The 72,089-nt window shown below is 38.8% G+C and overlaps 2 protein-coding genes across 18 annotated transcripts in view; one reads left to right on the top strand and one right to left on the bottom strand.

Annotated features, from left to right (window-relative positions):
* The window catches only part of TDRP (testis development related protein), a 29,105-nt gene extending 3,113 nt beyond the window's left edge, over positions 1–25,992 (top strand). The window contains exons 2-4 of one of the 2 annotated variants that reach the window (XM_075145174.1): positions 9,648–9,707; positions 19,469–19,572; positions 22,935–25,992. In XM_075145174.1, coding sequence (XP_075001275.1) covers positions 9,648–9,707; positions 19,469–19,572; positions 22,935–23,280 — 510 coding nt within the window. In that variant the 3' untranslated portion in view covers positions 23,281–25,992. The remainder of the gene's footprint in view (positions 1–9,647; positions 9,708–19,468; positions 19,573–22,934) is intronic. The other variant, XM_075145175.1, reaches the window with a different exon arrangement.
* A 6,786-nt stretch (positions 25,993–32,778) lies between these two features.
* On the bottom strand, positions 32,779–70,293 carry FBXO25 (F-box protein 25). Of its 16 annotated transcripts, none has more exons than XM_075145173.1 (11): positions 70,116–70,225; positions 65,599–65,742; positions 58,558–58,661; positions 57,164–57,213; positions 54,034–54,126; positions 49,549–49,642; positions 48,637–48,821; positions 46,487–46,669; positions 44,222–44,365; positions 36,824–36,850; positions 32,779–34,047 (listed from the first exon to the last, which is right to left on the bottom strand). In XM_075145173.1, the coding sequence occupies exons 2-11, from the start codon at positions 65,733–65,735 to the stop codon at positions 33,958–33,960; spliced, it is 1,107 nt and encodes a 368-aa protein (XP_075001274.1). In that variant the 5' UTR covers positions 65,736–65,742; positions 70,116–70,225; the 3' UTR covers positions 32,779–33,957. The 16 variants fall into 16 exon arrangements, with proteins under 16 accessions (XP_075001274.1, XP_075001266.1, XP_075001270.1 ...); XM_075145165.1 differs by lacking the exon at positions 36,824–36,850 and adding an exon at positions 64,592–64,640 and having other exon boundaries at positions 54,034–54,147; positions 65,599–65,760; positions 70,116–70,217; XM_075145169.1 differs by lacking the exon at positions 36,824–36,850 and adding an exon at positions 64,592–64,640 and having other exon boundaries at positions 65,599–65,760; positions 70,116–70,217.
* Positions 70,294–72,089: the final 1,796 nt, after the last annotated feature.

The raw sequence follows: 72,089 nt of genomic DNA, 5'->3' as shown, positions 1-72,089 counted from the left end.
TTACTTCAGAGAAAAGAAATCGGTGGTCACATCTCTGTCATTAAAACAGACCAGGTTGAAAGTCTTCCAGTGTAATGAAATGTTGATGCTATATGTTGTTTCTTCAAAGCTTAGAAAGAGTGCAAGAGTTCTCACTGTGCAACCTTAATAATTATGACATTGCAGTAGCAGACAGCAACAAAGAATTAGGCTACCATAAGTTTAAAAAAAACCCAAACCTTTGTTACTCTACAGAAATTTTAATCATCCTGTTTAGATATGGATGCCTGATCTGAGCTTACTCAAGCAGACATTTGAATTTGTAGAATTTTGTAGTTCTTAAATAGAAAAGTTTAGTTTGATCTAAAACGAGAAGTTTTGACAGTTCTGGTTTTGTGGAATACGGAATGGTTTGATTTTGTTCCAGGGGAGAACAAAAACAAATTTTAGAACATGAAAATTGCAATGGGAGGGAATTGTCAGCCTCTGGCCACTTTTTAGCAAAAGTTTCTGCATACATTCAAGTACTTTGAATTGTTAACACTTATTTAAAATAGTAAGGTGTTTCCTGAGATAAGAAAGACGAGTAAATTTTGAAACAGTACTTGTGTAAATAAAAGTGTGGATTATTGTATATTTTTTTTTTAGACCAGACAGTTCTAGACTGAATCTTAGAAGTTAATTTTAATTTATGCTTTGAAGCATAAGTGTTTTTAATTTATGCAGTGAAGGTGCTTTATTGGCTGAAGTTACAATTAATACATGAAGGCAACTTAACACATGTAAATAGTACACATGTCTGAAATGAAATTAATGTGCTTTTTGTGTGTCTCTCTAAAATGAAATTAATGTGCTTTTTGTATGTCTCTCTCAAAATATGCTAGAAATGTACAGTGATGCATGCCAAACTTGCATTCAGTTTGTAATACAGTCATATTTCAAACTGTAGTTACATTTGGAAAGGGGAAGATGTTGGGGTTTGACTTCTGGAAGGCAATGTTTCGGCAGTCGTGCTAAGTTCTCCTTGAGTCAAGCCTGCTATCATTTAATCAGTCCTCAGAGATGTCAATGCTGTGTTAATATTGCATGTAACTCTGACGTAAAATGGCGCTCGACTTTAAAATACATCTCTATATTAGGGTAGTGGATAGGTGTCAGGCCGACCTATATTATCTTCTGCAACTTTATTTTTCATATAAAAATATTTCAGATCCTTAGCCTTGATTTGTTCTTCCCGATTGTATTTTTTGTTATGTTCAAAGAGAATATGTGCAAAAACATGTTTTATGCTGAATTTTGTTTAGACTTGCTCACTGGATGTTTTAAAGTTGGCTATATAGAATTTTAGTTATCTATTTTAGTGCAGACGTTTAAGTCTCTGCTACAATTTTAATACCGGCTTTCATCTTGGAATGAGTTGAACTCAGACAGGCCCGGCAGGAATGGGTGGGAGCTGAGCAGCATTTCTTATGTTCTACCAATACATTAAATAAGGGTATTTTTTCATTAAAAAATAAAGCATTCAATGTTAATCCAGCTAATGCCTTTCCTTCGCTTTCTAACCATTTCAGTGTGTCTCAGGCTTTGCCTGCAGTACTCTTAGAGTTCCTTCTTACCTTCTCCTCTCTGCTAGCCTGTTTTTTTCCTTTCATCGGAGTTGTTCTTGTGACATTTCAGTGACATTTTCCTGGTTAAAATCCATCACCTGTATTCTGTCATCATTCGTGAGCATTAGATTGTGGGACTGACAGCGAAGACTTTCCTGAGCCCTTCCTTGGCCTGCCTTTCTTGCTTTTCCTCCTTCTTGTCACAGTCATCTTTCGGCAGCTTCTTGAGTGGGTCCTGTTTCTTTCTCACAGAAAGAGCTGGCAGTGTCTTTTGGGGCTTTAGGCTTTCTTTTTTTTAATCCTTTTCATTTCTGAAGTGCTTCACTTTCTGATTTATACTGTCATCTTTACACAGTTGACCCGGATCAGATCTGCTTCTCACCTCTTACCCCCTCTCTGTTGGTTTATTCTGACTCTTAGAAGTCCTACAAAGCACATATTGTCTGGTTGGTCTCCTACTGTAGACAACACCAGTATCTATCTTTCCCTTTCAGTCAAGCCTGTAAGCTGAAGGTTGTCAGTGGTTTTTATCTATTGTACAAAAGAGAATGTGTGTCCAATACTTTACTGCTGTTCCCTCTATGAAGTCCAGGTCTGGTCTGCTTTTTTTTTTTTAATTGTTATTATTTTCTTTCCGTCTAGACAGCTGAATTTCTTGTTCAGACCCTCACTTCCCATCCTGATGGTGATTACTTCCTCTGCAGCTTCTAATACCTACATGGCATTTCCCCATCCCCTAGTCCCTGCAAATCCCATTGCTGATATTAATGTTGTTGCTTATGGCATAAAGTTGTAAGTCCTCCTCATCCTTCGGTTTCCGTTTCTTCAGCTGGCCTCCCTTTGTTTCAAGACATTTACATTTAAATCTCTGTCCTTGCTTTCAAGGTTTTTCTTAGTACATCCCCTTCCTCTCCCCCATTTGTCATTTTTATCACTTCTTGTATCTTTCCTTGAGCCAGTTCTGCTTTACCAGCTCCGATTGCCTTAGTTTGCCAGCAGCCTTGTCTGTCTTCCTCCCCTCCAGCCTAATACAGAATGATCTCCTTTCACTGATCCACAAAACCACTGTCTTCTCCTCCACATCATTGCTTGAGATCCACTTTCCCTATTTGTTGTATCGTTGTGGGGTTTTGCGAGGTTTCTGGAGCCATACTCTCCTAGCATTGCTGGATTTGCTACCATTAATGTACAAACTAAAATATATTCCTTTTTGAGAAAGAATTAATCGTTTTAAGCTATTTAATTCTTTACTGGTAAAATAGATTTATAATTTTTTTCCTCGCTTTTATAGAAACTATTTGCCAGATTGCGTGAGGATGTCCATAACATAAGTAGAATTATTAGAAGTTACTGAACACTTTACCAGGTAGACTATCTTTCAGTTCTGTCATCATCAGAAGTATACTTCCAACAAGTTTCGCTGCTGGTTCTTTGTGAGGAACTGCAGGACAGTGTGAACACCGCAAGTGCTGATAAAAGCCACGTATCAAAAGGAAGCAGTGCACGTGCTGGTGAACACAATAACCAAAACCAATGTGTACAACCTGTTTTGCAGAAACTATACTGTGAAAATATTGCCACTACTCATGCAAGAGCTTTTTTAAAGATACGTAATTTAATTGCAAATGCCATGACTGAATAAAAATGTATGTCAGCTACTGTCTTTTGAATTAGCAACTGTTGGTTTGTTTTCTGGATGAGAAAAAAGCAAATACGAACTTCTAGTATGGATATGTTGTTAAAAATAATAGACAAATTTTCAGTCAGAAATTTCATGAAAATCGAAAACTTCACTGGATTTGAATTGTTGCAGCAGTTGAAGTCAAATTGATTATTTGATCTTACTTTGTTTCAGCTTTGACACTGATGGTATTTTGATCTTAATACAGCTGTTTCCATTTCTTGAAGCATATTTGAAATACTATAAATTGGGCAAAACGAAATTCTTAATAAGCTGAGCTTCTTTTAATATTTTTTAAGTGCTTAATCTTCAATAATATTCTTCCAAAAATATTTCAGAGAAGCAAAGTCCGAGTAAGATGTATTATAACCACTTACTACGGAGATGCACAATAATGTGAACAATTAATAGAATAACTTCGTGTATTGATGTAAAAACAGAGAGCATAGGAATCTGGTGTTCTGATGTTTCTCTTTGTAATGCCAATAAAATGCAGAACTACAAAAGTATTCTTATGTAAATACTTACATTCTGAAATTAATCTTCTCCAGTACGTTTGGCCATTTGTATCAATTGAGAGTAAAAATATGGAAATAATTTAGATATTCTATTTTAAAATGTAATGGAATGTGAAGCAATAACTGAAGTGGTTGAATGAAACAGAGTTTGTGAAAATGCTAAACAAGTTCTTGACAGCTGTGGATACTGAACGGAAGAGCATCATCTTAATTTTAATTTATTTAGTATTAATAATAATTTGAAAGGTGAAAACATAGGAAAACTGTTTTTTCATCTGCCAGTCGGTCTGGTGAATAATAGGTAGTTATGAAAGTCTAGAAGATGAAAGCATTTTCAAATACATTGGATGGGTTGTCTGCTGTATCAGAAATAGTCACCCTGACTTTTTAAAGTCAGTGGAGTGAAGTAAGTTCTTCTAGAAATCGTCTGATGAATTATATTTTAGAAGCATGTTTCAACATTAGTGTTGTCTACTAAATATATCCCAAGATGAAGGTATAATTCTTTAACATACTTAGATTTTTACATTTTCGTTTTCTTTATGGACAAAGTGTTTTCAGTTTTGCCAAAGACTAGCAGAGGAAACTTGCAGGATAGGAGTCACTGTCACTATTTGGTCGCAGTGGCATTTGAAATGGTTTATTGTCATAGTGTAGATGTTTTTCTAAGTGTAGTGAGCAATTTGGAGTGGAAAAGTATTTTTTTACAGAAGAGAAAAATAAGTTTAAAATAAAGAACTACTCTTGAGCATGGACAGACTTTAGAAATGCCTAGGTTAATATTTTTCATTGGTGATATTAATAGGAAATTTTCAATTTACACCACCTGCCCAGATAGCTAGTTTGGTTCACTCACTTGCTTTAGGGACATACAAGTGGAAGACTGAAATCTAGCAGTAGATGAAATATGGACAAGACTAATGAAATGATCTTGATCTCAATCTAGGCTACCTCTGCCAGAAAGGAGCAGAGACAATTCATGGCTCAGCATGGGAGTTATGTCTGCTGAACACATAGCCTCGTGTCCCAGAAGAAAGCTATGTATGACTAAGTAATGCATCCTTTGTTAAAATTGCAAACCTTGTTTTTCCTTAAACGGCATGTTCAGTTTTCTGTAAGTGTTCAGATACAGTTCAGCTTTATTTTTCAGCTGTGATAAAATAATATGTTGAAAATCGTATAATTGTTTCAGTGCCCGTTTACATTTGATCACTATTGCCTCAATTTCCTGACTCAGAAAGCATATATCCACACACTGAATTTTTCCAGGTGTATATTATAGGTGCAGCAAAGAAAATGAGGCCCAATGCCACTGATCTTCTGCTGATAACTTTCTTCTTACACGTTTCAGTGCATTTCAGTTCTAAAATTAGATAAGCAGAGTGACTTTTGCATGAATAATCTGCTTTAGTCTCGTTTGTTTCATTTGATGTTACAGCAAGATCCTACTCAAACCTGAGGAAACTGTCTCTTTTGTTAGCTGTATTTTAAGATGGTGATCTGGCAGTGTGATCTCCTCTTCCAAATCTGTGCTGACTGTTTCTGGTCAGGCTGTGTATATATAGTTGTTCAACTGTTTGGTTTGTAATCAGTGCTTTGGGAATCTTTCCAACTTCAGAGGTTAACTTTCAGGTTTGTGATTTCCTGAGTGATTTTTTAATTTATTTGGTTTTTTTAACCTTCCCCTCTCCTATCACTGAATTATTTAGCAGGGTTTGTGGAGACCCTGGAGTCTATCACTTGAGACGTGGTGTTTTTTTGTTTTTTTTCCACTTAAATTTTGTATTTGTGGTTCATAATCTAATTTGCACTTACAAGCATGATAATGTAGAGTTTAAATTATGCTCGGTCCTTGATGAGACATGATGATAGGCAGAAAGGATGTAACAGGTCAGTAGAAGGGTAGGAATTTTCACCAAAAGGACCTACTCTTTTAATAATAGTTTGTTTACTCTTATGTGTGCTCGACTTTGACAGCTAGTGTGTGTACAATAGGAAGGTTCCGCAACTGGGTAGAGAAAATCGATACTATACCATTTTATGTACTAGAGCAAAAGAAGGGCATGCAGGGTGAGGTGATGCTATTATTTGCCTTAACTCTTTGATGTCCAGCGTTCCTCATCTTGGCCTGAATTATGAAAGTGAGTGATCTAAAGAGACTAATTAATTACTTTACCACAAAGGAAGCTGAGGGAAGTAGATTACAATTTTGATCTCTGTACAAAAAGGTTTGTGTGCTAGTTGAATTAATCCCTTGAGTACCTTATGGTTTGCAGTATGTCCAACAAAAGGGCACTTGTTTCCTTATGAAAACACACTGCACATACCAACCTTCCCCTGCCAGAACTGGAAGGCTGTTCAAGTTGCTGATCAGCATTTCCCACTAGCATTAGCATTTAGTCACCTATTAGTTACTAAATACTATAATGTGGTCCGTGTTTTTCTTTTAAATTGAAGTAAAAAATGAATTCTCATAACTGTAAACTGCCCAGATTAAAATACACTGAAATAATTTGTACGTGTTCAGTGTCAGCATGTGTTATGCAGCATGATAAAGAAAGCTCACCTTCACTCTTTACATGTAGCTGTACAACAGATCATCCCCTAAAGAATTCAAAAAACCAAATCATGGGCTCCCTGATCTGAACAGTAACAAAAGTAGAGAATATGTATCAGAAAAGGTGTACTAATGTGTATCACTGAAAAATGCAAATTATTCTGTGGGTAACAAGTGAAGATGGGTTGTATATGACTTCTTGTCTTTTCTCCTCAGGTCTTCCCAGTGGTGGCACTGGTCCCCTCCCTCCCTCTCCTCTTTCCCTCTGTCTTTTTTTTTTTTTTTTTTAAAAAAATACACAACCCATCCTTACCGCACAGTGCGCAGGTCCCTCCCCATGATGTGGGCCATGGCCGGCTCTGAACCCACATGCGTGCTCCTCCCATGCTCTTTTCCTGCCGTGAGGTGCTTCTCTCTGCTTTCCCTAGCGATTTTCCACAAAACATTTTGAAATTTAGCCTCTTTGAGACTGCTGAATTCTAACCTACTGGCCAGTTTCAATCAAGAGTTACTGTGAGCACATGGGATGGACATCACAAGCATACCGCAATTGTCCAAGTCTCCTTTTCTTAGGCAGTGTATCTTAAAATGATACTATGGATACTTGATAGGTCTTCCACCCCAAAAAATGTATTTTAGGTGTTGGATTTTCACCAAGTTGCTTTCTTGAGGGCTTCATATCTTTTACTCTTTGTATTTCGTATCTTTTAACTTTATGTTGTCTTCTTACCATCAGCCTCTGCTGCATGAGCATAGTTACTGCAAACTACTGTCTCGTTCCCTATGAGGTAGCACCTTGTACGTCTGTGAATAGTAGCACTGTATTAACAGAGAAACACAGCCCTAGTTGTCACACTTTTAAAAAAGCAAATAAATACCCCTTTTTGTCTACTATTTATTGTGAATTACATCTTTTATCAACAATGGTATTCACATTTTTATTATGCTGACTCCCTAGCTGCATGAGGTGCTCATTGCATCTCTTGGTTTTCCCCTAAAAGCTTTCACTGTGAAAGTTGCTTCATGCTCTTGCATCCTTGTGCTCTGGCTTGTTAGAGACTGTATGCCTTCACACTTCCATCTTTTCTCTTCTCTGTAGTAGAGCATGAAGTCTCTCTATGCACTTTCATATTTTCATTGTCCTCTTAAAATATTTGGAGACCTGGAAGAATTAAAATGAGAGGTGTTATTTCTTTGGAAGGTACTAAGAGTGTCTCATTTGTTCTGGAGGCAATATTATTGGTTGTTGAAACTGCTAATTCTGCCAGCTCTGGATGTCTGAGATAATTTCTCCTCTTACCATACTTCCCCTTGAGACTTTTCTAGTTCTTGTTATTTTTTTTCTTCTTCGGAAAAATTTGGACAAATCAGATGAAGTATTCTCTAGCTCTTACTCTGTGACCAAACTGAGAAGCCATCATGTTAAGTCTAAGGCTTTGCAACCTCATGCAAAAGTTTGAGAGCGGAGAGTGTTGAGGATAAACAAGGAAACTTCTGAAATGATATGTGTGGCATTTCCATTTAAAACATTGCCAATGTTTCTTTTAAAAGGAAAGAAAGAAAAAAAAAAAAGTGTGTGGGGGAGAAAGTAATGGAATTTCATTTTACAGTACTATACAAATCTTAACTTTGTCATTTTTGGTATCCCGTCTAGAATAGTATCCTCCTGTGTTAAGGACAGCTAACTGAAATCTGGAAGTTAACTAACTTGTTAAGATCTACAGGAAGTAATATTCTCATTTTGGATGATAATAGGGGTTCCTGACTTTGTGTTCTGCCCCAACAAGCAAAGCTATTGATCTACAAATCACTCTATTTCAACATACGGTGTATTGAACTATAGTGCGATGGTTGTCATACTCATTCTAGAAACACTCCTAACTCCGTCCTTGTCCCTTGTAAAATATAAAGTATTGCCTATAAAGTAAATGGAAACATTAGTAGGCAAATTAAAAAAAAAATTATAAAAAACAAATATAACAAAAAAAGATGCGTGGGATTTGAAGCTGGTCTCTCAAAATGAAACTGAAACATCTGGGCCCCCACATGACTAGAAATACCTAATGCTTCTCATGCCGGCTTTCTCACCTCTTTCTGATGCTGTTAGCAAAGTGAAAGAGATCTTTGGTAATGTATAGGAGCTGGGATACTGTATGTTTTGGGTGTCTTGGGATATGTGCGTGTGGAGTTACCCTAAAACAAAAATTAAGCTTACAGAGCAAAAAGCATATCAACTCCTTAGCATTTACTTTAGTTGAAAAGGAAGGAGTTGATAAATTTGATTTTGAATCAGTAAGTAGCTGACATAAGCAAAAAATGGACCAAAGTGAACACGGGATTCTGTGAAACTGCCACTTCAAAGATGCTTTCCATAAACCATTCTGTTGTAATTCTGTTTTTTCTGGGAACTGGAGTTAAATATTTTCAGTTTTAGGTAGCTGTTCTTGTTTTGTACTTGGGGACTGTTTGTATTTGGAGTGTAGAGCAAAAAAAAACCTGAAACATTTTTCTTATTAAAACACAGGCTGAAGAAAGTGAAAATTATGTAATTCCTGTACTCTGTGCCCCGCTTTCTGTATCTTTCTTTGGCCTCTAAAGTACTCCCGACACTGATCTTACTTGCCCTGTCTTGAAGAGAACGTTGACAGTAACAGGATGGCCTGAGCGTACTAAAACACCAGCTTAATTCAGAGATGGACAGAAATGCTACCCTGTGGAACTACCTTCACTAGCATCTTCAGTACTCTGGTTTTCTTTAGAAAACTGCAGTAATAAATGGAGGGGAAAGGAATGTGGGCAAAAGTCTGTCCTTGAGTTAAGGAAATGTAATGCTTTTTAATGTGAAAGGGGAAATAATCTCAGGACATTCCTCTCCCCCTAGCCTACAGACACTGCATAGACCATCGTCTAGTATGGTATTCAGAAAATCAGTGTAGATCCAAAAAATACAGACACAATTATTACGATAAAATTAAATTTTTAATTTTAATGGTACTAAAATTGTTACAGTGCAAGGGTTTTCTTGATCTTTCTTTGGGGTGTGGAGTTTTTGGTTTTGTAAGGATTTGATTTTGTTTTTTACATCTGGTGCAGCATTTTTCGTCATTCTAAGTGCAGTTTTGTTCACATTTCTTATTTTAGTAGTGGTGTTCGCTTAGTTTTGCATTGTGATCGTATTTTGTCAATTTTCTTTTATGATGGGCTGAATAGAATAAAAGCATTTATGAATACTCTAAAATGTGTTACTGCTAAATGTCAAACCAAAACTGACTATGGGCCTTTTTTATCTTTATCCTTTTTTTGAGAATAAAGACCAGTTTCTTCATGATGAAGTTTCATCTTCAGTGTCACAACTTGCAACAAAGGTAAATACCTGTTCTTTGGAAGTGTAACATTTTATAATATATATATTTCAGTCAATGTATGTTAGGAAGTTACCTGTTTTTCATGTACAGCCTGATTAAGGAGGATATTTATGTACTTCACTGATGATTTTATAATTACGTATGATCCTTGGTCATGGGGTTCTCATTGAAGTAATATTAGCACGCAGTATTAGTTAGAAAGCTGCCTTATTTCCTTTCATTAATGGGGAGGGGAAGGTATCTTAATTTTTTTTTTCTTCCACATGATAGATATTAAAACACAATGAAAATAAGAAGCTACAGGAATAACTGAAGTGAAGTCTAAGGAAGCACTAAATTCTAGCTATAACCGGCAATGAAAAGGAGAAGGGATTTGGGTTATTTATTCCATTATATGTAGCTCAGCTGGCTCTCTGACCACAAGAGGTTAAGGACTTTATATTGCATCTCTTTCAGAAAAGAAAAGTAGGCATACAAATTACATTTTTTTACCTTGATACATGTCCAAGAATCTTTTTTAAAGTTCTTAAAATACATTAGTAGAAGATGAAAGAACTGGAAGTTGTTACGATATGCTAGAGCTTGTTTTTAAATTCCATAGGTATAGAAAAAAGCATTTAAAAATAGGTTCATTAGTGTAATAGGATACTTTACATTAATATGTATAAACTGAACATCTGTCTCTGATACTTCTTTTTGTTCTACTTGAGATGCAGCATGATTTTCACTGAAAATAGAAGTCAGATTGTACTATACCTTTTTCTGCTTTTTAGAAGAAATATATTATTTTTTATGAAAACATAAATTGTTTATTTTATGCCAGATGATGAATGTTAGGAAAAGAATCTTAAAATTAATCTATTTTATATTGAAACTTTTTTGCCCCTTACTTAGTAATTCAGGAAGGCTTGCTAAGTGTGTGTTTTGACTTTAAAAAAAAAAAAAAAACACCGCCCAAAACCAAAAAAACCCCACCCAAACCAAGCCAAACACGTCATGAGGCAAACCACTGAGCTGCAGTAGTTTTGTGTTTTAAAGTAAAACCCTCTTGTCTTAATGTATTCACAAAAAAGCACCTTATCCTCATCTTCTCTTTCTGTATTGTTTCTGAAAGCACTTTTGTATTTTATTTGGTTGTTCTGTTGTCTTAGAAGCTGTCAGTACAGTGGTATTCCAGAAGTTCCAAAATCTTTAGTATGTTAATAAAAGGCTGATGAATTATATGTGTGGCCTTTTCTGTATGCACATGTCATGAATAAAACAGCCTCCATGTTGAAGCAGTATGGTGAAGAACAACAAAGTTCTTGAAGAAAAGGGCAGTGGATGAAGGGTATGTCTGCCCTTTAGGGATGCAGCCTTCCTGGTCTCTTAAAGCCTGAGTTTTAAGACACTCCTGATGCCCATTTGCAGAGGAAAGCCTTTGACCTAGGTTTGGAGGTGCAAAAGTGGGAGCTAGCCCTAATGGCTGGAGATGGAGATTGGAAAATGGTCTTAATTTCTGCTCATGCAGGAAGCTGCCCACTTAGCAGTGAGGACAGGCTAACTGCAGTGCTGAATTGCTCTGGTTCCCTCTTCATAGCTCTCCTGAAAGGCAGGTATAGCTAGTTAAAAAGCCTCGTGACATCTCAAAGTGAGGAACTGTGAACCCTCTAGTGGCGCTCTGCGAAATGCAGAAATCTGGAACCCGTGTTCAAACCATGCCTGGCGCTTCAGCCTCTGCAAAGCTTATCTTGGGGCTCTCACCTACCTCCTGAGCTTCTGAGTTAAAAGTACAGCAGAGATTTCATCTACAGTTGTTATTAGGCCAGCTTTTGAAAAGAGACAGAGTTTTGAGAAACAAAATAAATCATTTTAATAACAAAATTGGAGATGTGAATAGAGTAACTGTTAGTCTGCACACCAGCAGTTGATTGCGTCGAGAAATTCCTCCCCCTCCCCCCCCCCCGCAATGCTTTCCTATCTGGAAGACAAATTTGGAGGGGGGGTGTTTTTTCACTTTCTGTTGTTTGAGTTCTTGCATGTTATGAATAGGTTTCCTGTAATGTGGGAACAGCACTGCTTTAATTAAAGCTGATTGGCATTTTTTTATTATAAAACACTTAGTTGTAACTTTATTGAACTCTAAGGTACTTATATGGAAAATTCCATCTCTAGCTTTTTATTTTAGGTTCTTTTTTTTCAGAGGGAGGAGGGAGGGAAGTTGTAGAACAAACAATTGTTTCTTCTCAGTCAAGGTCGAGAGGAAAATCTGTTCTTTTTGTTTACGTTTATAAAAAATTTCTGCAAGTGTTTTGTGGAGTGTCTCTACTTTGCTGGAGGGTTTTGATTCACCAGTTGTCAATCCTCTGCGAAAATACTTGTGAAGGTCTGCTAAAACTTGACCAAAATATAAATTTCTGGAAATCTCATTTGATACCTGCTGAGTAGTGACTTTTTAGGGATTAGCTGCTTAACTACACAATGGCATTGAACATGGTGATTCTTACTGCAGGTATATAGCGAGAATCCCCTGTAATTGCTCTTTTTGGTTGCTACGACTCTTGTCATGGGGCTTCTTGTAGCCCGCAGGGAGTGACTTCTGTGCTCCAGAGCCCTGCTGGCCAGGCAGTTGGGAAGTAGAAAAGTCTAACTGGAATATATTGAAAGTACTGGTACCCACTTATAAAGCAGTACCATTTTAGAGTCAGAGTAATATTCGAACATACTTGAATCTCTTGCTTTGAAATGTAGACTGTTTGTCTTGTACCTCTAACATAGTGTCTCAAGTCCTTGCTATTATTCTTTGACTTGATTGAATTGTGGACTTCTTTTTTTCCTCCCATAATAAGGTGTTCATGTACATTAATCACATCCATCTGATGGATGGATTTGACTGTTTTCAGTTAAATTTACACATAGTCTTCCTCTTTAGTATATGTTCATCTCTATCGACGTACTTTCTTTTTGCAATGTACTTTTTGAATTTGCTTTTAGGACTGATCTACTACTTTTAGTTTATACCCATCTGTTAGTATTCCTGGTTTGTTGCCTTTTAGCCTAATTTTTCATGAACCTTCTTGCCCTCTATTAGAGCTCTGATGATCAACTATGTGCCTTTGTCAGGAAAATTAACTGAAAAGTCGTCTTAGTGATGCTTTATTGTTTCCCAGTAGACTCTTTTATTGTTCATTTATTACTCATTGCCTGTTTACCTAGCATGGGAAGCTGAGAGTCATGTAAATCATCAGAATTTGTTGGTGTGGTGAAACATGGTCTACCTAAAGTCATTTTTTTGTAATAATACCTCTCAATTTTGTAGGAGACTTCCAATTTGAGAGGAGCTGTCCCTTTCTGGGGCACTTTATCAAGTTAACTGTCAGTAGACATTTGTTCCCTGTTTTAGCTAAAGAAAGAAAAATTGTAGTCAGCATATGCAATTTCTATACAGTTCATTCACTGGAGTCAATATAGGTAAGAGCAGAAAACCCTTATTCTAAGGATTGAGTTTACAGAGTGAAGCTTAGGGGGTGAGTTTGGGGAAGCCATACTGTATGTACAAAGCTGTATGTATGGAAGAAAGTGGATAGATGGCTGCAACTTTCAGAGGGTGCTTGAGCTGATGGAGTAGTTGCTGCTACAAAAAAGGTGCTGTTGCCCCTAACTTACACATTATTTGGTGACTGTCTGACTTTGACATCTTTTAATGAGCTGATTCTTGTTGCTAACCTAAAAGCATGCAAAAAATGAGTGAGTTAGATTTCTCCTGGCTTAGTGAGTTGAATTGGTTTTCCACGGTGTCACACAGGTATAAAACCATAGCGAAAGGAAGGCAGTATAAATGTGAGCAGGCAATGGACTTTTCAGCAGCACCCTTTTCAGCAGCAGTGTCTGATAAACCAGATCTGCCACCTTGTGAGACTTCTCTCTGGGAATCTGTCTGACAGATGGGCACCAATACTGAAGCATTGGCAAAGCAGAGGGGAGTGAGGGGGAGAAACAGCAGACAGTTTGACTAGGGATACAGACTGCATCCTTTACATGGTGTTCTAGAAGTGACTACTTGTACTCGCAGTTTCAGAAGACCTGCTAATTAAATGGCAGCTTTTTCGTGGTGGATAAAGAGTACTTCATAAGCTGGAATTTCCTCTGCTGAAGGGGAAGAATCTGTGCTCTGGGCTTGAGCTCTTTAGTTGCCTGTTGGGACAGACAATGATGATGGTTTTTCAGTAGTCTGCCAGTTGATGGATTAATATGTATGTGTAATTTCACTTCTACTGATCCTTTTAGGTGATTGTACAGGGCATTGTGCTGCACAGATTTTCACATCTAAAATGGAAGATACGGGAGAAACTTTATTAGTGGCTGTTCTGATAAGCATACTCCATGCTCCCATAGTCAGACTGGTATGAGACCAGTCTGTAATCTTACTTCACAGAATACTGAAATGGCATCTTGAAAAGTTTCTGCTTTGTTTCTCATTGGTATTTTTGAAAAATAGTAGACTGCCACATCGGACCTATTCCTCTAAAGGTTTTGACTTTCTAACATCTGATGTTACGATTCTAGTCCTTCTTAATAGTGCTCTCTTCTTCTTAGCAGTTCCTTATGGGCATTTAACTTGATTTTCTTTTTTTTTTTTTTTAACCTGGAGTTTTGACTGTACACCTGGTTCTATTCTAGTGTATCAATCAGCTTTGATTTTCAAAGATCACCTCCTCCAAGCTCAAGAATAGCCCATCCCATCAAGCAGAGCAAGAAGCAAAAGTGGCGGGAGGCCTGTCTAGATGAACAAGATGTTCCTGAAAAACCTCAAACATAAAAAGGAAGCATACAGGAGGTGGAAGCAGGGTTAAGTGACCTGGGGGGAATATAGAAACACTCTCTGAGCATGCAGGGATGGGGTTAGGAAAGACAAAGCCCACCTAGAGTTAAATCTGGTGAGGAAAAGGAAGAGCAACAAGGAAGGTTTCTGCATGTACGCCAGCAGCAGGGAGGGTGTAAAGAAGGTGGTGTTTGACTCTTCTTGGTGGTGCTCAGTGAATAGGCAAGAGGCAATGGGCTCAAATTGAAATAGAAGAGATACCATTTAAACATAAGGAAAGATGTTTTCACCATGAGAGTGGTTAAGCTCTGGAACAGGTTGCCCAGAGAGATTGTGGATTCTCCAGCTGTGGAAATATTCAAAACCCGGCTGTACATGATCCCTGGCAATCTGCTCAAGCTGACCCTGCTTTGAGCAGTGTGGTTGGACTAGATGGTCTCCAGAGGTCCCTTCCAGCTGTAAAGGCTGTGTGATTCTGTGAACTTTGGATGTTGAATTATTTCTTTTTCCACTGACACATGGAAAAATACTTTAGAGGTTTGAGAATACAAGCTAGTCAGTTATGTATATAAACTTTTTTGAAAATTTTGAAAAGGAGTGGTACTTTCGAGTTTTGTGTAGACAGTTACATCATAAAAATGAAATACAGAACTTCTGCATGTGGATGGATGCTTTATGACCATATCAATACTGTAATTTCATACTTTGCATAACTTTAATCTTTTTACATAAAATAAGTCTCCGATGTGGTGAGGAGTCAGCTTACCAAAGTGTCATCTCTTCTTTACTTATTGACCTTCCTTTGACATCCATTGCAAGAAAGCTAATTGTTCTGGGATCTGGGTCTTTCTCCACGTGCTCTGTTAGAATGTAAGAAATTCCCAGCTGATTCAGAGACTGGCCCATCTAGTCTGGCAGTCTGTCTTTGACTGCGGCAACGGAGATGCTGTTCAGGGAGAGCATAGCTTGGCCAGTTTCTAGGGCCTCTTCCCTAACATCAGGAATCATTGTTTTGAGATATTAGAGGATGCATCCCTCTAAATAGAGGGTATCCATTTGTACACCTGCTGTCTGAATTTGTCTAATCCTTCTTGTGATGATTCCCAGCATTTTTTGGCTTTGCAGCTGCTGCATGTCAAACTGATGATTTCAGAGAATGGTAACTTCAGGATCTCTTTCCTGAGCTGTACCTACCAGCAGATACAGTTGTAACTCTTTCAGCTGCATTGGTGGTGACGCTGCATATGTAGGTGGTGCTTCTCTGTAAGTTAAAAATCTTTAAAGAACATTGGAAAAAAATACAGAAAGGGAGCAGGCTGTTTTGAGGGATTTTTTTAGTATGTGACAGAGTTACATGACAGCCATAATCAAAAAGAAAGATTGTTGTCTTAACAAACAGTTCAGTAGTTCGAAAAAAAGCTTCTGGAAGGGGAAAATAAGTATTTGACCTCTTCCTTTGCTAAGATTTATATTCTTAAGTATGGTACCACTGAGAAGACTATCAAGAGTGAGCTGTTTGCTCCTTTTCAGTTGAGTGAAAAGGTGCTTCAGAGGATCAGCACCAGTGCAGGAAAGTGTAGAAGAGGAGGCTTAAGCGATAGGCAGAGGTTCTGGTTTTACTTTTGCACTTCTGGGGTTTCTTTCAGCCTAATCCATTTAATATCCACTAAACTTTGTGCAATGATGAGTTTTATCGCATATTAGCAAAATACGGTCTACATGGACATTGATGCTGTTATGTAGGTTATCCTGGCAGTGTTTCCTCTGGAAACCCCAAATAAATAAGTGGTGGAAGTATGTCTTGCAGGTTTAGTGTATATTTCCCCTAAGGGCTAGTTGAGAGAAGAATAATTCAGTTAGAATCTGCTACATGGTTATTAGCCTTGTATGTATCTACCAAATGCCATGGATCCATTGTGGGTACTTGTTTATGAAAAATATTGAAGGAATGGTACAATGTGTACATAGGTACTGATTTACATACAGGTAGAAAGAGTGCAGAGTTTGTAAATTTTTATCTGGAGACCTGCATGCGCTATCTGCTTGACACTGAATAGAACTTTTCTAATAATTGTTCTTAAAGATATCTGTAAATCAGAATTGGGCTTAATGAAATTAAATTTAAAAATAGCCAAAGTTAAAAATATGGACAGCCTGTGGCTAGATATTAACAAGATTTTATTATGAAATTGTTTTTTTTGGTTTTGGTTTTGTTTTTTGGCTGGAGGATTGCTTGGATATCCAAAACAATGCAGCAAAGGTTGGAGTTCTATCGGTGAAGTATGTGTGATGTTCTAGATTAAAAGAAAGTGTATGTGTAGGTATATCCTTTTTTACCTGAACGTAAGTGCATGTATAAATGCTTATCTCCATATAGTCGTTTGTCAATGCTGTTCTTTAAAGGCATATATAATTTAAGTTAAGCTAGTTGTCTGTCTGTGTATTAAATTGATATCTGAAAACCAATAACAAGGTGGGTGGTTGTTGGTTTTTTTGGTGTTTTTTTTTTTTTTTTTAACCTGCAGATTTATTATGTGGCAATGGCTTGTTGAAACATCATTAGTGAAGAAAGACAAGCTTATATATAAATTAGATCCCTGAGGTATATTTGTGTCTTTTTCTAGTTTAAAGGCCTAAAGGATTAAGGCAGTAAGAGTAGTTATGAGCTGCTTTTAATTGTGGGTTTGCCTATGGTAGCAAGGGTTCCTTCCCGAAAAGGCCTGAAATAGTAGTTTAAGTAAGATAACAGAAGATGAAGGATTTTTTTAACATACAAAAAGCTAAGTTTTTTACAGAGTTTCTCTTCATGCCCCCCCCCCCCCCCCCCCCCATCCAATAGACTACTTCCTTCAGCAGCTATCTTCTTGGAGTTTCATCGGTTTTTTGGAAGTTTGTTGTGGATTAACTACTTAATTAACTACTTGGCAGTGAGAGGAAGCCAAATCAAAGTAACAAATCCTCATGTTGAACTTGTTACAAAATTTAACTGAACAACAGAAACAGGATTAGGCCTTTATAGCTGAAAAGTGATGTTTTAGACCATTATTTACACCGCAGGAGCATTAAATGTTGAGTACTGCTTGGAGAGGCTGATAGTTGAAACACAAGGATTTTGTATAGCGAGGTATCTGTTTGAAGGTATCATCTGCAGCTTGTCTGGTTTTGTTTTATTGTTATTGACAGCACCAGTCTTCTATGAGAGTGAGTCTGCCACAGGGATGCAAAGTTGAAGTTAGCTGTCTACATATTTTTAACATAATTAAAAATAGAAAACGTATGTTTAAATTAAACATGAGGGCTTGCTTATTATAATCTCACTTTATTCTTATAGTGGGGAAAAAAAAAATATATAGAAGCTGTTGCTTTTCTTGTGAAGCCATGAGGAATGCTGTGGTTTGTGGTAAGATTAGGAGTGGGTTTAGGAAGAGGTGAGCGGAGCAGTTGCGGAGGCCTGGGTTGTGGGAAACCTGGCTCTCGTGTACCTATGTGTCCATATCCCATGAACGAGAGCTGGAAATTGCTCTGGGCTTGCTCAGCCTTCCCTCTTCAGAGTTCTCCAGAGCTTTTCCCAAAGCTGGATCCATGTCTGTACCTAACCAAAGTGAAACTGAGTCTAGGTGAGACCTTCCTTCTGATCCTGAAATGGACCTGCTGTGTCTCCTGAGTGGGAGTAGCTGGGGCGGTTCAGATGTGAGTAGGGAAGGTGAGTGAGAAGTGAAGGTGTAGGACGTAGTGAAACGGGAGAACAAGAGATGGAAATACTCCGTGACTAACGTGTGGTAAGGGCGCTGTTTTACTCCTGTAAATGCTAGTGATTGTGGGTTTCTGAAAGGTGAGGAGGTGGTAGTACCAGTGTTTTCCTATCTGGTGCTTGTGCTCAATTCATAGGTGATGTTTCACGTGTTTTAAGGCCTATGTGGACGTACCAGTTATAAACTGTAATCAATTAAAGCCTAAATGTCAAATTGATACTAATTTGCACCAATGAGTTCTGCAAAAAGGATGAAGCATAATAATAGGTGATGAATTAGCCTTTGCTGATGTTGACAACTATAATTTTGTTTTGATTGTTTGTTATACTTCATAATGTATTGTTGTATTTTTTTAATGTAATCAAGTAACACTGATAGACTGTCACTCTGCCATTCTTATTAGGCCCCATGAGAACAGCAACTTCCCTATTCTCTGCTCGGCACGCATGCGTGCATTTCTGTTAGAGTCCCCAAGCATGCTATCAAAATAAAAATAACCAATACCTATTTTTTTCGCTTTGGGGGAGAGGGAATCATACCTTTAATAATGTTGAAAAAATAATTTATGCTACATGTTTAATGGTCACAGTAAATTTAGAAAGCACACTGTAGTCCACCAGTGCCACATGTTACATTTCACTGGTGAGCCAATGCTCTTACCCTTTTTGCTTGCAGGGCCACAAGAAGTGAGTTTTGGTGAGTTAAAAATAGGAACAATGAGTGCAAAGCAGGTTAAACCTTAAGAGTTTGGTAATTCAGCTGGCTGTCCTGTCTGTTGTGGCCCTTTCTAGCAACGACTGTTCATTTCATTTCTGTCTATTGAAGCCCCTTAGATTGTTTCCTAAGCTGCCTAGATTCCCTTCTTACTGTGATATACTAAAATGGAGCCAGCAGCTCCTGCCTGCAGAAGAGCATCCAGGAGCCCAGCTGTACTCACTGACATCACTTGCCAGCCTCCGCAAACCGGCAAGGTTTTGTACTCTTTGCTCAGCGGGAAAGAGCTCTAGCTGCAGTAACCCAACCTGCTCCTTTTCAAAACGTGGCTGTCCGCTGCAAGCTGTACAGAGCCGCTGCGTGCCCAGCTGCACAGCACGCGAGAGGTAGGGCTGTTGCTGCCTGTCAGCCGCCCAGAGTCAGCACTGGCAGCCATACTCAGTGCTTGTAAGTCTGTAATTCACATTTATGAGGATGTTTACTTCTCTGTATAGGTTCAAGGTGCAAGTTTCCGGGGTTGGAAGGAAGTGACGTCTATGTTCAATAAAGATGATGAACAGCAATTGCTAGCAGGATGCAAGTCTCCAAAATCCAAAGGGTGAGTAAAACCAATTGGTCTATCTGCTATTAAAATACACAAACTGGAACAGAAAATAGCTGTGCAAAGTGGTGAAGGTAGACACTGAGAAGCAGTGGTGTTCAACTCATGGAAGTTAAATCACAGAGAAAGGTTTATGTGCATTTCAAAATTATGTATATGTTAAGCTTACAATGAATTAAGGCATGCTGTATTAGGAAAGGATATTGTTGATAACCTTTTTAGGTCTGTCAGGAAGAAAAGAGAATTTAGCTGCATAAGAATAATTTTTTACTGTAGAAAAGGAGTAAAGGTTTCTGAGTAAAAGGGTCATTCCCACCCTCCCCCTTTCCTCTTAAGGATTAATTATGCTTTAGTTTACAAATTCCTTTTTTTACATGCTTTACTTTCTCTTTTGAAATCTTGTCTACACCCAAAAAGGTTAAGTGGAGTAGCTATATACCAGAAGCTACAAATCTTCCCTGTTGGAGCTGAGGTGTTTACTTGGAACAGTTCTGCTGCCGGTACGGTTAGAGCTGTTTTCTGAACAGAACAGACCTCTTCCCAGGACAAACTATTTCGCTCTTACAAGTATATGTAGGCTTTACCTACATGTGCTACCTAACTACCTTGGTTACAAACAGGAAGAAATGTGCCACCTATCAGTATAGCTGTTCCAGCCAAATATTAGCTTTGATAAAACTTGCTATAGTATGTTTTGTTTCCAGTTTACTTTGAAATATATGTATTTCAGTATGCAAGTGTATATATTTGCATGTATGGGGGAAGGTGTGTGTGTGTACATATATATTTAGAATATAAATACATATATTTCCATTTCCATTTGAGCGTGTTCAATAAAACTTCCCAAAAGTTCCCAGCTACTGTGCCTGTACAATTTTATGGGTGTTATTAAGATGCTAGGTTGCTTCAAGGATCCTTTGCAATTGATGCTGAATATAAGAATCAAGTAACCCAGTGAAGAGAGCGAAGTATGAAAACTGAGTTACCACAAATGTGGAAAGCTATTTTAGCATTACTATGAAAACTGCCTGTATTTTAAGCTTAGGGGTATTCTCCTATAACTGTATGCCACGATTTTTACTTTACTTTACTTTTAAAGAAAACCCCAACTTTTCAAGTGCAGTATTCATGAAATATAAGAATAGCGTTCGGAGTCTGTGACTGGCTTTAGCAAGATGAAAATTCTGAAAAATCTAATCATAAATTCAAAATTCAGTAAGGGAAAAGTAATTTTAAAGGTATTGGTTCAGTTGCTTCTATTTAAATATGGTAATGTCAAGCTTTCATTAATGGAAAAAAGCTCTTTTAATAGAAATACTAAAAAAATTTCAGCGGTGGTTTTATTTGGCTAAGGAATTTGTATGCTACTAGCACATAATGTTTTCAATTTGCGATTTAGCTCATTGAACCTTGAAGGTTGTGTCTTTCACCACTGGTATGCAGCCTTTCCTTGTGGTCCATTATTTGATTACATATATAACCCTGCATATAAACTTATGCATAAACATTTGACATGGTGTATTTTAAACACTCCACACTGCAAATATGAAATAATTCAGATTGAAAGTTCTTAATAGGATAAGAAATGTAATAATACAAGTAGCCTTTCAAAAAGCCTCGGGTAAAAAACTGGCTGGATGACCGAGCCCAGAGAATTGTGGTGAACGGAGTGAAATCCAGCTGGCGGCCGGTCACGAGCGGTGTTCCCCTGGGCTCAGTTTTGGGGCCGGTCCTGTTCAATATCTTTATCAATGATCTGGACGAGGGGATCGAGTGCTCCCTCAGTAAGTTTGCAGACGACACCAAGTTGGGCGGGAGTGTTGATCTGCTGCAGGGTAGGAAGGCTCTGCAGAGGGACCTGGACAGGCTGGATCGATGGGCCGAGGCCAACTGTATGAGGTTCAACAAGGCCAAGTGCCGGGTCCTGCACTTGGGCCACAACAACCCCAGGCAACGCTACAGGCTTGGGGAAGAGTGGCTGGAAAGCTGCCCAGAGGAAAAGGACCTGGGGGTGCTGGTTGACAGCCGGCTGAACATGAGCCGGCAGTGTGCCCAGGTGGCCAAGAAGGCCAATGGCATCCTGGCCTGTATCAGGAATAGTGTGGCCAGCAGGAGTAGGGAGGTGATCGTGCCCCTGTACTCGGCACTGGTGAGGCTGCACCTCGAACACTGTGTTCAGTTTTGGGCCCCTCACTACAAGAAGGACATGGAGGTGCTGGAGCGTGTCCAGAGAAGGGCAACGAAGCTGGTGAAGGGCCTGGAGCACAAGCCTTATGAGGAGCGGCTGAGGGAACTGGGGTTGTTTAGCCTGGAGAAGAGGAGGCTGAGGGGAGACCTCATTGCGCTCTACAACTACCTGAAAGGAGGTTGTAACGAAGTGGGTGTTGGTCTCTTCTCCCAAGTAACTAGCGATAGGACGAGAGGAAATGGCCTCAAGTTGCGCCAAGGGAGGTTTAGATTGGATATTAGGAAAAATTTCTTCATGGAAAGGATTGTGAAGCCTTGGAACAGGCTCCCAGGGAAGTGGTTGAGTCACCATCCCTGGAAGTATTTAAGACATGTAGATGAGGCGCTTAGGGACATGGTGTAGTGGGCATGGTGGTGTTGGGTTGATGGTTGGACTTGATGATCTTAGAGGTCTTTTCCAACCTTAATGATTCTATGATTCTATGAAATGTCTCTTTGAGAGAGAAATTACAACAAAGGTTGTGTTTTCTTGGTTTTGGGAGGGGAATTTTGCGATTTCTTACCAGAAATACAAAGCAACTGTTTTCAAAATATTGTGCAGATCTTTATGAAAAAAATGCAGGTATCTTTAAAGTCCGGATACTGTGAACATCAACTATTTTAGGGATAAGGTTTAATTGGCAAGGTGATAACAGCTATATGAAACTGAGAAACATAGTGAGTGATTGTTAAAGCTGGTGGTAGTCAAAACATTTTCATATTCCTTCTGCTATCCTACCTCTGGGTTTGTTTTTTGTTTTTTTTTTTTTTTTTCTGTGGTTAAAGTCCTAAATTTTTCTAATGCATGCTAAAATACTTCATACATTTCCAAAGGCCGTTCTGTGTAATTCATGGCGGGGCGGGAAGAGGAGGAGTGTAAGTTCTTTTATAATAGGAAATAGCCATACTCAGTCCAGTTCTGATTTATCACTGCAAGATTCTATTGTGTTTAGGCTTACATGTATACGAGGGTGTTTTTCCTGAAGTTGACAGTAATGGATGAGCTGTCATAGGCTGACAACTGATTAGCATTCCTTACTATAAAACATCATAAATTAATTGAATGTTTATTAATAACTGTTACATGCATTGTTAATGAAGAAATTAATCACCTCATCATTGTTATTTTCTAGAACAAACCTAAAGTTGAAGGAAGAGATCAAGTCTGAAAAGAAGCCAGGTTTTTGGGACAGTTTGGTGATAAAGCAGAATGTCCCATCTAGGAAACCAGATGAGATTGAGGGATGGGAACCACCCCAGATTACCGCTGCTGACCCTACCAGTGATGCAGCGACTACTTTAAGTGACTATACAGCCTGGTCAGGCTGGGAAGATGAAACCAAAGGCTCCACAAAATACACAAACCTGGCCAGCTCAGGAAACAGTTCCAGGTGGAGTATCAAATCAGCTGGAAAGCTGGTTAGTATTAGACGTCAAAGCAAAGGTAACCTTACTGACAACTGGGAAGAACTAGAATGATACTGGTAATGTGAAATACTTTATAGAGAAGAAGAGAAAGGTTCCATGATTTACTCGTATGTTTAAACCAAAATCAAATCTGCTCAATATTGCACCTTTATACAGTACTTTGTTTTATTCAGATTGTTACAAATTTTTGCTCACCTGATAGTAAATTTTCTTATTACATTGTTAAATAGCTATGTTTTCCACACTGAAAAAAAAGTAGAGAATCTATTTTGTGCCTATATTTCACATTCAGACTCTGCAGTATGTTGGATTGTTGGTTTTACCAAAAAAATGTAATTCCTTAGTGAATGTATACACTGGTTGTAAATTTGACTGCCTTATGTAGGAACTTCCACTAGCTTGAGGTCCTGGTTTTTTTTCTGGTATTTGAGGGCCACTCAAAATTTTAGTTTTGATGCTGTCCCTTTTTAACTAAGAATACCGATCTGTCGCTTGCAGGGAGAATGCTTATACTTACTAGACTGTTTTCCAAATCTTCAGCCTCAGCAAATGCTTCAGCTTGTGCACACAAGATGCTCAGCTGTCACAATGTGCTATATTGTGTATGAAATGGGAAAATACTATTCTAATGTAATTTCTTCCATCACAGGATCTTCACGAATAGTGAGGTCAAATGGGTCTTCCAGAGGTTTTTTTTTTTTTATATTGAATGTTGTTTGACAAAGCTAAGCTTCTCAGTTTTTAAGGTGCATGTTATGCCAAAACCAAACATGATTGAAAATTTGGAAAGCAGCAGTGAGTAGAGTATAAGAAGATCTCGTTATTCAGTATCTGTAGTCCTGAATCTAGGGATAAGTTGCTTCTTATGGAAGGGCATATGTTTTCATTTTTACAATAGCTGATCCTTGTTCTACAAACAACTTTTTTGTTTTGTACTGTGTTGTTCCTTCCCCCCTGTCCCATAAGCAGTGATTGAATTATACTCTGGCATTTCCAGGGTAACTGAGTAACTGAGCCATTGCAAGTATGTGCATGCACACAGCTTCTGAAGCATTTTTGTTACAAAGCTCCGTCTTATTAGCTACTGATATTTTAATTTTTTGGTAAAAGAAGGTGAAGCGTTAAACTTGAGATTTGAAATGTATATAAGAATACTAAAAGTGCCTCTTTTTAGCATATTGTCTCTCATTAGCAGTGCGGCTCATGTCAGATCCAAAGTTTGTTTCCGTTTTGTTTATATGACCTATATAAATACTGCTTTAATGTTCATGGAAAAAAAATCAAACCAAAAGTTTCATAAAAAATGAACAGTAGGCCTTTTCTCTCCTGATTGTTAAACTGGTATAACAGAACTGAAAACTTGTTGACTGCCTAGCGATACGGCCAGTACAGTTGGAAGATCAAGTTAGCATTTCAGAGAAAATCAGCATTTTTACAAGAAAGCATATATCTTTATATAATGGATGTCTGTAAACATATTTTTGCAAGAAGCTTATGCTGATGAAAAGGGATGCATGCAGTTTTCTTCTAAGCTTGTACCTTGTTTCTGTTACTGCCACATCACTCCTTTCTTAGCTCTCTCTTTCTCCTCTCTCTTCCAATTCACGTATCGTTTTCTGGCTTACAGTTCCTGCATAGCTATTTTCTGGAGATTCCTGTTGAGATGTGCCTGGAGGGAAACTGTAGCAAAATGTTTTTGGTTTTGTTTTTTTTTCCGGTACTAATAGGATGTTAAAAGACATTGTTCTTAAGTTTATATAAAAGAACATCAGTGTTCTGTGCTGCAGAATTGGATCTTGTAACTGGCAAATATATTTGTAAAATTGGCATTATATATTTTAAAAAATGCTAATAGAGGAGAAAGGGTTAGTGTTTATATTGCATCATTTAGTCTGTAAGTAAACTCTGTATTTGCCCTTTGGCAAGTACGTATGCTGAGGTTAATTATAGGAAAGAATTAGTATTCTTGGGTAAAGTATGCTGCATTTTATAGTTTATGGAATACCCTCTAAGGCATGAGATAGTATTTAGTTTGGTTGTTGGTGCTGCCCTAAAAGAACGGAAAAAGATCTGCTAGCAGCCCTCAATATTTTGCTCTCAAAGATGGGCTGAGAACTTTTAATTTCCCTCCTGAAGAAACTGTTTATACTGTGACCAGTAAAGGTTTTGCCTTGCACATTATACTGTCAAGTGCCTGTTTCTCACCTTGATGATGTGTTTGATGCACAGCTTAACTGCAACATTTTTCAATTTGTTTTTAAATGTATGAATAAAGAATATGCTCACAAACCTTAAGCCTATTATAAAACAAATTGCATCCGAGTGGGGAATTCAGATAAGTAAACTTACAGTTTAACTCCTAGTAATGAAAGTTTTGGTGTGCTTTTTAAGTGATATTTCCTCAGAAATAACCATTCTAAGGATGAACATTATTAAATTTAATATAATTTATTGTTAATGCTTTAATAATGTATTTGTCTTTTGAGAGCTCACTGGTGTGAGCTTTTCTTCTCTTTTGTTCATAAACTTGTCTGAATTTTCAGAATGGGGTCCTCTTTTCTTTCACCTTCTTTAGATGCTTAACTACATTATACATTTATGGGCTTAAGCTATACACAGCTCCATATGTGGAATAAGTGTAGAATATGTCCCTTAATATTTGTTTTGAAATTGCATTTCAATCTATGTGAAATGGTTTAGAAGAAGGTAGCATTAAGATTGTATGATAAGATTGCACAAAATAAAATATAGTTTATATTGCTTTCTCATAGCCAATCTGCATGATTGTTGGCGTGGTTTTAACGGGAATTAAAAGCTTCATGTGGCTGTAACTAGTCACTTAACTCTAAGCAAAATTCTTTCTGAGTATTTTTATTTATTAGCAAAAATAAAAGTAGTATTTTCCATATGAATAAAGATTTAGTTTGAACTGAAATGCCTTATTCTTTGATTTTTTTTTTTTTTTTTGTCGCATTTTATTTGTCATGTTAACTTGTTTCCACCTGCGCGGACGTTACTTGCATCATTGTAGAATACGGCCAAGGAAGTAATAGCTTGTTTGTCCAAACTCAGTGAATCATGCCTTCTCAGAAGCTGCAGCATCCTAGATTTAAAGCATCACCCAGTGCTTTCATAGTGGGAAGAACTCATTGGTTTTGACAAACTGCAAATATTTTGTTTTACTGGTGTTTATTGGTTTAAACTTTTTTTTTTTTAAATTTATTGGCTGTTATGAAAGCTTGGGCAGAGCAGCATTCTTTCCCTAAAGATTTCAGCAGCTGCATGTAAACTGGACCTGGAATGCTTTTGCATACACTGGCCCCATAACGAGGTGAGACCTGCACGTCCTTGAGTGTGACAAAAGTGAGATGCAGCCGCTGTACCATACAAGACAGGGAATCAGACAGGTAGGCAAAGAATCCAGTTTAGAAATTGAGAGAGTTGCATTTATTTTAAGTGCAACCAGCATAATAGCAGAAAAAAATGCTTCTTCTAAAGTTACATAGTAGTAAAGAGTATGACAACAATCAGAAAATAGGGATATAAATAATAGAAAATACTATTAAATATAATAGTAAACGAAGTATAAGAAGATGTTTTTTCATGTGGTATTTACCAACTCTTATCACTGGTACTGAATAAAGAAATGCCTGCTCTGTATTTGGGAAGAAAATTTTCCTATTCTGTGCCTAGTATTTAGAGAGAGTAGTTGCAAGAAAGCAACTATATTCTTTTCAAGTCCATAATAATCAGGTAAAAGCTTGGCTGGCACTTAAATTTTTATGCTCTTGAGACCCAAATAACACTAGTGAAAGCTTAATAATATGTTTTGAACTGTGAGTTTGCTATTGGAAAAGAAAAAGCATTACTCTCTGCAGAGAAAAATGCACAGCTGTATTTTGTAGGACTAGTTTGTCTGCTAATGAAAATAATCACGTGGTATTTTGCTTTCTAGTTGCTCTAATCCGTTGTACTGAGAAGACTAACTGAACAGTTGAGTTTAAATAATCTTTCAGAGAATTGGCTGGTTTAATTATTTGAGGTTGTATTGTAAAACAGCTCAGATTTGATACAGAACCATTCCCTTAAGTTAGCGATGTCTTCTGGCCTTTCTTACCTTGTACCTCTTTCCTTGAAACCCGCAAATGCTGTTGTCTTGAACATCTTGTTTGTCCAGGAGTCTTGCGATTCTCCACAAGATTACGCTTCTAAATGCTTCTGGTATTGGAGAGAGAGAAAATACTGTGGTGCATGTGTTTGTGCTGGAGAAGGAAGGGAGACTGATGTATCCAGAGTCCAAGTACTGTGCTTGGTATATTATTATTTTTTTGCTACTAAAGCTTTCTTATGTGCAAGATAATTAATAATAATTATTCTTTGCTTTGTTTTATTTTTGTACTTGTCCCCTATTAGCTTTTTTTGGGGTATATGCAAAGACATCCTCTCTGGTTACAGAAGGAATCTTTGCTGTTTCTCTCATGACGGATACCCACTTTTAGGCAGACTTGCCTTCAATTTAATGCCTGTAAACAGTTTATCTTTTGAACATTTGGACAGAAACTTGGCAACCAACATCTGACAGGACAAACAAAGGAAAACAAGTCAAGCATCATTTCCCATTAGGAAGTAAACTATTGTTTGATAGGATGGAGGACAAGATTCCCAGAAGTCATACTACAGATATAGTAATGCTGCACATAGGGTTATTTTGAGAATCAGAGACTTAATGAAATATATATTTGCTCTTTTTTTCGTTCTGTAAACTCACACGTCTCCTGAAGTGCATTAACCTGTCCGCATAGCGTAGCTGTCATGCTGCTGCCTGCCAGAGAGCAGGTGCGTATTGAACCAAATCGTTGTGGCCATGGTGGATGGCCTGTTGGCAGCTTAACCCACGGTGGAAGATCTGAGCTCCTGACCTGTGCGGTGAGAACTGGCTGCACTGGGAATGGAGGGAAGGTTTTCAAGACAAGTGAAGGAGCAGATGTTCTGGCATCAAGGAATGAAGCACAGTATAAAGAGAAGTAAGAAGTCCAGAACATCTGAGAATGTTCCTAGGGGCATTAGTATTAATATTTACTATTAGGCCAGGGGTTTAGTGTTAGAGAATCAGAACTAACACACAGCTAGTCCTCCTGCCTAGTGTTTTTTCTTGGTTATCCTGTTCAAGAACAGGATTTTTGGCTGTGATGAGCAATTGGAAAGAACGTCCCCTGTTTGCAGGTACAAAATTAAAGTTTTGGACGCCTTTAACATTGGTGCTCTGTAACTCACAGCAAGCACTTCTTCGCATCTATTCCATGCTACTATGCCTATAAATTAGACTTAATCGATCAAAAATGTAGAAGGTGAGTGCTAGTGGTAGAAGATTGTACCTTTAAACATAGGATTAGTAGAAGGCATATGGTCAGCTTGCAGCAAGAACTTAAGTGGTGGTGGGATTAAACTATTGAAGTTTTAGCTGAACTAAACAGCTCCATCCAGTATCCTGCTTCTTCAAATATTGTACTTTCAGCCTCCTCCCCTTCTCTGCTCTCTTACCAGATTCCTGACTCTTTTTCCATCCTTCTCTCTCTTCCCTGAGATCCCTGATGATTCCCCATTAGTGTCAGGATATTGTTTTTCCCCTCTTAGTGGATGAATTACATGCTAGAGGTTGATTTTTTTGTTTGTTTTATTGCCTCTAAGCCTGTGAATCTGGAAATTTATGAAGCATCACTTGGAACTTGCCCGTTTTGGAATGGCTGAGACCGCGGTTCGAGTGCTCTGCGCCTGGCTTCCCCCTCCTGCCCCAGGCACGCTGTTCCGGGCAATCAGAAGCTGCACAAAGGGTCCTTGCAGACTTACTGGTGGGGCCAGATCCTCAAACTAGGTGCGTGCAAGCCTCCTTGGCAGCAGCGCGTGAGGTGGGTGGCCTGGTGTCTCTTCCCATGGCTACGATGCACGTACCTGCAGTGGGTTGAAGGTGTCACACAGCCTTCATCGGGGCAGAGATCTGTTCACAGGCCTGTTGGGAGCTGCTGGCCTTTTGGGTTAGGGTGCTCTCCACCTCGCGTGTTAAAGCTGTTGCCTTTGATGTCAGGTGGCTGATGAGCAACACATCCTGGTTAGTGGTGGTCTCGCTTTTGCCCAGTGACTGCTTAAACACGGTGATGCTTCAGTGTAAGAGGAGGGGAAGGGTTGCAGGTGAAGGCACAGGATCAGGCCACGCACCACGCGGCTGAATAAGGAAAAATAGCAGAGTTACAGGCTGGGACATGCTCCTGCAGGAGCTGCTGCGTTATAGTCGAGCATATCTAGTTTTAGCATCTCTTGAAAATACTGCCCAAGTATTGCTTTTATAAATTAGCCAAGTTCTAAAGGGATACCATTGAGTTAAGACTGGGACTACAGGTTTACAGCTTTAACAGTCTCCAGTAGGAAAAATATATAAATATAAAATAACTAAATGCAACTGCTGTGTCTGAGAGAGTAACGGGGACTGAAAGATGGGGGAGAGATGCTCCCAAGCATGCAGAACTTTGTTCCATAATCTAAGCGTTGTGTGGGAATGACAACTGACTTCAGCAAATGAGTTGTTATTCCATTATTTTGTTATAAATACTATAGAAAAACAGCATTCAAGTGGAAAGAGCATATAAAAATTAAAAAAAAAATTTAAAAAAAAAAGGCTGTTTGTGTATGCCTTGAAAATTGCTAGAAAGGCTTTCAGCTGAAGGCGTGATGACTAAGTACCCATAAAGTGCAACAAATATAAAGCTGAACATGTTTTATTCATATTTGTAGAAGAATGTACACATAAACCTGTGGGAAATAAGCATTACCAGCATGTCTGAAAGGCAGTGGGACAGGTCTGTGTGTTGCACAGAGAACAGCCCATGGGAATCGAAAGAAAAGAAACCCAGCTTTAGTGGCACTTTCACCGCTGCCACGTTCATCCTACTGAACTTTGCAGGAGTTGGGAATTATGTTCCAGTGTCTTTTAAGGGGTTGGACCTGAGCCTTGCAGCTGAAAGCACAGAAGCAGTGCAAATGAATAGCATAATTAGCTAATACGTCAATATTCTGAACCGTAATTTAACAACTATTTTTAAACATCTGATATTGTTTGCTTTATTTAATGTTGATATCTTCGTATTGAATTGGCAACCTTAACTGGATATTAAGGGTCTAGCCTTACTGTGACACCCAACATACAGAAGGAAAAAGTTCCTCTTCATCAGGACCACTTATTAGGAAAACAGGAGGTCGGACTGTAGTCCCCTCTCCTAGCAACACGTGCTGGGGTAGGCACGCTTGGTTGTACGATGCCACACAGCTAGGCAGCAGCTGCCCGCATTTGACCGTGATGCTTTGACCCTTTCTTTTTCTTAGGTGAATACCTGAACATCTAGCCCCATGATTAAATATTGACTGAGGGCTAGAGAAAAGTAATTATTATATGGGAGTGGAGTAGGCTCAGCTGAAAAGACTGAGGAAGAATGGTTCCATGAAAATTATCCCTAGAAATAATAATTTCTCATTTTGGTTGGATCAGCAACTTGAAGTGGCTGGCTGACTCTGGAACTGCATCAATGCCTGCCACAGCACGGGGGAGAGGAGGGTGCATGTGACATGGGACACAACACAATCTCAAATGTAGCTTCTGGGACAGGGAGTCCCCAAAATTCATGTTCTAACTGTGAAGATTCAGGGTGAAATGGGACGTCTCATGGTCTTCAAAAGAGGTGAGCTCTCCTCAGCTTTTCAAAGTAAGAGTGCAGGTGACAAGCTCCCAGAAGACGATTCATACGCTTGACCTTGCTGGAGATGTGTCTCGCGCTCTCTCTGGTCAAAAGTTAAGCGCCTGAGGCCATTTTCAGTATGCTGCTTGACTTAGCGTCCCGTTTCTCTCTAGCCATTGCAGGCTCACTTCTTAGGCACTTTCCCCATGTCTGCTTCAGCTATGAAGTACTTGGTTTGTTAAATTTGGGTTATGCTGAAGCATCTATGATCAATTTTGTGAAGCTTGAAGGTTTTTGATTAAATCAGCTTCCGGTGCAATTGTCTGACTTCAAGTGATGAGGCTTAAGAAATACGTACACTCTGTCTCGCTCTCTTTCTATATGTACATATATATGACAAGACTTAGAGGTTGAAAGCAATAGCATAAATGCAAAATTAATAAATTTTTCCTCTTATTCACTGCCTCCTTTCCCTAGAAGTGTATGAATTACTTTCATGCTTATTATTGGCTCAAAAATAGACTCTCATACAAGACTATTTAGCTAATACAATTCTTTGCCAATGATGGAGCTGTAAATATGCTAATTTGTGCACCAGGCAAATCCAAAACGTTGTGCCACTATTCTCCATTCCACCCTCTCCTTTCTGCTAGCCTGTATTGCTTCTGCCTTCTAGACTACAAAATGCCACTAGTTTGTCAGTCTGTTCCTAGTGGATCTCTCTTTGAGCTAGGTTTTTTCTGGCATTTCAGCTTCTTCCTTTCCCAAAAGTGAGTTTATGCATTTCCTGGGGATGGGGAGCAGGGGAAAGGATTCTGCTCCTCTGCTTTTTCCAGGTAAGAACCTCAGTCCTGTCTGACATCCAAATAGAAAGGCTCACTCAGTGCTCTCTGAACAGGTCCATGCCTACTGTCTTTACAGTCAGTGTCTTTTCCCAGACACAGGAGAATAAAACTGTTGGGAGAGAATGTGATGCAACAGGTCTGGAGTTGCTCGGAGACGGGTTTTGGAGTTAAGCCCTTAAGAGCTTCCATTCTGTCTGCAGGAGGGATGGTTCCTTGCAGTCCCTGATCAGAGACCTTCAGTCAGCATGATGGGTGAGAAGCTCAGCACAGTATTAAACCACATGCTGACTTTAGAACCTTTACTTTAAAGCTCTCAAAGAAAGTGGGTAGCATCCATGTAGATATTTATAGGAAGTTTCATGAAGGGTAGCAAAACCGTAACCATGTTAAAGGAGTGATTAAGGGATGCCAGCCATTACAAACCACTGTCAAGGTTACCTCAGACACGTAGGGTCACATAAGACAGGAAAGCAGGTCTGTAACCATTACATTAGTTAAATAAGAAGAGCTGCTGGTTCCTTAACAAATCCAGTGGCTATAGCAGTGCTTGGGCTGGGAAAGAGGCTTGCAATGTTCTGAATGAACAGGAATAAGAGTGGATGTCATTGGCTCCACACCTGATCATTACCATAGCTACAGCAGACACCTTAATTGAAAGAAAGAAAAAACCCACAAAGCCTTGTATTGAAAAATCCACCTATCGGCAAATTCAATGGATAAGATTGGTATATCACTGAAATGTAAGTTAAAGCAAATAAAACTAATCTTCTGAGGAAATAAATATTCTCCTCTTCTTATGCAGCCTATTAACAGTCCAGCTATCCTATTAAAGTGCTAATATGACCAATTACTGAAAAGCAATGTCACTTGGACTGCTTGTATGCTTCTCATTCCATTACCAATCACTACAGAGAACAGGTTATAGAAAGATCTTACAAAATTCAAATTGTTCATCTCTATGCACAAGAGACTTCTAGGAATAATAGATAAAAACATGATTTATTACACTGTACAAAACTAGATTCAGAACAAGTAAGTGCAGAATATAGTACATGATTTATTTTTTCTGTACCTTACATATTATTTGTTAAGTTTCATTGACAAACCCAAAACTTCCCTATTTTTTCCTTTACCTGCCTAAGCCAAGTAATCAATTTTGTTCTACAGGACAGTAAGAAAATAGCTTCCTGGAGAATTTATCATGATTTACATGGCAGAAGGTGCTTCAGCTCAGACTGACTTTCAGTGTTTCCCATAACTTGTAAAGACTTGTCAGGTTAGAACCTCAGTTGGTAGTAGTATGTCCTGCCAGTGTACCGGTCTAGAAACAAGCAACTCCACTCTCATTAAATTTGAATAATGTCTTCTTCTTTGAAGATGAATTAATGCAGTTGCATTTGTAGACATACTAAACAGTATAAATGAAGGCTGTAGCTACCATCAAAAAAAAAAATCGCTTTCCAGGAGCCCCAGATCTATCTCTTGAGTTATGCAGGATGTGCTGAGATAAGGATTTAATTAAATATATATAACCTAAGAAAAATAAATATTTTTGCATAATGTATGTACAAAGGTTGGTTGATTTCCTTCATTCATAGGTTCAACAACAGATGTAACCACAGCTACATTTTATTCACTAGCTCACAATGATTAATGCCACCTTGGTAACTGATGTATTAAGAGTCCAAGAGAGTATTGGCCTGTTTTTTATAATAATGCAAATTATATGGAGGTGTTTTGAAAAACAGTGGCTTAAAGAAAGAAGGATTAACAAAAAAACCCTCCTTTGGTCCCTGTAAGAGTAGTTTAACTCTTCCATGAAATTTTCAAAACTCCCCCACATAATTTTAACCATCTATTAAGGCGTCAAAAGAATGGATATAAAAGTTGAGATTAAAATGGTCTTTCTTGGACTTGAAAAGAAGTCCACTGCAGATTTCCTAACAAAGAAATTTTCTTAATGGTCTCCTTCTCCTCAGCTCTTTTCTGCACAAAAACAATACACCAAATAAACCTGTCTGATAATCTCCCCCCTATCTTTTTTTTTTTAAACTACAACAAAACATTACACTTAAATATATTGCACAAAAAGCATCATGTATCCTGCCTGACTCTTCACAAAAATGGCCACAAACACAGGAGAACAGCTACTGAACATCTCAAAATTTGAAAAGATCGATGAAATGCTGAGGAGATACTGGCATCAGACAGGTGTTTGGATCACTGGCTGTGCAGGGGTGTCCTGTGTCCTGCAAAATGAAGGAGAAAAAAAAGTAAGTTCTCTTTCCATACCCATAATCTCCCTCTACCCCCAACCGAAAAAAAAAAAGCAAAAATTCCCATATAGGCACATGCAACTACTTCCACTGTAAACAAACTGATAGGAACTTGCTCTTTTTAAGAACTCACCATGTTTTTCTTTAACCGTTTTAGACTAAGTTGTTAAGAAAATAGGCCTTTCCAGTTTGACTGTGGTAGTGCAGGGTAGCTTCAGATTTCAGAGGGAAAAAAAAAAACCAAAAACAAACACCAGCCCCTCTCCTCCTACCAAAAACAGAACCCGAGTCAGAGCTCTTGAAAAAAGTTTCATATTCCTTATCAAAAAATAACGGATAAGTGTAATTAAAAAAAAAGTGCAACTGCTTTGTTGAACCTAAATTATCTGTTTAATGAAATTTCTGAAATCGACTACTACTTCAGGGGGAAAATGACCTCCTTGCTTTCAAAGTGAAGGGCAGCAGACACTTTCCAAAAAAACCTGAACAGCATGTTTGAAGTCATAAAAGTTTTTCTACCTTGCTTGTTTTTCCCCCCAACATCTTTTTCTTCTCTTTCACTCCTACCTTTTCCCCACCTGAATGCATTGCCTTAAAACAGAAGGTAGCACCCAGGCAAATTAGGAATATAGAAGATGGACAGGATGGAAAGGCTTTGTCATTACATGTTCACTAAGCCTGCCAGTGCTTTCTTTAATGTTACAGAGACTTGAACTCCGCTCAACTGTCTGACTATTTAAGATTCAAATTCCTCTTCAAACGAAAAGTTCAGTTTTGCACCTTATTAGAACCCTCTAAAGGAAGGAAATGCTAGAGGTGTCATGAGAAGAAGTCCCAGACAGTTCAATGGAGAGGTTAAACACCTTGATCAATAATGTAAGGCTCAGAAACTGTCCTCCCCCTTTTAAGGGGTTTCTCTCCCTTTTCCACCAGTGTTGATGAAGTCACCATGTGGGGCAAGAAAACTAAATACATGGTAAGTAGATCACAGACCACTGCAGTCTTCATTTCTTTCATTTCCATAGGAAATGAAGTTACATGTAATTCAGTTAATAGAAGGAAAAAACCTGTAAATGAAATTTTCTTCTCACTTGGAAACTTAGATAAGGAAAGTGCTGTCAAAGATGCCACATTCCCGTCCAAAGTCTTTGCAACACCAACGTGCACTAGGTGAAATACATTCTAAATACTACTCAGCTTTTCCAATGAAAATTGTTACTCTATGGATATATCATCTGTATTTTTCCATTAAGTCTATAGATGACAACATGAAAATATCATGTGGTATCACCTCCTCATCCTCCCACTTTTTTTAAGAATTGCTTTAACATCACCTGAGAACCAGTTGTTACATTCATGACACAGAGGGGAAAAACAAACAAAAAAGAGAACAGACAAATAGATTAGAGCCCAGGTAGAACTGCCGATTTGGGGAAGTTGCAGATATGAACTAACAGAAGTCTAAGACCAGAAGTGTTAATCTAAAACACCTTCATCCTAAGATGACATCTCAAGGAAGAGAGACACCACAGCAGAAAACACTCTCAAAGGTAGTTGCTAATGAACTACCATCTTCTCTACCCATTGCCGTATCAGTGTCATGTCATTACTTTCCTAGTTTCCAGGAAAAAACACCATCAGAATTAGGATTCTGGAAAAGAAGCTAGGGTTTATCCCCTTTTAGTACTTATTTATACTCCTAAATATTTTAGACAGAAAAATGCTGTCTGCTTTGCTCTGCACAGCATCATAAAAACACTTTTGAAAGCTCTGCTCAGTCAGGAATTACAGGTCTAAAAAAATCTCCGATCAGTTCTTGGGGTTTTTAGTTATTAAAACAACAGAAACAGCAATTTTACAGTGGAAAAAAGTGATGAGAACTGAAAAGAAGAATCATAACTTTCCTCTAATTATGAGTATTCCTCTTTCCAAGAATAATGTATTTCCCTTGAAATTACATTTAATAAATAGTGTTCAAATCATACCGATTTTCAATGTATCTACTTAAAGCTAAAACAGAATTCTTTTACATTAACAGGCGAATTCACCAGGAAGAGTGTTTACTGGCAAATGTAGTTGTTTTCCTCCTCAAATTTTATCATAAGTGGACATTAAGAAGCTCCCATAACAACTTTGGAGCAACAGTTCTTTTCTGTATAATTATTTCCACCATTTCTTCATTCAGAAAGCAGTTTTATAATTGCCTCCTCCTACTCTCCCAAGTCATATGCAGGCTGTTTTGGGAATTTGTTTTCAGAGAGACTCTTTCATAAAAGTATGTATGACTACAGCATTTCAAGTGGAATAAAATCAATTTTAGTACCTTTGCATTAAAGAAAGTTATCTGAGGTTTGTGTTACTCTTTTCAGATTTAAGTACTGAATTAAATACATCAGGGAATGCAGAAACAGTTTATAACACTGAGTGCACAGAAACCTATTTCTTAGCAAAATCTGGCTGATCTCACTGACACCATGCACCTACGTTCACTAGAAGTTGAATTATGGTCCCTAGTTTAAATGGCATTAACAGGGAATATGGCAATAATAAAAAACAAATCTGATGAAAAACTGAGACGGAAAGTCATCACTACCTTATCTAATAGGGAAACAAGAAACAAAGTATTCCTGCTGCTAAATTGATGTGGGGAAACAAAACAAAGTATCAAACAATTAGAAATGAACACATTATTCACTTTGACATTACAGAACAGTCAGCAATGAAAACAGATGAGACACACAGGAAATACCTTGAGTAACAAAGCAAGGTGGTAGTCCTTTGAGATCGTGAAGAAGGAAGCAGGAAGGAGAGCCGTAAAGTAAAAGAAGCAGAGTTAAGATTTATTAAAGCTAATGTTCATATTCCATTTAGAAAAATAGTCTTTTGTTCTTCTGGCAAATCACAAGCAGCTGGAGAACCAAAACAAGCACAAGCCCCAAGACGACTAAAACCAAGTGTGAAGCATATCACTTATGCAAAACAACTACACTATTTTACATAAAGCCCTGGATACTGAAAGAAGAAAAGGTATTTCAACTTCTGTGGCCATCTCTGGGATAACTGAAATGTGCGACTGGGTGAGCTAAGAAAATAAAAGAACTGCCCACAATTGCAATGTTGCCTAGTGGAACAGAAGAAAGAGTATACACAAAAAGCATTTGCAGAGGCATCAATCAATAATTAGTTTGCTGTTACTTTTACACTACTGAAATTACGTATTTTTCTCACTTTCATCATGGACAAATCCTTTACCAAAAAGTCACTTCTGAAAGATAGTCATTCAATATGAAGAGTTTCTTTCATTCCCTCCTTTAACATGGAAGAGTACAAGATGCTCTATTATATCACTGTACTTCCTACAATGAATTTACGAGTCTCCTTCTTATTGTATTTAACATTACTATGGTCACAGGTTTTAAACAAATACAGGAATACAAATGCCGCTTCCTGAAAAGCTCTTAAAGACTTGTTAAAAGTAACACTAAGATTATTATAGCATACTGAAAAGTGAAAAGTCATTTCCCTACTTCAACTGTTTGCTAATTCAATTCAGTAGCAATCAGTCCCTTCTTTTGCAGGCTTTCTTTAAAAGGACAAAAAAAGCTCTTCAGAAGGGACAGGCGAGGAAGGAGAGGCGGTGGGGTAGCCCTGTATGTTAGGGAGTGCTTCGACTGTCTAGAGCTCAATGATTGTGATGACGAGGTCGAGTGCTTGTGGGTAAGGATGAGGGGGAAGGCCAACAAGGCAGATATCCTGCTGGGGGTCTGTTATAGACCACCTAGCCAGGACGAGGAGGCAGATGAAATATTCTACCAGATGCTGGCAGAAGTCTCCCAGTCGCTAGCCCTTGTTCTCGTGGGGGACTTCAACTTTCCGGACGTCTGCTGGAAATACCACATGGCAGAGAGGAAACAGTCGAGGAGGTTCCTGGAGTGTGTGGAGGATAACTTCCTGACGCAGCTGGTAAGCGAGCCCACCAGGGGAGATGCCTCACTTGACCTGCTGTTCACGAACAGAGAAGGACTGGTGGGAGATGTGGTGGTCGGAGGCCGGCTTGGGCTTAGCGACCATGAAATGGTAGAATTCTAGATACTTGGTGAAGTAAGGAGGGGGGCCAGCAAAACCGCTACCATGGACTTCCGGCGGGCGGACTTTGGCCTGCTCAGGACACTGGTCGAGAGGGTCCCTTGGGAGACAGTCCTGAAGGGCAAAAGGGTCCAGGAAGGCTGGACGTTCTTCAAGAAGGAAGTCTTAAAGGCGCAGGAGCGGGCTGTCCCCATGTGCCGCAAGAAGAACGGGCGGGGAAGGCGACCGGCCTGGCTGAACGGGGAGCTCTGGCTGGGACTCAGGGAAAAAAGGAGAGTTTATCACTTGTGGAAGAAGGGGCAGGCAACTCAGGAAGAGTACAGGGATCTCGTTAGGTCGTGCAGAGAGGAAATTAGAAAGGCAAAAGCCCAGCTAGAACTCAACCTGGCCACTGTCGTGAGAGACAACAAAAAATGCTTTTATAAGTATGCTAATGAGAAAAGGAGAGCCAAGGAGAATCTCCATCCTCTATTGGATGCGGGGGGGAACGTTGCCACCAAGGATGAGGAAAAGGCTGAGGTACTCAACGCCTTCTTTGCCTCAGTCTTTAGTAGTCAGAGTGGTTATCCTCAGGGTACTCAGCCCCCTGAGCTGGAAGACAAGGACGACGAGCAGGATAAACCCCCCATAATCCAAGAGGAAGCAGTTAATGACCTGCTACGCCACCTGGACGCTCACAAGTCTATGGGGCCAGATGGGATCCACCCGAGGGTACTGAGGGAGCTGGCGGAGGAGCTTGCTGAGCCGCTCTCAATCATTTACCAGCAGTCCTGGTTAACTGGGGAGGTCCCAGATGACTGGAGGCTCGCCAATGTGACGCCGATCTATAAGAAGGGCCGAAAGGAGGATCCGGGGAACTACAGACCGGTCAGCCTGACCTCGGTGCTGGGGAAGATCATGGAGCGGTTGGTTTTGAGGGTCCTCACGAGCCATGTCTGGGACAAGCACGGGATCAGGCCCAGCCAGCACGGGTTCATGGAAGGCAGGTCCTGCTTGACCAACCTGATCTCCTTCTATGACCAGGTGACCCGCCTAGTGGATGAGGGAAAGGCTGTGGATGTGGTCTACCTGGACTTCAGTAAAGCCTTTGACACTGTCTCCCACAGCATTCTCCTAGAGAAGCTGGCGGCTCACGGCCTAGACAGGTGCACTCTTCGCTGGGTAAAAAACTGGCTGGATGGCCGAGCCCAGAGAGTTGTGGTGAACGGAGTTAAATCCAGTTGGCGGCCGGTCACGAGCGGTGTTCCCCAGGGCTCAGTACTGGGGCCGGTCCTGTTCAATATCTTTATCAACGATCTGGACGAGGGGATCGAGTGCTCCCTCAGTAAGTTTGCAGACGACACCAAGCTGGGTGGGAGTGTTGATCTGCTGCAGGGTAGGAAGGCTCTGCAGAGGGACCTGGACAGGCTGGATTGATGGGCCGAGGCCAACTGTATGAGGTTCAACAAGGCCAAGTGCCGGGTCCTGCACTTCAGCCACAACAACCCCAGGCAACGCTACAGGCTTGGGGAAGAGTGGCTGGAAAGCTGCCCAGAGGAAAAGGACCTGGGGGTGCTGGTTGACAGCCGGCTGAACATGAGCCGGCAGTGTGCTCAGGTGGCCAAGAAGGCCAACGGCATCCTGGCCTGTATCAGAAATAGTGTGGCCAGCAGGAGTAGGGAGGTGATCGTGCCCCTGTACTCGGCACTGGTGAGGCCGCACCTCGAATACTGTGTTCAGTTTTGGGCCCCTCACTACAAGAAGGACATGGAGGTGCTGGAGCGTGTCCAGAGAAGGGCAAGGAAGCTGGTGAAGGGCCTGGAGAACAAGTCTTATGAGGAGCGGCTGAGGGAACTGGGGTTGTTTAGCCTGGAGAAGAGGAGGCTGAGGGGAGACCTCATCGCGCTCTACAACTACCTGAAAGGAGGTTGTAGCGAGGTGGGTGTTGGTCTCTTCTCCCAAGTAACAAGTGATAGGACGAGAGGAAATGGCCTCAAGTTGCGCCAAGGGAGGTTTAGATTGGACATTAGGAGAAATTTCTTTACTGAAAGAGTGATCAGGCCTTGGAACAGGCTGCCCAGGGAAGTGGTGGAGTCACCATCCCTGGTAGTATTTAAAAGACGTGTAGATGAGGCCCTAAGGGACATGGTTTAGTGGACATGGTGTGTTGGGTTGACGGTTGGACTCGATGATCTTAGAGGTCTTTTCCAACATTAATGATTCTATGATTCTATGACACAAAATGCAGGACTGAAAGAATTTCCTGTGTACAGCGCTCTCATGTTGCCAGCAATTACATTATATTATCAATTTCACAAATTGATGAAAATCCTTCTCATCACTTGCTAGGCCTGTGCTTTGTGGCTATTTCAGAACCTCGCTGCTTTGGTTCTCAGAAACTCTTAACTCTCAGCATAAGTGTGCTGGTTTTGGCTGGGATAGAGTTAATTTTCTAGCTAGTATGGGGCTGTTTTTTGGATTTGTGCTGAAAACAGTGTTGATCATACAGGGATGTTTCCGTTACTGCTGAGCAGTGCTTGCACAGAGTCAAGGCCTTTTCTGCTCCTCACCCCACCCCACCAGTGAGTGGGCTGGGGGTGCACAAGAAGCTGGGAGGGGACACGGCTGGGACAGCTGACCCCAACTGACCAAAGGGGTATTCCATACTATATGACGTCATGCTCAGCATGTAAAGCTGGGGGAAGAAGAAGGAAGGGGGGGACATTCGGAGTGATGGTGTTTTCTCTTCCCAAGTCACCGTTACGTGTGATGGAGCCCTGCTTTCCTGGAGATGGCTGAACACCTGCCTGCCGGTGGGAAGTAGCAAATGAATTCCTTGTTTTGCTTTGCTTGCATGCACAGCTTTTGCTTTACCTATTAAACTGTCTTTATCTCAACCCATGAGTTTTGTCACTTTTAGTCTTCTGATTCTCTCCCTCATCCCACCCAGGTGGAGTGGGTGAGCAACCGTGTGGTGCTTGGTTGCCAGCTGGGTTTAAACCACAATAAGTGTACCCACAACTACTTTCTACAACTTATTTGCATCAAGGATGTCCCTTAGCTTAAATAATTCTCACGTTTATTCATCCCTTCTCTGTCTCTGAGAAGAATTTATGGAGAGCAGTCACATTCCTTATTAGCTTTAACACGGGTAAGTTAAAAGAAATTAACCTCTGCTATTCTTCTTTATGCCCTCATCACTTAAGTACTGTTTCCTCTGCAACTCTTCCAATGTTTTGCTTTGTTCTTGAATGAGAAGATAAAAAAGTGCAATACCAAGAAGCGTTCAGCTCACTGCCTGAAGTTCTTCTGAATGCCCTGAAAGCAAAAGCTGCCTGATTTTCGGAGTGTACCATTAAAAGAAGAAACAAAATTTTTACATATTATAAACTATCTGAAGAATCCAGTGCTTCCAGTTGTTTCAAGATTCAAATGCTACTTTTCCTCTTTAAAGTAACTATGATTTCTCTTAAAATTTGTTTTTGGTGTTTTGTTTTGGTTTTTTCCCTGCTATATGCCCAATGGAATTAGGCAGAGCAAAAGCTTCAGTTGAGAACAAAAATCTGTACATTATAGATACAATTATATGTCGACCACTCATATACATATTTAATTTAATATCTGTCTAATCAAGTATGATACTGAAGCTTGAATGAATTGTCAAAACCTGATAAAAGTTCTTTCTGATTAAGAAATGTTTTCACCTAGCACAGAATTCTTCTAGAATTAATAAAGTACCTCCTGTCCCACTGCCCCCCGCTTTGCTTCTCATCTCTCTTTAGAAAGCTTGGGAAAGGATACAGATAAAAGTGCCTGAAAAAGAGAACTATTTTTCCCCTCATATAACTCAGAGTGACTAGCACTACTTTACTCACATTGCCCTGTAAACAGAGGGAGTGTTTTTCAAATCAGTGATTAACCTCTTAGTGTCCCTGCCAATAAGGGTGTCAGTTGTGCAGAAATCAATTCGTTTAACAATCTATTCCAGCCTACTCAAACATTTATTTTAAGACAGGGACAAGGCTTAGATTCCAAGATCTAGAGAAGGAAAACTCCAGACTTCTGCTCAAAGCAAGGTAAGCTATGAGATCAGACCAGGTTGCTCTAAGCTTTATCAAGTCATGTCTTGAAAACATCCAAGGATGGAAACTGTACAACCTCTATGGTCAAACCGTTCCCTTGCTTGGCTGTCCTCATGGTAGGCTCTTAGGTTCCTCTGAAGCGGTCTGTCTCCAGCCTCTCCTCACAGGGCAAGTCCTCAAGCCTCCCTGATTATTTGGCCTCACCTGAACTCGATCCAGTTTATCAGTATCTTTTTTGTATTGGGGACCTCCAGCTGGATGAAGTATCCCAGATGCAGTCTAATGAGTGCCAAGTGAAAAGGGATAATGACTTTCCTTAACCTGCTGACTGTGCTCTTGTTAAAACAGCTGATCCCAAACACCTGCTACAGAATTTTAGTGCAGAAGCATGCAGTTGATCTATAACCACACCATCACTTTAAGACCTGCCCAAGTCTCCAGGATGAGGCAGTCAGCACTGGAATGGTGATCTAGTAGATACTGCTCATCAATCCAAACAAAGTACCTTTAGAACTTACTGTGTTGTGTTTCACTAAAAATATAAACCCACAAAATGAGTGCTATTATTCCAGTAGCAGATTGGAGTAGTCAAGTTAACAAGACATCTGCTTGCACAGGTTCACTGCCTCTTCCTGTCACACACAATCTCCGAAGTTAAACATTTCATTCCAGACACATTTTAGTCATTCCTAATATTAAAGTGCTATACTTTCAATTATACCAAGATCAGAATGAGAGAAATTTACTGTAGAAAGCATTAACCCTTTACACAACAAAGCCAGACAATCCAAACAAATCCGATACCAAAAATGCCCACCTGCATGCATGCTGTGTGCTTACCTTTAAAATTTCCGCTTTCAAAGAGAAAACTTTACCCTACATATTGGGCAACATGATAAAGACTTATTCCACTGTAATGAACAGTTCTTAGTCATTCTTGACACAGGTTCTTCAGCAAATGCCCAAGCTTTTCACAGCAGAAGCCAATTCTGACTACCAGCTTTCCTACTATTAATTTAGCAAAACATATTAATACCTGGAAGGGCTCCTGCGATATCAAGAATACTCAACTTTAAGATAACATCATTCAGTAACATGCTACTTCTATGAAAGCTAGCTTATCCTGTTAAACAGCCTAGTTTTTTTTCCTATGGAAAATAAAAAAGCCTTACACTGAGATGCAACTCCTTTTAAAAATCACAGAAAGACGACACAAGAGCAAGTCATTTCTGTGAATTACAATATGAGTATTTTCCAAGATTTCTCAAATACTTCTTGCTCTTTGCTGTCCACTTAGTACTACCCATATCTGGTCTTTGAGCTGCAAAATTAAAGAAGTCTCACTTAACCAGAAGGCTAGATTATGGTGCAACACAAAGTAAAAACAGGACTATGTGTTCACACACAAGTTAAGCATGAAAATGCCCTACAGAAATTAAAATCATCCTGAAAGATAGAATATGCTTCATGGTAAACATCAAAATCAACATAAAATGCATTTTGAATGATGTTTCAAACACTCCTCCAAGACTCATATGGGACAGAAGCAAGGCTATGAAAATACAGAGTTTTACACCACAATGTGGTAGGAATACTATAGTAATAAGTTCTCATTACAGACTTATTGATTGCCATACCGTCATTAGAAAAGGGATGTCATAAAATGGCTAACTTCATACAAGTTCTTAACAACTTTGCATAAGATTAAATAGATACAAGAAGACAGAGAGTACAACTCTTTCCACATGGCAGTATCCCTTGCAATTCTAAGTATTGAGGTTATCAGATATCAAGAGATAAGAATGCTAGATAAAGAACAATTTTGGAATTTAATACTGATTTTATATGGAAGTTTTATATATTATTTAAAAGTTAGATATTAGTTGCCCAATCACATTTCACATGAGAAAGCTGACAAGATGATCTTAGTATTTTTCCTTTCAGATGATCACCAGTAGCTGTTTGAACTTATTTCTGATTATCTATTTAAAAGCTCTTACCTTCCAAAACAGAATACTACAGTGTCGACAGAAATGCAAGGTGTCCCCATACTGTTCCTTTATTGGGTAATATTTCTGAAGTGCAAAGTACATCAGCTTCCAGTCAATGTGACCTTTCTCTGATGGAATCAAATGCCTACAAAACTGGACATAAAATTAATAACTTCCTTGAAAATTGTTAAGGAACTAGCCAAATCAGGTAAAGGACTGGGAAGAAAAGAAAAGGTAGTTAAACTGAAGTTTTGTAATTGGCATTCTCTGAAGTCAGTAATCTGACATCATACATCTTGCAAAGCAGTGAGAGAGATCCACAAAAAATTGGAAGGTAAAACACTAAAAATAGGAGGGTGCATATTTGCCAAGAAAAAAAATAGGCCATACACAGCTGATCTAATTCTGCTGTCTTAAAATTATTCTAATTATAGTCAAGAACCATATAACAAAAACAGTATTTAAAGCTGTAAGTAATTAATTTTATACTTTTTAAAAAAACACTCAGGAATGAGATTAAAAAAAAAGATTGTGCATTACAAATAGTGGTTTTCTGTTAAGACAGTAACTATGGATTTAAATAATGCTTTTTCTTTCATTTTAAAAGTATATACATGATTATTTTTCACATTTACTTATGATCTTTCCAGAAAGATAGCAATAATCAGTGATTGATGTACTTCTTGAGGACATAATCTGCATGTAAAGATTAGCTGATGCACCATGGCTCTCTCTCCCCAGCTTAATACACAGCCAAGGTTTATTAAGTATGTATTTGTAAAAGGCTTCTGCTCCACTCAGTGTGAACTAATGCTAATACATTAAGGGCTTTCTTCATTCAGAAGACAACTCCTAGATGGGGAGAATAGCACTGCCTTTCTGATTTCAGCTACACTTCACTTTGTTTCATAATAGCTTCCCTGTGTAAGAGTTCTCGTTTTTTTCCAAAAGTGCTCTTCAGGTAGCAAGTATGTTTTTGTGGTTGTTTCAATGGTTCAACAAATATACTGCAGAGGACAGGAAAAACAACCTAACATGATTCTGTAGTTTATTAAGGTAGTACACTTTTAAACAGAAAAAGCAGAATTTTATATTGGAAAATAAAGTCATTAGATTTCTATCATTAATAACCTAATAAGAAATTGAATGTGAACATTTAGGAACACATTGGAAACACTGTGTACAAATGTCCTTAAGGCACAGGGCTAGCTAATTCTACTGAAATGCTTAAGTGATCTTTTTCCCCAGCATTACCTTAGTATAACAGCTTCCTCTCCAACCAGTTTTGTCACTGTTCCACAGAGCTTACCTTATCTAGCCTCAAAATGCACTCAACTGCTACATTAAGCTTAAACTTCTTATCCTCATAACTTCACCTTGCATTCTTCTGAGCTGCTTCTGAAGGAGGGTTTTTCAGTTTGCCTTTGTCTGTTTATATTCTCCATGAAGTTCATTCTAAAGGCTTTCACCTCACCAAAATTCTTATTTGGGTCAACTGCACATGAGTTAATTGATCTTCACTTCTACCTTTCCTGCTAAAATAATACTTAATCTGGTAGTCACTGTCCAAATGGTACCAATTCAACCTGTCAGATTTAAGAATGCCTATTTCCACTTCCTCCAGTCTGGAAGGTACTAGGTTTTAAAAGTTCTTCCTCCAGCTCTGATGAGGTAACTTCTATTTTCATAGCTTTATTTTCACTTAGTCTGATTTTGTCCCAGCATATATTACAGTCAGAAAATGAAGACAGTTCTGGAGGCATTCCTAGATTACTTTAATGCTTTTTATGAGGAAGTGACAGAAAAGTACCATTTCTCTTTTTGTTCTTAATTTCAAAATCTCAAGCATTTGTTCTATTCTTTTTTGCAAAAATCCAATTTTGGCTTCACCAGACTGTTCATATAGCCTAAAAGTTTGAGCAATCTGTCTGCCTACCTTGGTTAGTATAACAAGTTCTACTTTAGGTACTAAAATTAGAAACACCTTAGAGGTATCTTCTACCACAGTTGTTGGTGATTGTGTAGTTTAAAAAATCATCTTACAGTAGACATTTTTTAAAATAATGCAAGGCAACAGCCTGATAGTTATTCTAATCTCACAGACATGCTGAATACGGTTTTTAGTATGAACCAAGCCCCAAAAAAGAGAACACTTTCACTATTACTGTACACTGTCACATTTTTATCTCAAAAAGGGTGAGTTCACACTTCATTATTAGTATACCATATTGCAAAGATAAGGGCCACATTTATGCAAGTGATAGAGGTTATTACCTGCTTTTCCGCAAAATGGTACTGGCAGAGTTTTTTCCACAACTGTCTGTCTTCACTGAGCATGTACAAAGTTGGGGTCACTTGACCCAGAGTAATAATGTCCCATCCATCAGAGAACCTGTATAAGATGTTATTCAGCATATGGAGAGGGAGATCGCTAAGCGTAAGACCATTGTTGACTTGCTGGAAATAAGAGTTGAAGACTTTTAACTACAAAAACTTGGAAGTATAAGGTACAAATAAGATTCTTACTTTAGAGGTATCTCAGGTCTTAGTGTAGTTTGTACAAAACCATTGAGTAATATCTATGGTTAATTCTGTAATACTTTGATTACCATTATTCTGTTACTGCTGTTGTTGAAAACTTAAATGACTACAGGTACAGAAGGAGCTACAGACTGTATCTTTACAGATACAGAAGGAGCTACAGACTGTAGCTTTATAACTTATAGCTTTCCTACTGTTAAAATAAATATATCTTAAATTCTTTATTTAAATTTCAAATAATTTTAAAACACTTCTGTACTCAGAAAATAATTCAAGAGTATACAGTATTGAAAACTATGATATATTCAATTCCACCTTTGAGAGAAGTGTGCTAAAACCCTAACTATAACAAAGGTATGAACCAATTATTTATAATTTATAGAATAACTACAGTTTCTCAATTTTTATTAATAAACAGAGCACACGTCAATTTGCCTTAAGACAACTAAAGTACAGAATATAGGACTGAAGAGTAGAAATACAGAATGAAAACATTATGAAAGTCAGAGGCAGAAGACAGTAGGTTCATTTCTGAAGTCTGGAGATAGTTCTCCTCATATATAAATGAGGAATTCTGCAGGGCGTGACAGATCAGAGCACAGAGAAAGTTTTCATTCAGAGTATACACCTCTGCTGAACTTTCTCTTTAACGGCGTAACTTACAGCACAATTCATACATGACTGAATCTGGAGCCTATACTGCCAGGTGGCACAAAGCCCGATACGGCTGAAGGCAGTGTCCCAGCTGGCGAGGGAGGGAGTGTGGGCAGCTGCCGGCCCCACCTAGCAGAGCTGCCCAGTCGCAAGGCACTGGCAGCGCAGCAGCTGTACTCTAGCAGGCCCTCACTTATGTCCGTTTATTTTACAACCATTCATCTCACTTATAGACTAGACTTTCCATCGTGTCATCTGTTATAAACATCTCTGGGACTATCATGCTGTTTAGGAATACGTGAGCATTACAGATGCAAGATTTCTCATCAGTTATTTCAACCAACGTAAAACAGGTCAGATAGAAGTGGCACGCTGGAAAGAAACAAATGCAGCAACTGCAGTGTCTCAAAACTGTCTATGCTGTGGTTGCTTAGCATATAAAAACTGCTGAGATTGGGTTCCCCATTTCTCCTTTCTACTCCAAAATACGCTGTTTTATTCAGATACCCAGCACACACAGCAAGGACAATTTCAAAATTTCATAGCTGAAAGCAAACAGATGAAACAGTTGTATGACTTCACTATGAGCAACATCTTGCAGTATTTCTTCTCCCAGGAGTAACCCAGACAGGTTAAAAAAATTGCCTGCTTATCATCAGAAATTTCCACTATAAAAACCTGGAACAGTGCATACCACATGAACCACGCTTTGAACAAAGTCGCATGATCAGAATCCAGATGCTGAAGTCATTATCCTTTTTTTACAAAAAGCAACTGTGCTAATGAATAAAGCTGTAGAATTGCTACTTGAATATTTTATTTCTGTTTTCTTGATCCACCTCTAAAATTCCTTTCGGATTTTTATTTCTTCAGTAGTAGAACATTTACTTTGGAATTAAAAATTGGTATTTTTTCCATCTCTATCTGACAATTTAGAGACAAACATTTTGAAATTTATTTGGGTGAGAGAAACAATTACATCTATATATCTCTACCACAAACCCGCAGTACAGGCACTGTAGCAGCCCTCATTAGAAAAGAGCTATTAAAACATTAGAAAATTAAGTTGATTCCATTTCATTAGTTTCATATTACTTCTCTAAAAACAAAGAAAACAAGTAAACCTGTTTAAGATGTATTTGAAACTTTGTTCACTTAGAAATCATGAACCAATGTTCAATATAATTCCCCTCCCCCAATTACTTTTTTAGCATGATTTAGTAATATACCTTGTTCATCTGAAGGTTTTTTAGTTGTTGTTGCCACAGAAGAATAGTTTCTAATCGGCAAATCCAAATATTGATGTTCCCTACCAACACAGATTTTCCTACTCCCCTAATCAGTATACAGAGAGTAGAACTCAGATCCTGTAGAAGATCTTTGATTAATCGTGGATTATATTGGTCTTCCATGACTGGAAAATAAAACAAAACAAATACAATTTTGGTTAACTTAGTTAACCAAGCTAATACAGTTAGCTCAAGCTAATCAACACTTTTTTAGATGAACCAATTACAACTCAATTGTTTGTGTACAAATAGCTGCCCTAATTCCCACCATGACATTCATTAATGCTGTTCCATAAATGCAAGATCAATAATTAACAATTTCACAGGCAAATTTGATGTAACATTTCATGCTATGCATTTAATAAACTTAATGCTGAACAACTAGTTATAAATCCAATTTATTCTGTTCAAAGCTGATATATATATTACATCTCCATTTAGTGTGGTTACCAGAAAATTTTTTTTTTCAATTTTTTTTAAATAAACAATAAAGAAAAGCAGTTATATACTTTAAATCTCAGCACATCATGGAAACTGAAAAACAAACATGTTACTAATCTAAAAGCTTTCACATTTCATAAAGAGTATAATTTAATAGTAAGTAATAGTTTCTGAATAAAATCTAATTGTCATTTAACTTCACCAATCTGTTTCAACAATCAAGAGAAAACAACTTATTGCAACTGTGGGATGGGAAGTATGAAACCTTTCACTAATTAAATATGCTATTGCTTTGTCTTACAATGTAAAAACTGTATAAAGCTAACCAAAAAAAAAAAAAAAAAAATCGACTGATAGCTTAGTCACAGCAATTAAATCTGAACAAGCAGATTACAAAACCTTAGGTCTTACCCTTCCGCACAATTTTGTCCAAAATGTTAAAGTAGTTCTTCTGTGCTGCACCACTCAATGAAGTTAACTGGGATTTTGCAATTAACTGCAAAAGCTAGGACAAAGAATTAAAACTCAGAAGACGACAGAAGTAAAGGATGGTTTCAAATACACACTTTCAGTACATACGTTCACCTACAACGGCCTAGAACACTGCAACCGTATTTTCGTGAAAACATAACTACAGAGTTCAGAAAACGACGCAAGACAAATGTGGAAAGCTTTAGGCATTCCCACTGGCATTCCATGAACAAGTCATGAAGAGAGATATGTTTTCAAAATACTATACAAACACTAGTGTTTATCTCTGTGATAGAGCACATGACATATGGTCTTTATAAGCTGTAATGAAACAATGGAGGGAGTGTGTTTTGGAGGCTCACAAATAGAAATGTGGTCTTTGATGTGGCTGGGTCCTGAACCCCCTGACAGATTTGGTGGCCAGGAACATCACTCTGAACTGATACCAACTACCAGACTTCCAACTTCTGAGTGGAAGTATCATACTGGTCAAACCGAGGTGTGATGGACTTAGTGCACTGTTTTCTGCTCATGGAGAGGAAATGCCGTATTTTACCTAAACTGGGGAAAAAAATTTCTATATTACTCCCACATTCAGGTCTCTGGTAGAAGAAACCTAATCTAATAACAAGCGGTATACATAATAGTATATATACACATACTAGTAATTTTCCCTTAACTATACAGTAAGGATTTAACTGTCCACACATTTCTCTCTGGAATCACTATGAACAAAAGAGTGGTGAGAACAGTGGGAATGGTCTAGGGGAAAGTAACCAGAATACCTTAAGTTCTTGCTGCGCATGAATGCCAAGCTATAGCTACTAGAGGCAGCCCTTGCTCTATTCTGACACTTTTGCTTTTACATTTTAGATTCAGTTTTGTAGCTGATAAGGACTGTTGCCTCTTCAACAAAAAATGGTCTCTTAGTATGAAATAAACAGACACTTCAATGTTATGACAGTATTGCCATGTTTAGAAGTGTGGCACTGAGCTTTACAATTGCGATTCATAATGCCGAGATCAAAACAAGGGTTCTCAATACATCAGAAAGGGAAAGCAGGGAGCATCTCCTACATCTGCAGGTTAGGGCTCGAAACAGTAACCTGCAGAGCCCTGCTTTGTAGGACAGCATCAACTATCGGCACAGAGGGTGAACAAAGACTAAGCCTGCCAAAAATTATTTTGTATCTTCATCTCTAAGACACTGATTTGACACTACACTGAACATTAATTTTCCTTTGGAGGAAGAGAGAATACACCTGTTCCCTCCCTGATTTAATAATGTTCCTTCTGGCTTCTCTGCATGATCCCTGACAAAACATTATGTGCAATGAAAGGAGGAAATAATTCTCCTGATATATTTAAATACAAGCAATCTATTTATACAGTTTTTAGACTAGATATCAGGACCTCTTTCTTGGCATTTTCAAAGCCTTTTAGTTTGATTAATAATTTAGGTCTCACCTAGAGGTCTCTGGCAGTTTGCTGATTCAACCAAGTATGTACACTTCTCTTGATTAATTTAAAAAAAATCAGTTATGACTAAAGATCAAATCAAAGAAACAAATTCCACCTGGCTGATTTTAATGAAGATTACAATTTCAGTGAAGGCTAATATGCAAGGATTAAGACAATTTTAGCAGGTGCACGAGTACAAGGATCTGATACGAGTTCAGTCTTACCGATATGTGCAGAGCCATGGCTTATGTTGACTAGTAGAGATTATAACTCTGAATGGATCAACTGTTTATTCAAATGGAAACATTTTGAAAAAAAGACCATCCATATCAAACTCAATGTATCAGACATTTAACAACTAAGAAATTATCATTAAACTACAGCACAAACAAGTACAGGAAAACAGCTGATCCCACCTCCCCTCCCCCCACTGCCCACACTAAAAGGGTCCTGGGCAGATATCTATATTAACTTTTAATAATGATTGGGGGGTTTTTAGTCAGTTGGAGAATCAAAATGGATCATCTTGGTAGTCTGGGATCAAAGAAGAGCTATCCAGTAGGGCTTGGTATCTAAAAAAAGTCATCTTGATTTATATCTTGCTATCTTAAATGCAACAAGCAATACAACACACATAAAAGTAATCATCATTGTGTTCATACATAACTAGGAATAATTCTTAGAGGAGAAGAAATAGTAACTGCTGCACTGCATTAAATGAGATCTATACCAAACATCTCCACCCTTAGAAACTTCAGGGAAGTAAAGGAGAACTTGTATAAAGCAGATAGGTGTGGGATGACCTGCTTCTTACATTAGGTCTCAGTTGCAGGCTTAAAACCTGACAGAGCAGATTAAACATCCCTTTTAAAAATCTGTTGCAACTTCACATATTACTGACACCCACACAGATATTTTAATTTGTTAGATACAACACCACAAATGTTTCTCAAGTCAACAAGTTCCATAGCTACAGAATGAGCAGCAGCTGTCCTTCATATTGATCGTGTTTATTAGCAGCTCAGTAACTTTTAAGATCTTAGATGTGCAGTTTCCATACCTGTTGATAAAAGTCAGTTTGCCTCCATCACCTCAGAGGAACTGATGCAAAGATATAACTAAATTTTTGTAATTGTAAAACAATTCTAAAATTTTCAAAAAATTTTTAAAATATTAGAAGGATTTTGGAAGTCTGCCTACTATTCTAAATCCACCCTAATTTCTTAGGGTCTACCATTACTCTGGTAACAGTTTGGATCACAAAGCCAAATTTCTGAATTTTAAAGTATTGCTCCTTTCTCAACAATCTTAAGCCTGGCTAACTAAACCAGCCATTTTATATTCTTTGGCAAACAGAAGAGAAAGTGGTCAATGTGCTTATGTTAGACTTTGCTCTTTGTTCTGATCAACTGTTTTGAGCAACCCAGCTTAGGCATCTAAAAAACCATGTAAAATTCTAGTTCTGGATTCATTTTACCCGTTTACCATTCAAGTGAGGCAACTCAAGGTTGACACCATTTATAACACAAATCACCTTTTTTAGATGCTTTTTTTTCCTCCTACTGTTCGAGGCTGAAAAGTCTTGGGAAAGATCAAAGTTCTTGTTTCTGCTCCCAAAACAGCATTAAAAAGCAATGTTCTAAACCACAATGCATACATATACCAAAAAATCTCCAAGGGGAATGAAACAGGCAAGTACCCTAACCATTAGCCTGGAAGCAAATCCTTTTTGCTTTGTTTCCTTTGGTCCCACATCTCTTGTTTTTCTGGAAGTGTAATACACCGTTTCAGCTTCACAAGGATGGGCAGAACGTGTTTTCTCTCCAAATACTCCACAACCTAGTCGTAAGGGTGTTCTCCTGGTATATTTATTTAATTTTGATTTGTGTCTTTTCAAGTTCTGGATACATTCCAACCACTACATTATTTGTGAACAGCCCCACCACTGAACTGAACTCTAGTCCTGGTATGTCTCACATTTTGAGCTTCTCTAGGAGTAGGGATAAGCAATTTACTACCTCAAGTTAGACGACAAAAAATCTTGGGGCTACAGAAAGACCAGTATCCCTCAGAACAGGTATTTCCAAGTGGGCAGCTGGTTAGGCATTGAGGAAATTAAGGCATAACATTATGTGGCTCCCTGAAGTACAAGTTACGCAGTTTTGGAAATCAGGCAGATAGCACCATTGTTCAGAACTTACAGGTTCCATGCACTTAATTCTCAACTTAAGACTAGACCTGACTCAGAGAAGCTAACATAGTGAGAAAGGGACTTTCCAAGGAATATGAGATTAGTATATCATAATTATTTCTATAAACTTCATGTCACTATGTTATTTGCAAAAGAGAACTTGCAATAAAACTCATTTCTGGAAGACAAAAAAAAGAAAAGGAAGACTGAAAAAGCTGGAGTCTCAAGTTTTAAGGGATGCTAACAAAGGTAAATGCATATATATCGTGTCCTATATAAAAAAAAGCATGCAATGAATCACAGGACTGTTAAGAAGCTGCAGATGAAAAACTGCAGAATATTTACACCGCAAATATTCTTCTGGAAATTGCTATTTTAAGCATAGTTAAGATATAGAAAAGTCTACTTAAGACGTATTACACTTTGCTATTTTTGGTTGTATAGGAATTATTTTGCCTTTAAAGAGAGTTCACTACCCAGACTGATGAACAACAACTGATACTACCATCAGTGTTTCGCTGTAAATACATAGCATACTGGCCATCACCATCCTCCTCAAGCTATAGGCTTTCATAGAGCAACATAATGAGTTTTCATCAGAGAATAATTACTCAGTTTAAAGTTGCTTCATGCAGTATAAATTACATATGAACAGGATATTTATACAGTCACAAATCATGAGCCGTTCAGTGTAAAATTATTTCTTTTGTACACATAGGCACATCAGCAAATGTATTTTTAAAATATGAGCTTACTTAAAATAAAGAGCTTACTTTGACCACGTAATTGAACCTTCTGATGTCCTGAATTGCACTTGAAAAGTCTAAGCGGTTAAAAGCTTCTCCCAAAGTGCAATAGCCATGTCTCTGAGAAGAAGAATAAACACACTTTAAATGGAAAGAAACAAAGATAAAATTGAGGAAAATATTCAGAAAAGCACTCTACCATGCAACTGATGCTTATATATTATACCATACTGGAAATATAATGTATCTGGACTGAAGTTTTATTTAATTTCTTGTAGAACAAATGAAACCAGATATGCTATTTTGAACTAACAGGTATATAGGCAATATTACTCGACAGCAAGGCCTTTAAATTCATGCTAATCACGCAATCTGTAATCACTGGCATTTGAGTGTCCTGGGAATCTACTCCACTATTGCAGGGCCACAATGCTGGCACTCTCTCATGGCTATCACACTCCCCATTTGCCTCAGCACAAGGTAGAGCTTGTTTGTACAGCAGTCTGAGCTTACATCCATAAGCATTAACTGAGTGAGCTTATGTTCACATTTGAGGGTAAGAACACAGCTACTTGCTCCTGGGATTGGAAGAACAAATGGTCTCACATCTAGAATTTATCTTCTGAGTGCTAAAAGTTTGGGCACAATTTTTCTAAGATACCAAGATCAAGAGCAATTGCATTTTCTTTTGGTACTTCTGCACAGCTGTCTTAAGGTGAAATGGAAGTTTCAGAGGCTGTTGTGGAACTACTTAAGGTGGTGGTAGTAGCAGCCCGAAATGACACGCAATCACATAAGCTGAGGAAATTTAGAGCCACAAAGCCACACAGGAGCCTTGGAGCAAATATAATGAGGATAGAAAAAATCCTACAACCAGTTAAAGAGTTACTTGGAGAGCAATGTGCTACTATGGCTTATCAGTCCACGGATGGAGGAGGAGAAATAATTATTTGAAGTTCATTCCTAGACAGACTTCTTCAGTGAATTATGGGATGGTGAAAAGATGGCAGTAGAGCTTAACATTCCTTTTTGCAAACCAATGAAAGCTTACCCTGGAGGTACCCCAGTGGGACAGGAGACAGTTAACTATTCACTGCACAGTGATGTTAATTACTGCCTATTGGTTAATGACTGAATTCAGGATTGTACTGCTTGCTCATCCAGTTAATATACATGAGATCCAAGCGTACTGCACACTTCACAATATGCACAACTTGGTTGGCTCATAGCAGTGAATTAACACTTACAGGCAACAAAATTTTTGTTGAAATTTAAATATTTGTGACTGTTCTCTGGCTAAACAGTTAACAAAAGGCTATGCTTAAATACATTAACATGTACATTTCCTTGAAGCAGATTTCTGTGAAACTTCAGCTCTACCTTTCCCAATGTACCATCATGACAAAATTACTCAAAGAGCATCTCCTACTTCATTTCAGCTATATACCTGTGCTTGTTTTGGTTTTCTTTATTTTCAGTGCTCTCCCATAGCATGTTTCTTACCAAGACCTTCCTACTCCTGTCATTTTGCCCTAAAATCCAGTATCCAGTTTGGAAAGTGTTTCCTAGTTGAGAGACAGCCATTTCAAAATCAAGTAAGATTACAACCTGTAAGGAAAACTAGAGCCTCTGTAAATTATGTTTTATATTAGCTTAAATTGTTGCTCTGAATTTTTTGGTTCAAGTATGCTTATTCCTTGCTACTTTTTCATTCTGCTACTTAACTTTTAACTCTAAGCTTCTCAATTTATACAAGGAATTACTTGAAAAAGATTAGTGACTAATTCTAACATTCCTGTTTCGTTTTTTATATTTAAAGAAAAAAAAAAAACAAAACAGGAAAGGTGAATGGTCAATTATAAGAAAAAAACAGCAGTGACAAGAATAAGCTAATTTGTACACCAAAATATTTTGTCCACTCTCTGAATAGACAAGAAACGCAAGCAAATGATCACACATCACTAGTACACCGACTTCTGCACAAGTAGGGGAAGAAAAAATAATCCCAACATACAGGTTATGAAGGACAGCAATGCGTGATTTTAGGCAATTTGTGTTTTGGCCTGAATGTTGTTTGAAAACACAGCTTAACAACCTTATCATTCAAAACACCATAATGACTGGTGACAGTCTGTCGTCCGCCCTTCCTTCTTACCCTAAATTTGAGATGGCACAAAGGGAAAAGGCATGCTTGTGACTTTTGCAGACCAATGTAAGTGGTCTGTTATAGATCACAGATGAAGACAAAACTGGGAAAGAGGGCTATGAATCTGGTGAAAGGCTTTGTAATACCCTTCAGATGTAGAAGGGCAGCCTCCGGGTCACTGGCCTGCAAGGTGAAGTCTTCCAGTGTCTCCTCTATGTAAGCTCTCTCCACATCACCATCTCTCCACATCACCAAGTACAGAGCTCTCTATTGCCTCTCTCAGCTCTAAAATGCAAAGCCGACTTTTGCCTGCATAGCTTCGGTCATCACACTCACCTCCCTCCCTCTCTCCTGGCTGGCATTACTGTGTGGATGAAAGACATCCTTACGGGTGTCCAAGTTCCACCCATCCCAGATAACCCCAGGAATTAACACAGGAATGAAACTCAAACTTCAAGACAGTTTACCTCTACATACAATGGATGTATTTTAACTCTTGGCTTTCCAAGAGGTCACTCCAAGATCTTTCATGTTCCCTTTACAGTTACATGATACAATTTGTATCCCAAACTGAAAGCATGTGGACTTTGTGGAATACAAAGGTCCTCTTTGTAAAGTTTGAAACTGAAGTTTTACTTACTTATATTCAAATTTACACCAAAGTATCAGGTAGCTGCCTGCAGATACCTTCTTTGGAGACATTACTCTGGTTTTGCAAATACTTTCAATTTTAGTTCAAAGACACACAGTACAGATAGAGACAGACGGGCTTGGAGAAGTAGTGGAGAACTATATGTCCATCCTTGCAAGTTCCCACATCTCTGCTACAATGGCCCACATAAAAGTCACTTTGCTAGCTGCCACGTGCCAGGTGTACTATGTTGCCAGTGAAGAGAGAGTTGGATATAACCCCTAAGACCACACGGCACAAATGCATTTTTTTTAATATACTGTTTGTTGATTAAGCAGCACAAAGATTGTAGGAATTGACCCACAGCATGCAGGACTTACTTCCCTGGTGCTTTCTTTATGAACATAAATCCACTTTTCACGATAAAAACCTAAAATAAAAATCAAAATATAAGCATTTTTAGGCTTCCACTTTAGGTAATGCCTTCTAGAAAGAAATTGAACAAAACAGACCATCCTCAATAAAATGCTTCATAAGATAGGAGAGATGGTAAAACAGTTTTAATGAAGGAAGTTTATAAAGGCTGAAAAGGATGACTACAAATTTTCAGAAGTTATGTACTTCAAAAAAATACAGGTAAAGTTAAATAATTTTAAAAATCAAACACAAGAGTTGGCAGATGTAGCACAAGTTTTGTCAACTGTGTACCAACAACAGTCAATTTCTCCTACAAAACTCCTGATCTTTTTTAATCCAACAGGCTCCTTAGCACTTAATACAGGAAAGTACAGAAATGAGCAACCTTTTTGTTTCTGAACACTCCACCCCTCTAATCTATTTTCTTCTGTAAAGGTGCCTACTCTGCATCTACTTGGTTCAACTAGTTGCAGAATGCTGCAGGGAAGTCAACTATACAAGACTAATCAAGGCAGCTACGCAGACCTTTAACTTACAGAAGTCTGTGATGTCAAATCTTGTAAGAGCAAAGCATGCTCTTACATATAGCCTCTTGAATCTTTTGAAATACTTTACTGCCAGACAAGCCTGGGGAAGCTTGCAGCTTTCTGCAAGACCATCTCTGTTACAATTTTGGGAATATAAAAATAACAGAGATCATTTCAAGATCAAAGCATTAGAAATGCCAAAAAGTTGCTTATCAACTTACCTTTTTTACCTACTCTACCAAATTCTCTACTTCAATAAGTTTACTTGCTGTCATATACATATTTGCAGTCTAAAGTACAGGTGATCTTTTAAAAATGAGAACTGACAAAAATGGCTTTGATATTTTAATTTTTTATAAAAAAGGGACCATTTTCTAGAAATTCAATACTGAAACTCTTTACCAAAAGCTATAGATATTATGAAAAATACATTTATTTATGAACTGATTCTAGAGCTGTAACTCTAATCAGAATTTGAATTAAGCAAAAATAAAACAGTTGCTTTGGTAAGGAGAAGTTTCCATCAGCATTTAATCTAAAACTAGTCCACAAAACAAAAGAGTGGTTAGTATCAGAAGGCATTTGTTGTTCACGAATTACTATTCTTAAATGAATTACTTTTGGATCTCTGAAAATCACACAACAGATGACCCATGCCACAGTTCAATGAAGATGTATCACTTCTGACACCAGAATTTATTGCCAATACAAAAGTAAACATAACTCAGAAGGCTACTCTATAGATGAACATAAATGAATGGCTATTATAAAATTTTGCTGAACCTACAAGAGTCTTCTACAACAAACGACAAAAAAAAACCCAGCCTTACATTGCGAATCTGTGTTATTCCTAAAATGATCTTTTTTCCTTTTCTTGGCTGCAAACTCACAATCTTCAGTACTGTATATTTCTTCATCTTCACCAGTTAAGATGCTGAAATAAACATATCTAATTAGAACAGCAGCGATTAAATATTTAAGATGCATACAGCTTATAGTCGTCTACGTTAAAGTCTGCTAACTGGATAAAAATAATCATATTTTTAATGATGTTCCTCTACCTGAAGTTCTATAGCAACGCGTATCTTAAGAGAGAAGCTGTCTTGCTCTTCTCTTCCCAGTGGGCTTGAATTTTGTGTCAAAGTGATTAAATACACAAAAGCATCTTGTGAGTCATTACTGACATTTAGGAAGGACTACTGATGACACCATACTAACTGGACAGCTGGCTGTCTGCAAAGCTATAGTGTATAAAAATTCATTATTTGAAATGGATCAAGCCTTGAAAAACTGTGCGCACAGGTAAAAGTCAGTGCAGAACTACTGCACACCCTCATATAGGCAGAAAGACAGCAAAGACAGCATCTCTCTTACTACTGTCAACTTTGGGGCAAAGAAAGTCTTTCTTTTAATAAATGCCTGAATCACAACACTGTACATAATTTAGGTGTCACAGTAGTGTTTTACCAATGATTTATACAGCATCAAGAACCACGTGGTCTACCCTCCTCTCTCCCAGAGAGAATCAACTATACCTATGTCACTTCTGACAGTTAACTATGCAACCTAACACTGAGGACTATACTGAATAATTTTTTATATATATATAGTGTATATGTAGATAGTGTGAGCGTGTATATATAAAGAAACTATTAAAAAAGTTTTGTTGGATAAACTAACCTTTCTAAAATTCATATACATCTAAAAACTGCCTGTGCTACATGAAGTCTGCACAGTTTCATAAAGTTTTGCTTTCTATTTTTGCAGATAATTATAAGGAACAGCAATACAGGTAAGAATGGGTATTCATTCTTCTAGCACAGAGAAGGTAAATGCTTCATATGAAGGCCACAGTCTTGCACAGATAAGCAGAATAACTAAGGATACGTGGTAGTGACACTTAACTGTAGGACTATTTTATTTCCCCATTATTATTCTTTGACAAGAAAGTTGTATACAAAACCCTTCCCATTCATTACTATTTTTTAATCTGAATTTGCCAGATGAATCTATCAATGTCAGTTTGAACTTCAAATTGCACCAGCAACAGCTGAACATTGTAAAACTGAAGGACACCAGTTTATTCAAAAACAACCTCTACTTGGGCATTAAGTTGCAAAAATCAAATTTTATTAGTTTATTGCTACTAGTTTATCCAGGTAAAATTTTCAGGCTTGAACCACCTGTTAAGGAGAATGAATAAATAACACTGTAGAAAAGCTTTGGATTTCTAATTGCTCTAATCAGTAAATGCTAGCTCAGCTTAAAGATACACAAGTTGAAAAGACTCAGAAAGTTGTTTTCATCTTGGGTTTAAATCCTGAAAAAAAGCTAACATACCTCTGCATTCAGATAGAGCTCAATCCAAGGTGAGGACCTTAGTTCATGTCTTACCATTTTTAAAGCAGAGGATAAAGATTCAACAACTTCAATATTCTATGCAACATTGCCAGATATCGTATCTGGTCAAACAGCAAAAGAGTTTGGAGAAAAGGAACTGGCAACTGACAAAAGCAGAACATCAACACTGACAAGTTACTTTGATTATGCAACATTCCAATCCACCAGGTTTTTATCCAAAGCTATCATAAAGGAAATCTCTTTTTAAGGTCACTAAAATCATTAATTTAATTATGTTTTAGCATATTGACTGCATCGCCACAACACGTGAGAAGTTATTGCAGAATCAGGAAAGTTACTACAGAATCAGAAATAGAGCCCAAAGCTCCCAGACCTAGCATTATCATCCTAACAACAGACACAAGACTAGAGAGATATGGCCTGATACTCTGCAATATAATTCAGGCAGAACAGAAATACGCCCATTCCCATTGACCCTGTGCAATGGGGAGAGGAGGCGAGGCAACATTCCTGAAGGCCAGCTTTAGAAGAGGAAGGTTAATCTGGCAGGATTCCTTCTTTTGTTCCTGGAGAGGAAGTGTCCCTAGAAGGCAATTTAGACCAGTAAGGTATCTGAAGTGATTTAAAGCTCATCCCTGCCTCCCAATAATATACACTTCCTCAAGCATCAGATAAACAAGCAAGGCAGCTTACGGACAGTCAATTAATACAAGGAATTGTGAAGATGAAGAGGGCTATTTCAAACACCTTTGTCTGACATTCAAATTCACCTGTGACATTCCTGGAATCCTTCGTGTCATTTTAGAGAAAAGACGAATTTGACTGTTATCTCTGCGGATCTTCTCGTATGAGGCTTTATTTCCTCATGTTCTGCCCCACTTCATGTGGATAGTCTTTCCCTACTTATCTGTAACCATCACCATTCTTCCTGACAAACTTCAAGTCTCTTACCAAGAATGAAAGCAAGGATCGCACAGACATCAGAAGAATGGGACAGAAATACAGGCACTTTCCCAGCGACTGTTAGCCTTCCTTCCAGAAATCTGGAAAGCTGGTTGATGAGTAACAAAGCTGCTCTAGCATTTCCAAAAGCAACCCTGCCCCGCCCCCAAACACCAAGCTAAGATACAAGAAACCGAATCAAGTGCTGCACGTGCCATATGGTGTAACAGAAGCCTTAATTTAATGTTTTTACCATAATACTGCACATGACATCTCAGTGCACCTGGAAGGATTTAAATACATCCATAATACTGCGAATTTACAGCTATTCTTACTTTGTCTTGATGATGCACTTCTTTGTAAAAAATTATTCTAAATTACCTGAGTAATTCCAAAGTACCTGGTGTCCTTAGAACTACAATACCCTACCATAAAGCATGCAAGAATTTCAGCTTTTTCAAAAAAGTAATTTCATTACAGTATTTAAATAACCTCTTGGGTATGACACTTAAAATGCTAGAAAACTTGACAGTTATCCAAACTCCAACTATTCTTCCTCATCCCCTTGCTTCTTTTCTCATGGAGGAAGAAATGCCTTCAAGTCATGCAATTACCTGCAGAGACACACTAAGTGTTTTAGAAGAGACTCAAAGCCATTTACAGCTTAACCATGCATGGAAAATCCTGAGGTAAGTGCCTGCACCAAGTAACGTTACAATATATTTGCCAAATGCCAGAATTAAATAAGACTAGATTCAAATCCAAGGACTGCTATCCAGTGCCAAAAACACTTTTGTGAACACCGTATCTCACTTCCAGAATTAGACAAGAGACACCGCAGACTCAAATGACTGCTCTGCAGCCCAAGTAGTTCATATGAGCCTAACACACAAAAAAAAGGAGTATCACCATCATGAAAATCTTATTAGATTAGTCTGACTCTTTCTTTTACCTCAAAAGGAAAGCACAAGACAGCTTTACTCCTAAGCTGCAGGCTATTGAGAGGTATTTACATACAATTCTGTAAGGCAGTGCTGTTCTCTCCCCCTCACCAACCTTCAATGACACAGTACCATGGCACTGGAAATATATATGTGCTAGAATTTATAGGTACAAATTGCAGGTAGTCATGGCCAGCATTCAGCCCAAGAACTTGAATGAGCACTGCCTCAACCACATTTCCAGCCACTGTATACTTTGTGTATAAGGCACTTTTCGCTTATATAATAATATTAATTATCCAAATAAGTAAGAGCTACAGAACTGAGGGTCTCATTTTTTCCATCTCAGTTTCTGTAAATGGAACTAATTTAAAGTGCAACTATCCAAACATTATTCCAAATAATTTAAATTGTTCCTGCACAAGTGATTATGTTTGTTCAAGGATGGTTATCATTAGGTCCACTATTTTTGGCTAATTCATCAACTGGATTCACCAAGGCATTGGATGACTAATTGAATAAGGTAAGAAGTTCTATTTTAATAAAAACTTATTATTCAATTTATGTAAGTTATTTACATGTCTTGAAAGTTTATTTCTGAATCTGTTTGTGAGTAGATCTTTTTAATTTCTGAAGGGAAAATATTTGTAATTGATAAAAGACAAAGTTTGGCAAGTAACTCGATCCATACTTTCTCTCACAGAAGAGAATATAAGTAATAGTAAACAGGGTTTCAGTCAACTACATAGCTTGAATTTATTTCTTTATAAAGGAAAACTGCCCTAACTGCTCCCTGGAATACAATACTCAAGTACCTTTAGCATAGATTTCTACAGAATATTCTGGTGAAAAAGATTATTTTATTTAATGAGTGAAAATAAATAAAACCCTGTTAGGACAGCCAGACTGGCATACACCATCATCCCTATTCATAGGGCCGTTTAAAAAGAGACAAATAAGTACTTATGTATTGTTTACTATATGCTTCTTCAATAAAGAAGCAAGCATTTTATCAAGCCTTAACCTTACTCAGTGCTACATCACGTTAACAGATATCCTAAGCTGAGCTATCTGTTCAATAAACACAGATAATTGTTGCCAAATAGCTTAAGATGGTACAGAGAACCAGCCAGCAAGACTCAATACACTGCTGTACTTCAGTACGAAGCCCTGCACATGGGACAGAAGAATCCCATTCTCAAGTATATGCTGGGTACAGACTAGATAGGAAGCAGTTTTGCAGAAAAGGAGCCAGGGAGCTTATGGGTAACAAGCCGAATACAGCTCAGCAATGTGCCCTTGTGTTGTAAAAAGCCAACTGCACCCTGGTCTGAGTTAACAAAAATATATCTTGCAGACTGAAAGAAGTAATCATCCCCCTTTATTTGGCATGAGAAACTGCATCTGGAGCACTGTGTCTAGTTTGGGGCTCCCCAATACCATGAAAACATTGGCATACTGGAACAAGTCCAGTGGGGAGTCACCGAGGTGATTAGGTACTGGAACACATGATGCATGAGGGCAAGAGAACTGAGCTTGTTCAGTGTTAAAAGATGGTGGTGGAGGGAAATCTTATTACTGTCGGAGTCCAGAGAGGAATCTCCATTCTTAGAAATGCACAAAGCTCAACTGGGCAAGGCCCTCTACAACCTGACCTCAGTTGACGCTGCTTTGAGTATGTGTTTGGACCAGATGACCCCCAGAGGTACTTTCCACCCTAAATTGTTCTATAATATTGTGCAAATAGACATTAATTGCTGTTTAGCAGCAAAGGTTAACTCATATATCCAAAGTTCAGGTTGTAGTGAAACTACTCCCAAGTAGTGCTACTTTACCAAGAAGTACCAACTTGAATTCTGTAGTCTAAGTTTGGACAATATACATTTGTAACTGAATAGACAGAAGCACAATTTAAAAAAAAAAAAAAGTACAGCTACAGAATATGGTGTGGTTTGGCTTTGCTAAGTAGGAGGTGTGCAAGATGAAGATGGGGAACCGGGGAAATCGCTACAGATGAGGGCATCTGCTGCAGACTAGGTTGGTCCCCAAGTTTAGGATTCTGACAAATTGGCAAGCTAGCCTGAGAAACCCAAATCATGAAACACCTCAGATTTAACAAAAACTTTTTTTTCCTAGAGCATTTCATGGCCAGTCCCTTCAAATTAATATACCTATTTCAGTCCTGAGCTTTAATACTCTCATATCTTTCCAAAACCAGTTGATTTAAATCTGCTTCTAGCAAGACGACTCCAGAGGAGTTCAATACTAAGTTCTTTCAAGACTAAGGAAAAAAAAAATCTAGCATTTTTGCTTGAAGAAGCAATAAAAATACCTCACCTTGCTCTCTGGAGAAAAGATAAATATATCTCAACATATAATTAGGATCAAAAGAGCAAAAGTCTTAATGATATTCACAAAAAAAAAATGACCATTTATATCATACTTGCCAAACAATATTCATTAAAGCAACCTACAAAATATAATTATTTAATAACTGTGCAAATAGCTATCAAAATTAGATTTCCTTTCATTTGCAAACTATATTATTAAAGATATATGAAAGAGGGCAGAAAAGATTTTTTCAAAGGTAGTTAAGACAACTTTTATGTTGGAGGCTTACTGAACACTCTTCCAGACAAGCATAGTCTTTTGTATCCACAGTGGCCAGACTGTGTGGAAAAAGAAGACCAAATAATATCACTGACAGATGAACACAAAAAGCAAAAAGGCATGAAGAAAACAGTAGGTCAAGATAAGCTTAATAATAATTCTTCACTGCTTGGTAACTCTCTTGAGGTTTATTTCACAAATTTAGAAAACACAGGTGTATGAGTACAGCAAGTCCTAGCTTGCCAGTAAATTCCCTCTAAATCAGATCAGTTACTGTATCATTTACTGGACTAACAAGAAAACACTGAATGTTCCCTGTTCTCATTATGAACATATTACGCTGGAATTTATGACCGAGAATGCTATCCCTGAGAATTACTTCTTGGTGGAGAAACCAAGTAGAAATTTGTTTGGACAAAGCTATTTATATCACACCAGCCTGTGGGCATCTGCCACGAGTATTACTCTATTTAACTAGTATCTTTCTCACCTGTTCTACAGGAGCACATACAGTCATGTATTGTGTTAGAGAATTACCATAAAACTACCATTAATTGTTTATTTGGAGCAAAGGCATTATATGACTGCCATAAACAGTCCTAATCCAACACCCAATCAGCAGAAAGTCTTCATTCACTTCCAGGTAACGTTTCAATACACCTCTTGAACTCGCAATTTTTTAAGTATCACTTTTATCTTTAAATAGTACTTGACAGTTTTTTTTGTTTGGTTGGTTTTTTTAAGTTTTTTTTTTTATTTTATTTTTAAAGACATACAACATAAGATGGAATCTGTCTGCCTAAAATAAGCAACTCACGAAGCAGTAACAAAAGACTCCATAGAGGTCTCCTGTCTGCCTAACTGAACAAAACACATGGTTGCATTTGTATACTTCTATCATATGCAAGTGATATCATCTACCACAAACACTTGCAGTCTGAATGGAAATTAAGTCAATCTTTGCTTTCCCACCTGCTATTAACTGATGCAGAATCACTTTTTTTTTTTTAAACTTACACAGTGTGACTGATATCATTCAGCTGATTATTCCCATCCTCAAGTGCAGAACTGAAGGGTTCACATCGTTTCCATCCATCTTCTGTTTTAACCCATCTCCATCCAGGGGATCTCCAGTCTTGGCCCAAAAATGGCATGGTTTCTCTATAAGCAGCAAGGAGACTGTTTGTGTATTACTTAATTAATAATAAAAGTTGCAAAACTTCTTTTCATTATTTCAGTTTTCTCTTTAACCTTAAAAAAATATAATGATTACCTTGAGGAAAGGAAGTTCTCTGTAGAGCATCCTTTTAAGAAACAGATTCAATGGTTTCTTAAGTACATTTTTGATTCTGTAACCTCATTTTTCTTGTCTTTCAGCATTTATTAGATCAAGGTAGGCTTCCTACTTCTTTAGAGAACAAGGAAAAGAATCATGGTAGTCCAGGAAAGGGATGATACCAACATGAGCAAAACTATATCCTGTATAATCTGCTCCACCATGATCAAACAGGCTACTGATTTTGCGACCTGACTAATAAATGGTTGTTAGAGAGTTTGACAGGCCACAAAATCAATGTTGCGCCTTTTATTTTTTCTAACGCTTATAAATACTGAGTTTGCGCTACACTGTGTAGTGATGTTTCAGTAAAGGAATTTTCATTTTCCCAAATATTTTTTCAGTTGTTGAGGGTCACCTCCCATGCTAGGCTATTACCTGGATACCAGGACAAATGGAGACCGCAACATAAAGTCAATTGTGAAATGTCTCCTGAAATTCCTACAAACAGATGCAAGGCATCACAGGTATATCATTCAAACAGTGTTCTGTTACCCTTTTTCAAAAGGAAGATTCACTTCTGACACATTAAGTAAGAATTTGAACAAAGTTTTCTACACTTTGAAGACTCTGACCTTGCTAGCTTTTGCCCTCTTCTTCCCATTCATCATGCATACATGTTGCTCCTTATTTTAACTAGATTTCACATGCAAGCTATGCAGGGAAAATAGCACCATCATATTTGAAACATATGTTAATATATAACACCAACAGCTTTGTTCCTAACAAGTATGCATTTTCTAATATTTTTTCAACTTCAAAAAATATTAGGCCACATCAGTCAAACATCACTATGAATTTATTTATCTATTTGCACTCTTGACCAGCATCTGCCCAATACACTAGTTAGAACAGGAGAAGGCACAGATGCATAAAAAGCTTGAAGAAATACAAGTTGAGTGAGACAGTATTTTTTTTTATTAAAAAACCACACACTACACAAAACGAAGTGCATTGTCTAGCCCTCAGCATCGACTAAAGTCCCCTTCCTACTCATAATTCAGCCTCCCTCTGCATCTAACCAGAATCTTTTGGCATCTTTTCCAAAATTTAACACATCCAGCCACCACAAACTCTATTCATGCTTATCTGCTTTTCCAACCTTTTTACTGCTTCCTAGGAGCAATATGAACTGTAACATACTTTTTTCCCAAGTTGTTTAGAACTCCTCATTTTGACTGAAATTAAGGCCTCTTGTCTTTACCATACAACTGTTTAAATAGTTGGTGCTCATGAGTGCATTTCACAATAACATAGGTTAAAGTATTTGTACTCCTGCCAAGATAAGCAGAATTTACCTGAAAATTTGTTAAATCACTGAAAGAGACTCAGAAAACAGCAGACAGCAAGTCAAAAACATCATCTTGGACAAACATTAACATATCTATAGGTACAGAGCTCACAATCTATTCCAGGTCAGCAGCTCTGATATAGAAATAAAACACTATTGTAGGTGCATGTCATTACTCAAAAATTGAAATGTAGAGAGAATTCAGAGCCACAGAGATCATTATAGGCTGAATGGGATAACTTGAAAAAAGGATTTTAAATATTTCAAGAATACTTATATTGGGAAAAGGAAGTGAGACCACATACTTGCAGCAAGGTGGGAACGTGTACTGTTAGAAGTTAACAGGATAAGTTACAAAAAAATGAGGATAAATTAAAAAAAAAAAAACTTCCTGAAAACAATACAAGAAAACATGGAGTATTTTGTTCAAGTGGATGGAAGTAGCTGAAGTCCAAAGCTAATCATATTTTATAAATAGGATGCTTAGTATGTTTTATAAATTCTTAAACTTCGGAAAAAAACCGTGTGGTTTCACGGTATCAGGTCACCAGTGTAAGTGCTGTGTATAACTTCCTCCTAGGGAGCTGTACAGGCGTTTAAAAAGACATGCTTCAATAGCTACATGCTTTGAACTAGACTACTTTCCAGATCTTTACAACTGGAGAAGTGATGGTCTTTCATTACAAGATTTCAACACAGAATAAATGTTCTGTCAAAAAAGTTACATTAATTGTTTTCAAAATAATAACAATGGTATCAGGAAGTGCGCGCGCACACACACACCGAACACTACTAACGTCTGCTCCAGAAATCCTGGAAAACCATACTTAAGACAAAAAGCTCATAGAGACATGAATGATTTCTGTATATGTATGATATATTCAGCACATTATCTTTCTAAAAGAAAAAAAAAGCTACTAGAAAAATCACAGATTACTTTAACTTCTTTAAAATTAGTTACATATTTGTGGAAGATTACAAGAAGTCAGTAATTCTGTGAGGTTTGTACATGTTGACCTAATTTTTTTTCCAAAGAAACAGATATTCTTAGTCTAAGACATAATTTCACTATTGCATCAGCTAAGAGTGCATCCATCACTAGCAATTCCACAAAATGACCTGTACTCATGCTCAGAAGTTCTAGCTCATGGAGTCAGAAATGCAAAAGTATTTTTTTAGTAACAGTGCATATGCAACTAGAAAAAAAAAATTCCCATTGCTTCTCAATTCCTGTAGGATTTAATTGTCGTTCAGAAGTAAGTGACCAAATTTTAAGAAGCTGCAGTGTATCATAAACATCTCTCTTATGCATCTCTCTCATATGAGAAATGACTGCCTGGACAGGTAAGAAAATGCGTGCTTTTTCTCTGCCTCCACTCAGACTTTGCTTCCCAGTACAGCATTGCACTAAAGCATCCCTCTGGCTCCTGACCAGAGCTTCCTTTCAAGAGTTCCAGCATACTTTATGTAGTATACCTTCAGTAATAGCAAGCAGCAAACTTTCAACAAACTTTCAACGAAAGATGAGCTCCCTAGACTTGGATTTTGGGGAAAATGCAGTGGGACAGGGTTCTTTAAAGCAAAAAAGGACTGGGAAAGGAATGTGGTCATTAGCTAACAACAAGGGTTTAAGACAAGATGTTGATCACATTTAACTTCTTTCCTAAAAACAAATAAGAACAAGAGTTCTTCACTTTGCATCATACACCTTTTCCTCAGGAGAGGGGGAAAAAGGACTGAGGAAACAAGAACCACCAGAAAGAAGCACAGAAGAGGAGGGCTGTGTTTACCAGCTTAGTACAGTTTGAGATTACAGTAACTGCTCCAGCCATCCTTGCACTTGCAAGGGAGTTCTGCTTTCCATGAGGTAGATAACTCGCCACATGACCAAAAATGGCTGCAAAGCCATTCAGAAGTGCAGCAAGTCATCCTATCACCCTGCCACTGTACTGGAGATCTCTTCTGTCTATATATTCCTATACTTAAGAACATGTCATTAAGACCCAAACCATTCTTGTTATTCAGGAGCAAGACTGTTGCCAACATGAGGGGAACAGGCAAGGTTCTCCTGTTTCCTAACAATCCAACAGCACACCCATCTCTTCCTTCAGCATGCTAACAAAATCTCTTCAGCAGCTCAACTTTCAATGGAAACTGCTCCTTTACACTCTTGCTACCAGCAGATGACTTCTAGGCTACCTTCTTCTAGGAGTTAGCCCAGTCAACCTCTGTGACTCAGAGGTCCAAGTCTGCTTACAGACTTCATCCCGCCCCATGTTTTTCATATCAAATGACTGTCTCAAATCAAGCCTCAAACTTCCGCAAGACCATGATTCATCAACTCCTCAGCTATGCTCTTGCCCACTCCTATTCTGATTGTTATTTCCCCATACAACAATTTTAGTGCATCCAGGCCATGCAGTTCTCAGTTCCCAACAGGCACAAATGCTCCTCCTCTCCAACTGAACTGCCTACCCTAAGCTTCTTCCCTCCAGCCTGCTGCTCTCCCAGTCCTCGCTTCTCCCAATTCTCCCATACTCGTGCAGCCTATTGATGTCCCAACAGCCCACCCCTCCAGGCAGGCCCCAGACACCTCTCCGCAGCCCCCTCCATGCTGCCCCTCACTCCTAGCCCCACACCCTTCCCCAGCCCCATGTGCCCATCCTGACCCTAACACCTTATCCCAAACTGCTCCAGCTCCACACGCCCCTAAGGCCCAGCACCGAACCCCTCAAGCCATGCCTGCCCATTCTGCCCACACTCAGCCCCAAGCCCCCGGGCCTCACATACACAATCCCAACGCCCCTCCCCGCTTCATTTGCGCACCCGGCGCCTCATCGCCCCGGTCCCAGCCGCAGCCCCACCGCTACCGCCACCCTCACAGCCGGGCCCCCGGCTCCCCCTTACCTCACGACGGCGGCGGCAGCGCCGCTCCCCGCAGCGCGCGACAAGTCCCACAGCCCCTCGCGCGCTCGGCCCGGGCCGTGGGGCTATTGACGGAAGTAACATGGGGCTGCGCTGCCCACGCCCCCCGCCCCGCTGATTGGCCGTCAGCCGCGGCGCTTGTTGCTACCCGGCAGCGCCCTTCTCCATTGGCGGAAGGGGGCGGTGGGCGTCACCGGCAGGCGCGGGCCAGGCGCGTCACGTGAGGGGGGGAGCGAGGCGCACGTGTCAATGTTTTGGTCGGCTGTGGGGCGGGGCGTGTGGCGCGAGCTGGGCTGAGCTGCGTAACGGCCGCCCGCGCGGCGGCGGGGGGGTGTGTCGCCCTGCGCTCCCCGTGCCGGTGCGCGGGCCTGGCGCTGACTGGCTTTTCCTAACGGAAGCGCGGAAGTGCGATCGCAGCCTGCCAGTGTCGTCGTGTGGCCGGCCAGGGAGTGTTTTAGCGTCGGTGGGGCCCTCGGGGAGGAGCGGATTGTGCGGCCTGCCCGACCTTCGCTCCAGTTTTTAAAGCCGCTGGCTGGTTCCAGCTGGACTCGAAGCAGGGGTCGTTGTCTCGGAGATACTCGAGTTCCCGTAGGTTGTATGAAAATAGGCGGCTGGAGGGATACCCCAATTCAGGGCTGCCTTGGGGAGAGCAGGAGGAGTTCAGGTGCCTGGGAGCGGCTGATGAGCGTGGGTCAGTCAATACCTTGGCCAGCTGCAGTCCTTGTGCTCATCCTCCCCAGACAGGGCACGTTTTCTTTTGGTGGCTTGGAGGTGTTATATGAGGGTTGGAGCTACACTAGGCTCATTTTTGTAAAAGAGGAATTTGGGGAAAATGGGAAACAAGTCTGTAGGAAACTAAGCTTAGGGAGCTCCTTGTTTCTTAAAGCTTTAAGTCATGAATATATGATTGTATGAACATTCCAGCTTTCACTTATATAGGGGAAAATCACCTATTTTTGAATGTGGAGAAAGATATAAAAAGAGAAAGTCGAGCTAAAAATTGAAATTGTGTTTTAAAACGTTTAAATCAGTCTTAAATATTTTGTGCTGTAGAACAAGGGCTGACCTTTAATTATTTGAATGCTTGCGATTGATAATACTGCAGTTACTGCAACTTGTCCCTACCTGGAAGCATTCCCTACTTGTTTTGCAGCTCTTTCCCATATGAAACTGGAGGTTATGATCTTATAAAATAAACTCAGTGCTATAAGAACACAGAATTCAGCGTAGGCTCAGACGTCTTAGAACAGCTTCTTTTCTGTCTTTGGGCTTGAAAGAGTTGCATGAGTAGTTCTTCTTGATCTGGGATTGATTGAATGTGTTCTCAGTAATTTCTTTCAGTAATTAAAGTACTGTCTTAGAGGTAGGAATCATCTCTTTCCATGAAGAGAGAAAAGACGACTATACCCTGTAGTCCTGACACAAATACAGCCATGGCAAAGGTACTGCCTTTGCATGGTAAAAGGCTGTAGGCCACCCTGTCCGCCAGCCTGATTGTCACATTGGAGAATACAGTGATTGAAAAGAATTTCCCTGCCTCACATTGGAAAAGGATGTGAGTCAATATTGATGGTTTATGCTGGACTGGAACTTTTTGTGGGGCAGCATGCTCTGTCGTAGTGGTTTTAGCCTTGCTAGCCCCCCTCTCTCATTTCCTCAACTTGTCTAGATTCTTGCTGACATCACTGGTGCTGTGGGCGGCCTTCAACCAAACACAGCTAGCAAGGCAGTTGAGTCTACCTGCAGTTATGCTCACATTCACTGGCCTGAATGATTCTGTCATAAATTTATATTTCAACCACACTACTCTGCCAGGAACTTGTAACGATTCTTGCCCAGCCCATGAAAGGGTCTTTTTTGCTCTTTTGGAGCTAGATCTGGAAAATTCCTTCATAATGTGGCAAAAATCCTTCTGTCTCTAGGTTCCTTCTATATTTTCTCTCCACCTGTTGAGGT

This window comes from Calonectris borealis, chromosome 3 (assembly GCF_964195595.1).
Source record: "Calonectris borealis chromosome 3, bCalBor7.hap1.2, whole genome shotgun sequence".
NCBI lineage: Eukaryota > Metazoa > Chordata > Aves > Procellariiformes > Procellariidae > Calonectris > Calonectris borealis.
The sequence above is the reverse complement of the archived record's forward strand: the minus strand, read 5'-3'. Positions and strand labels throughout refer to the sequence as shown.

Coding starts and splice junctions, on each gene's coding strand:
- FBXO25 (XM_075145173.1), bottom strand. CDS start 65,735: ATGCCATTTTTGGGCCAAGACTGGAGATCCCCTGGATGGAGATGGGTT. Junction 57,214..58,557: donor GAATAACACAGATTCGCAAT/GTAAGGCTGGGT, acceptor TTTTTATTTTAG/GTTTTTATCGTGAAAAGTGG. Junction 44,366..46,486: donor ACCATTTTGCGGAAAAGCAG/GTAATAACCTCT, acceptor TTTTATGTCCAG/TTTTGTAGGCATTTGATTCC.